A 72,089-nucleotide genomic window follows, 5' to 3' on the forward strand; every position below is an offset into this window, starting at 1 on the left:
CAGACATTGGAAGATATGCTTTAAACTTGCGTGATTGACTAGTTGGGTTGAGCATTTGCCTCTTATAGAGTTTTCATATAATAATAGCTACCACTCTAGCATTGGGATGGCTTCATTTGAGGCCTTGTATGGTAGGAGATGTAGGTCTCCTATTGGGTGGTTTGAGGTTGGTGAGGTGGAGATGTTTGGTCCAGATTTTGTTTACCAAGCCTTAGAGAAGGTGAAGTGATTGGGGGATAGGCTTAAAGCTGCCCAAAGTCACCAGAAGTCCTATGCATAAATGAGGCATAGGAAGTTAGATTTTGAGGTTGGGGATAGGGTATTCTTAAAGGTGTTCCCCATGAAGGGAGTAATGCAATTTAGGAAGCAAGGGAAGCTCAGTCCCTAAAAATCGGTCTGTACTTGGTTTTGAGAACGGTTGGCAATGTTGCGTATGATTTGGAGTTACTTTATAGTTTGAGCTCCATTCACCAGGTGTTCCATATTTCTATGTTAAGGAAGTGTATGGGTGATTCATCGTAAATTATTCCTATCAAGTATATTGGTATTTCAGACTCCCTATCGTATGAGGAGGTCTCAGTTGAAATCCTAGATCGGCAGGTTCATCGATTGCGGACCAAGGACGTAGCTTCGGTAAAGGTTTAATAGAGGATCCACAAGGTAGAAGAGGATACATGGGAAGCTGAAGAGGACATGAAATCCAAGTACCCATTCCTATTTTCCATTCCAAAAAATTGTGCTTAAGGTATGTGTTGGTCTTAACATCTTTGTTTTTTGTTTTTTGTAAAGGTAGATTATGAATTCCTTGGTATTCTATTTTCTATCTTAAAGGTAAGAATAGATATGTTTAGGGGTTTAATCATGCTAATCACTGCCTTGTCCCACCATTTGAGGATGAATAATCCAAGTGGGGAGAATTGAAACACCATGGATTTTGGCCCTTAGAAAAATTCTTGACCTTTGAGCTCACTATCCTAGTAATGACTCATCATACGAGTTGTATAGTGTAAGTACGGGTCAAGTGACCCTAGCTGTTAGGTGTCCAGTGGGCGATGGTTGGGTTTTTGATCTTAGTAATGACTTAGTGGTACGAGTCGTTAGGGGTGGTGACAATTCATTAGTATGGTGATGAGTCGTTAGGGCGATAATCAAATTAATAACTAAGTGGTTGGGCTTGGCTCTGAGTACGAGTGGCTAACTAAGAGCCATAAGGATAGGTTACGAGTGGTAGGGTTGAGTCTTATATTGTCCAGTGTCTTATCCCTTGGGTTCTTTCTTGGATATGACTAGACCATACTAGTCATATGGTTAGGTTATGAGTGGGATCATGGAGTCGTATAGTCGATAGTGTATGGGTGTCCAACTCACTATCTTGGTGATGACTCAAGGGTATGTCATATGTTGTGGTCATGAGTCCAGGGTCGACTCGTAACCATACGCAACATTTTTATAGATTTTAAGTTGGGGACCTCATTAATACAATATTCCAATTAAAATAGTCTCGAATTCTCTCTCAAACTCTCTTTTCAAACAAAAGATAGGGTTTCATCAAGTTAATCTATTAAGGCTCTCAAGGGTGATTTCTCTCCATACTTCTAGGTGTCTAAGGCATGTTACTCCTCCCTCATTGTTATTTTACTCAAGGCATGTGTTTCAATGTAGGTTTTCATGGTATTGTTATGTTTTAAAATAAGGGTTGAGGATTTTGGTTGTTCATGGATGAATATTGTTTCTCATGGTTTAATTATGGTTCTCCTTGTTTTGATTATGGTTTTGAACATGTGGTTACATGGGTATGGTGGTTGAACTTTATAATGGTAAATTAATTTAAATGTGTCTCTTTAAGTGGTTATAACCCCAACCTTATTTTGTAAAAGTGGTTAGTAGTTATGAAAAAAGTGGGAATTTGAACTAGGTGTACACTGGAATCCCCAAAGTGTTTGGTTTGACTATTTCTTGAAACTAATGTATGGAACAAAATGGTTAAGATGGTTTTGAAAACCTTGTGGGGTACAAAGGAACCCTCCAAGTTATTTTAATAAAGGGGTCTTCAGGGTACGAAGGACTCCCCTAAGTGTTGGCTAGTGACATTGCTTTTAAGCTATAGTCAATATAACGGTACCACTTTATAATGCCTAACAATTGAATCTTGGAATTGGTGGTTTGGTTATATGTAAATGGTTTTAATGGGGCAATAATGGTGGGTTGTGATAGCTAGCCGTGAAGGTGTGAGTCTGATGGACGTACATTAGAAACTCATGTTCGCCGACATGAGAGTTGGGCTTGGTGACCTTATGCTTGCGGTGTACACGGGACTCCCCCAAGTTTATACTTGTATATATGTATCATGGACGATGAAGGGCACACAAGAATCCTTGGCCTTCTATGATATCTTTGGTTCGTACGGTTACACAAACTAGGGCCCGTTCAAGGGGTTACACTGGATCCATATAGCCCATTGGTGGATTTATGACGGCAAGGCTACATAATCCAGTTTAAGATTTTAAATGCATACTAAAACTTGTTCCCTATCCCATCACTATATATATATGTATGTATGTATATATATGTGTATGTATGTATATATATATATATATGTATGTATGTATATATATATATGTGTATGTATATATATATATATATGTATGTATATATGTGATTGCATATGATTATTTGATTTTGTTTTTGAATTATGGCATTATTTTATCTTTATCCCTGAGTTACATGCTAGTGTTCACTCCGCTAACCATCTTCGGGTACTGTATCCCCACGTGATGCATCACTAGCCATACTTCTATTCGTTCTACTTAGTGACTTGGATTCGGGGATAGCTTTGAGTTCAAATAATGTGGTGGGCGTCCATACTCCGGAAGACTCCATTTCATGCTATGGACTTCTTTTCATTCTTATTATTACTTTGGTTTTAGTTTTGGATATGGTCAGGGGTATGTCCCAATCAGATATTCTTTTATTCTAGTTAGAGGCTTTATTGGACTACTATGGGCATAGGCAGTGTTGGTATTAGTGTTAGTATTGGTATTGGGATTGGTATTTGTTGGATCTTTGGTTGTGGTTGTTTGGTTATGGTTATAGACTTACTTTATCGTCTTTAGATTAGTATTGTTTTATCTTGTTATATGTTTGTAATTCATCCGACATAGGGTGAGAGTAATTAACGGTGGGGTATTGGGGTGGTCTCCGATCCTGGTTAGACTTGAGATACCCGACACAATTAGGCTCTGGTTTGGGCCATGTCACATACCCTTGCCAAGACTTTTTCCGCTTTGAGTGGCAATAAAATTTGTTACCATACCGTTTGGCATCTCTTCATTTTGTCTTTCCATGAGGTCCATCGATATTTGATTCAGTTTTGCCTCTAGTTATTGGATGGCGGTTGAATGAGACTCAACCATTTGATGTATCTTAGAGAAATCGTCCCTCATTTCCTTTACTATTTTGTTGGTCCCCTCAACCCTAATCAAGATTCGAACCAAAATATCTTTATTAATGTACCTCTCCTTTTCACATTGAGACATGCCTCAATTTTCTTTGATCCGACCTTGATTCCCACATTATCCTTGAGAGGCAACATGGTAAGTGGACAACAAACTCACCTTATCTTCAAGTATCTATTTTTTCTCATCTTTACATGCTTTAGCATCCCTTGGATTTACAACATTGACTCTTTTAATGGAGGCTCCCACCATATGTTTAATAAGAAGTTCAAGGTGAGACATTACCTTGTTCATATTTGCATCTCTTTCCTCCTCTTGAAATACTCGATCTTGAGACACAAAGGATGAGGAGGGATCCCCTCGGCCACCTCAACATCCTAAATGAGCTAACCCATAGCCAAACTATCCACTTGATCTAACACACTTGATATGACTCCATATGATGATTTAACAAAGGATCCACCAGTTGCACTGTCCAATATGAATTTGTTTATTTGGTACAATATCCTATAGAATATTTGGAGTAGCATCTTCTCCAGCATCTCTTGGTGAGTGCATTTCATAATCTTATCCTTAAATCTCCTATATGCTTTATACCAAGGTTCAGCATGAAATTAACAAAAATTTATGATCTCATCTCACAATGGTAACATCTTTGAATGTGGGAAGTATTGATCCAAGAAACCTTCTTAAGTTTGACCCATGAAGTTATAGACCCTATGGGTAGAGATCTTATCCACAACACCGCATAACCCATTAGCAAATATGGCAAGAGACGCAACTATATAAACTCTTGTGATATGTAAACAATGTTGAAAGGAGCACATACTTCCACAAAATTATTCGAGTGCAAGTTTGGGTCTTCATGAGCTTGACCTCCAAACAAACCCTTCATATGTAGTAATTGGAGAATTACACTTAAGACATAAAACACTTCATTTTTCTTGGTAGGGGGAATACAGATGGCACTAGCATGTTTTTCGTCGCCAAGATAATCCATAGTTTCAACATGTTCATTTGATGAGTTGTGGATGATTCCCTCTTGAATCATGGTTATTTGAAAGAAATAATGATCACATAAGGAAAAAACTCAAAAACAACTAACGTAAATAAACACCACTATAGGTATACCTAAAACTACAACAAACACCGCACAAGTGAAAACTAAGTCTCACTCCCCGGCAACGGCGCCATTTTGATCACACTCACCTATACCATTGTTGTTAGTATAGGACGATCGTTGTCAATAAATATCAATTTACGTTGAGGTAAAATACTTAAGTAGTGAGTAGTATTCAAAACCTATAGGTGTTGAAAGTGTCTAAGTATATGCCCATAGTGTAAGCAAAAGAAATACATAACATAAAAATTAGGGGGATGGTTATAGTTTGTGAAATTGTTTAGGCAAAACTACTCAACCTACAAATTAAGAGTGACAATTATAAATTATATTTCAATAGGGAAAAAGGTTTGGGATTATGTCTTCCTAGGGGCAAATAATGCATGGGTTTATGATAATTAAATGCATATTCTAGTTAACAACTACATGGGTAGGCTAGGTTGGAGGTTGTTGAGGTTAGTTTTTCAACCAAATCTCAATATTATCACCCATGGACCCTTTCGGATACATCATGGGGGTGGAAACTAAATCACCCAATACCTCAATTGGGCATCCCTATTTCTAGGAAGATACCCAAGATCTAGCCAATTCTCAATCTACCCTGATTTCTAAGATAATGCAAATGGAGCAAGCCATATCTTCCTATTTTTCACTAATGTCTTGTCATCCATAGCCCTATTTCAAGGATGACATAGGATCTAAAAGTATACTCACATCCCTCTTTCAAGGATGATGTGAGATTTAGGAAATTCAGGGTTTTCACCCACAAATCCCTACAAAATTAAACAAGCATTAGTAAAACCCATTGTCATTAACCAAGAATCTACACTAAATAAATCACAACCCACACATATTTGCACCATATTTCAACATAATCCCAAGATAGAATAATTATCTACTCATGGAAGTTAGGAAAATAGACATACCCAAATTGACATTCATTTCTACACTTGAAGGCAAGGCAAAAGTAATCCCAAAATTCCAAACTCCAATTGCCAATAAAAATATCTTTTTGAAAGATTAAGTATAGTAGTTTTCCATACTCTAATTGGAAGTTTTTCTTTCCCTGAACTTCAAATATAGATTTAAGATGATTTCTAAGTGAAAGGTTTTTTCCAATTGAAAGATTGGCTTTAGTTATGAGAAATTACAAATTTTCCCCTTGGCTGATTTCCACTTCACCGAGATTGCCTGTACTAGATCGCGATCGTGGCAACCACGATCATGGTGATACTTTTAAGGTCTCTAGCTTATACTGACTTAGGTTGGCCGTTATCGCCTATTCTTGATCGTGATCATGATAATAACACTCCTGTTATTGTTGGCTTTGGCTAATTTGAGTTGACCACGATCGTGACCCTCAGACCATAATCATGGTAACTAAGGGTTAGTCCTGCTCCCGATGTTCAGCTTTTGCACCACTTCTTCCCCTTTTGTAATCTCTTTTCAACCCAGTTCCCTTCTTTTCTTATCAGCACCTGTATGCCAACAAAATATGAGAATTAGTGTATTTGAATGACAAAATTTGTCTCATTCATATCAATAAATCATAGTAGTGTGCACAAATTTGGATGTAAATGAGTTGTAAATTTACCACTCATCACACTACATCAACCAACCTATCCCCCACCTCTATTGGCTTGGTGACCACCACTTTCTAAAGCCTAGCCATGGCTTCCACCTTAAGGATGACCTCTACCAAGATAAACTATTGAAACTACAACACTAAAGTTGGTTGTAGAGTTAACTAACCGGTAAATAGAAAACTAGTACAATACTATCATGACCTAATAGCAGAGGTCATAATGGAACCTACCTCGACCCAGGCTTAGTAGGTAAACCGACACCCCATAATAGAAAAGAAATTGAAGAAAAGAGAAAATAGATAAATAAAAGACTTCTAGAATAAAGTCAGACCATAACATTCATAATAACATAAATATCCAAAGAAATATAACAATCCCCAAAACCTGGTTTCATAAGTGTAAAGAGAATTTAATACATAAATTTGTCTCTAAAAATAAACAAAGACAAGATATAATAGGAGGAGTTCCAAAATCTGCCCCAAACTTTGGAGCTCACCATTACCTCAAAGAGTAACCTCTCATAGCACGAGATTAGCCGCTACAGATTGTACTCACACTAATATCTGCCAAAAGGGTAAAGAAGTCAAAGTGAGTAAGGTTTATTTGTACTTAGTAGGTATCATAGACCAACAGAGCAAAGTAGAAAATTAAATAACTAAAAGATACAATGATTATATTCCACCTGCAAATAGAAAAGTTCCCCAATAGTATCTCACACCGTCTCTACTAACAATTCTACAAAATAAAGGCAAAAGGGAGAAACTACACACAAAACATATATAGAAACTAAGTACATAGAAATAAAACACATAGAAGATATAAAAATGATGAAATGCAATGTAATGATGGTGGACCATGATACATGTAAGACATTACATGACTTTTCGTATACACTTTCCAAGCCTTAGCACTTCGAATAGGACCCATAGGGAGTTCGCAACCCACATACTCTCAAAACCTTCATATTACATCTCAATAACCTTGATGTCAAATGACCTCGGCCAAGGGTTTTCAAAATATCACAATCACTTGACAGAAAATGACCTCAGCCCAGAATTTTATAAAACATCTCAATCAACTTTATTGGTAAGTGACCTCGGCCAAGGGTTTTATAAAGTATTTCATTTAAAAATAAGTGTTTCTTAGTGGTACTAATATCTTATGAATATGTATGGATGAAATGAGGATGTAATTCTCACAACCATTCAGTGTGAACATAATGATCAATTCAATATAGGTATAAATAATCTCAAAATCAACACAATATATCAATTATTCATGATATAAGCCCTCGTACGGCACCACTAGAATAAATAGTCATGTAAGGCATCAATAATATTATTTCAAACCCCTTACTTAGGCATCACTATAATAATAGAGTCAAAAAATGTTCAAATGAGGCCTATAATATATGTTTAAACCACCGTATAAGCATCACAATAATAATAATGGGATTTAATGCACAAATAAGTCCAACAATGTCAAATAAAGCCGTCATAAGAGCATCACACTAAGTATAACCTTTCAAATCATCAATAATATGCATAAAATCGCCTAATGGGAAATAGGATAATAATAATAACCTCTAAATACAATTCCCATGTCTATTTACCCAACCCATAGTATGTTTTACAAAAATAGTTAACTAGCCAGTGCAATATGAAGAAAGTAAAGCCATAACCTACCTCAAAAAGTCAAAATCCAAGTCTAAACCCTTCACCATAGAGGCTTCTCTTTATAAGCTATCTCAAAATGAGCTAAATCTATCAAAAAACATAATCTACATGTATAAGTGGAACAAATAATACTCATATTGGCTATATTTAAATCAGGTCAAAAAATAGTTTAAAGCATGGGTTCAAAGTCAAAAGGGGTTAAATCTAAAATTTTATTTTTAAAACATGTTCCTTGCACCAAGAGGGTATAAATTTGAAAATCCATGTAAAAATAAGGTCAAGTCGACCTTCAAATAGAAGACAAACAATATAAAATTATCAAATAAAAACTCCAAAAATCCATCTTGAAATCAAGTTCTTAAAGCTATTTAGAAGCTAGATTCAATAGAAAATTATGGAAATAGGAGTTTATAGATTACCCAAGCATGAATGATGAAGAACCCCTTTGAAATTGCCTTTCCTGGAGATCTCAAGTATAAAATAGTGAAAATGATGAATCTATATAAAAGATGAACAATACCTCGTGATTGCGTTCCCTATACTCATGATTGCGAGGTTCAAATTTTGCCAACATTAAGTTGGTCATCGTGATCGCAAGAGGAGGGCCTCGTGAATTCGATGGTCACACCCGACCCAGTCTATCAAATTAACCATCACGATTGGGTACCCCACAATGCTATTACAATAAATAAAATTATTGAGTCTCATAATTATGACACATGTCCACACAATCAAGATTAAGGGACCTGGTTGCACCAGAAAACTTCACCATCAGTTTTGAAATCTTAGAGAAATTGCCTCGATTGGACCCTTAAAATTCATTGAGGAGCCCATAAAAATAAACCAGATATGCTACTAGGCTATTTTCGACATTATGGACTCAATGGAACCATTTGGATATATGAAAAGAGGTCATTTACAAAAATTTAGCCCCCAGACCCCCTAAGGCTTATTTTGGCTAGTTTTCATTAAAATGGTCAAAATGCAAAATAAAGGCTCTGGACCCAAACTAACTATGATCCTAACCTAAAATCAATGTTCTAGGTCTAATAGAACTATCCATATCATCAATCGATACTCAAAACATGGGTTGTTCACCAAAGTCAAACTAGTAGCTTTAAAAGGCTCTAAAAGCCTCAAAACTCATCTAAATCACTCTCGAATGCATCGGGTATCGTGACAACCAACCCCATAACTCAAAAATAGAATATAGAAACTATTAGGAAAAAATAGATTAAATACATAGAAAAGTTAAATTCATCTCTACGATTGTTACAAATACCTCATTGTGTGGCCCAAACCTCCATATTCATGGAAACTGATACCCAAAGTAGGTCTCTGAACTTAGGAGTATGAACGTGTATAAATTCTTGTCCATGAAGGATGATAATTTACCACAGATGGGACCCAAAAAGAATGACCCTGAGAACCGTGACCTTTTGATTAAGTATAAGTAAACTATCCCAATTTCTGGGCCTTTTTTTCCTCCATCTTTACCTCTACTTTTTCCTTAGTAGCTTCATCCTTCTAAGAAAACTCAAATACCTCTTGGAAATAATTTCCCGAAGCCACCACTAATAAGGAAACAATCTGAATCCCTAAATTCAAACCTTTTACAAAGTACCTATTCTCTCTTCTTTTGAAGTAATCAATTCTAGTGCATAACGGACAGTGCATAAAACTTGGCCTCATAGGCCACCATAGGTATATCACCTTGCTCTAACCTCATAAATTCATTTTAATTCTAATCAAAATCAGTATAAGAAACATATTTCTCTAAAAATACATTCTAAAATCCTACCAAGTAAGTGGAGGTAAGGCAGCCCTATACTCAACACAGTCCCACCACCACTATTTAGCTTTGGCCTGTAAAAACAAATACACTTATACTATAGCTTTAAACAATACTCATCTTATCTAGACGTTCATAAGTGTAAGACCTCGCAAAATTCTAAGCTTAACTCAGCCTATAGAGCTTTATAAGGGGTCCCATACTTAGAAATTTCAGCTAAGTATTTACACTTAGAATTATTTTTATCCTTGTAAGTTGGTGATCCTATTTCCCGACCCTGAAGACCTTAAAGTGTTGATTTTTAGCTTGATTCATGATCAGGTATGTCAGTAGGTGTTCTCAGACAACATACAAATTTTTTTAACATCGTTTGAATCATGTTCAGAAGTCCAAACCAGCGGATCAACGCGATCTCGATGCGCCGCGTCACCTATCGCATTGATAAATATTTTTCTAGCTCCCAGTGTCAATTTTTAGTGAGCTAATACAAACTCAATGCGGCATTTTGACCATCGTGTCGACCTCATCAATGTGGCTCATTGGGTTGTACGTCACTGGACCCATTTTTAATCATTAAAACTTCACGTCCATGAGGGTATTTGGGTCATTTTTACACCCCTATTCAGCCCCAAAAACATGAAATTAATCACTCCTAGGGAAGAAACATTCATTATTTCTCTCAAATTACTCAAGAACAAAACCCTAGGAGATCTAATTTCAATTGAAGCTTCAAGAAATTCACCATCAACCTTTATTAATTCAAGTACCAAGGTATGTGAAGTGTTATCCAAGGGTTTCCTTCCACCCTTGGAGTTCAAGAAACTCTTTTAAATTACAAGTTAAATGATTTCATAAATTTCATGTTGGATTTGAATGTAATCTTGATTATAATGTTAAATAGGTTTTCAATTCCATGATTTATCAAAAATTCCATGAAAACTAGTTAATTGTGGATTGAATTATGTGAACTTCATGTTGAACTCTTGAATTGCAAGTTGAATATAGTATCCATGATAGTATTACATTTTTATTGATATGTGAAATACTCATGCTCCCCAAGTATTTGTCAAAATGCTTATGTGACCTGACTAGTGCAAGCATGACATATTATTATGCGATTTCATTCATGCACAAGCTCATGTATATCAAGTGTTTGACAAAAATATCTAAATGAATACATTATTAGTAAGCAAGTACTATTATTCTACTAAAGTCATGCAGTATGTTACGTTTCATATTATTAAGTCCTGGGGTATTCAATACCCAAAAATATAGCTATTTACCTAGAGCTATAGTAGTTACAGCATAGACTCAGTAGTGTCACAAATAGTAAGACTTGATAGTGTCACAAATAATAATACTCAGTAATCAGTCCCAGTCTCAGTTCAGTAGTTATTTCAGAAATCAGTGAACTCAGTTCAGTTCAGTTATACAGTACGACCAGTAACAGTTCAGTCAAGCCTAGTATAGTTTAGAAATCAATTCAGTGTCTATTCAGTTGAGAGTAGGAATTAGCACCTAGCGAACCCAGGGATAGGGGCATTCCTACCAGCATGGGGTTTGACCCTTAGTAGCAATCCCTGAGTTAAAGAACTATGTATCCAGCATAGGTTAAGATATCTTCCTGCCAGACTAGGGTTGATACATCTCACATGAGTTTTCCTGCCAGTGCACGGTATTGACACCCTTCCAACTGGGGATATAGGTTGGACCCCAATCTATTTAGAGAGGGACATGTCGATTAGACAACTACCTTTCACAATTTCATTTATCAATATTCAGTATTTATTTTCAGTTGTGAACCTTATGGCGACTTTAGCCTAATTTCAGCATTTATTTTAGTATTATTATTATTATCGTGTGATTACTCAGTGCTCAAGCAGATATCAGTCATAGGTTAGCTTATGGTCCTTTGGGGTCATAAGCACCATGTAGCGTCTGGGGTACAGACTCGTGGTATTACAAACTTGGTATCAGAGCCTAAGGTTCAACAGAGTCCTAGGAAGTCTTGAAGTCGCATCTAGTAGAGTCTTGTAAATGGGTGTGTAGCGCGCTACACTTATGGACAAAGGGCTATAAGATGTTTTTGGAAAAGTTTCCTTTCTTTCAGTATTGATGTCGTGCGAGTGAGCATGAGCTCAAATCATACTCTCAGTCTAATCCTTTTCTTCCTTTCGATTATAGAACATGCCTCTCAAGAAGAATAGGAAATTAGCCTGCCCCTCAGCCCATTCAGGCAGATCTTCTGGATGAGCATGTCTCCTATTGCAGAATTCAGGGCTGCATTTACTACTCTAGAAAATTTAGCAACAGCCCAGAATGAATGCCCAGCTACCATTCTGGCTAACCCAGTGGCCAATGCTGGTGCAGCCAGGATTCGAGACTTCACCCGAATAAACCCTTAATTTTTTACCAGGTCTAAGTTAGATGAGGATCTACAAGAGTTCCTTGATCAGGTACTGAAGGTTACAAAAATTATGGGGGTGACTACAAGTGAGAGTGCTGAGTTGGCCGCATATCAGTTACAGGATATGGCTATCTCGTGGTTCAAGCAGTGAAAGGTAGAGAGGGCCGCAGATGCAGTGCCCATATAATAGGAGAAGTTTTCCACTGCTTTCCTTGATAGGTTATTTCAACTGGAGTTAAGGAAAGCTAATATTTTGGAGCTTATTAATTTAAAGTAGGGAAATATGATAGTGCAAGAGTATTCGCTTAAGTTTACTTAGTTAACCAGATATGCCCCTTACATAGTAGCAGATGGCATATCAAAGATGAGTAAGTTTGTGTCGAGTGTGTCTAACAGTATGGTCAAGCAGTGTAGGACAGATGCGCCCAAATTACACCTCTCTTATAAGAGAGTAAGCGGTCGTTGTCAAATATATGACCCAACTAGGTTGGGGTCGAATCCCACAGGGAATAAGGTGTCAATCAAGTCTATTTGAGATTAAAGTGACTAGTACATAATAGTTTCCTTTAATTAGGGGCTTTATTAATCAAACGATGATTAAATTTTCTACTTGCTTCAGAACTCAAAGATAAAATTTCACCGGTTCAAATCAATGATAGAGAGAAACTAGGGTTGTGATTACTATGATTACTAACCCCTCATTGAATAATAGTTGTAGTACTAGATTCTCATGACTTGTGGGAAACACCAAATTATCAGTATTGATAGTCCATCTAAGTGTTTCTCAACCTTCCTAGATGTTGTGCTCCCTAATTCTGTCAAACTTAGGAAAACCTTCTATTCACACTGATTTTATCTCGAGTTGGTTAATCTTGTTACAGCATTAATCATTAGATGGAAAATTAACCTTCCCAAATCTTCGTAGATAATTCACTACCTTTAGTTTATTTCTTAGTTCGAGCAAGCAAACATAAGGCTAGATCTATTGTTTGCAACCAATAGAAAACAATCATTACAAAGGAATTATCAAGATGTTCCCACAATCACTCAAACCCTAACAACCTATTAAATCTATGAAGGAATAATCATAGATCCCACAACCATAGTTATGGGCTTTAGTTCAACATAAGAAAGAAAAAGATAGCAACAATTGTATTCCTCATTTAGAGAAATTAAACTTACAAAAGATGAAGTTTGAAGTTGATTCTCTTCCAAGTTCAAGAAAAAGTTCCCAAAACCAAATCACACAGAGTTGGAAATTGAATTCTAAGTTAAGAGGCCCAAAAAGAGGTGACTTTGCCTTTGGAATAAGTTCCAGGTCCTGAATGAAACACTAAAAGCTGCTATTTATAGCTGTAACTTAAAGGAAATTCAAAACTAAAAATTCAGATTTTTGCTACTTTACCTGACGACATTTGTGATGACAAGTGAGACGACTTATTAGGAGTCTGGTGACTTATCAGAAAATGTCATCAAATCCTCTTAAAATTCCATGTTTGTTGCCTTCGGTTGACGATAAGGCATGATGGCTTATCAGGAAACTGATGACATATCAGATGATGTCATCAACTCTTCACTATAGCTTCTATGCACTGCCTTAGGCTGACGGTATTCTTGACATCTTATCAAGATTTTGATGGCTTATCAGAAAAACGTCTCTTCTCCACTCTAACTCCCATGCACTGCCTTTGGCTGACGATATTACTGACGGCTATTCACAAAATTAATAACCTATCACACAAGTCATCAAATGTACTCTTCATGGTTTCTTACTCAAAATCTATCTCTTTTGACTCAGTTGTCATTGGTTTTTATACATCTTAGCTCACCTGCACTATCACAGAGAAAACAATCAAAAACAACAAAAATTTCTTAAAATTTTACAATTATTCCAAGTTAAAAGCCATAAATATTCTAGCGTCAAGCTCACACATCAACACCCTCAACCTAAAATAATTGCTTGTCCTCAAGCAACTAACACATTATAGTACCACAATATTTAACCGAGATAATCGAAAGCACATATAGCAGTCAATCATTATTTTTAGTTCAAAACACATTACCCTCTCCAATTTCAATCATCTTTAAACCCAACTGTGTATATCAATGAAGATAAACAATATGACATAAAGGAATCAAAATATGGCATCAAATTAGCAACAATAACCATGCATATGTACAAGTTACACTACCCAAACAAGTAAGCATCTAGCAATGCAATCGATGTGCCTTTACAACAAAGAAGTCCCTCTTTACTCATATATGAAATCAAGCATGTAAATGCAGGGACGGTCAAGAGACACTCACTCTCAGAAAGAAGTTCCAGTCAATGTATGCCAAATACCATAAGCTTGCCCTTATTTTCATCACCGAGGATTTCAGACAGTTAAGCTAGGATCACTGTAGGACATTTCTTCAACTTGTAATGTAGGCTTGGGGCTGCTATTATATGCAAGGACATTTAAAGTGACTAAGCCTCCTTGGCACTACACTATTTTTTGGTTCTCACTTATCACCCTTTAACTTATTTCTCACTTTCTTTATTAAAGCAAATTCAGGCTGGATACGGTCTTTTAGTCTTTCATTTTCTCTTTTTCACAAGTTTTCTTTTCTTATTATTTTTCTACCACACCCAGCCTTACATTTTATTTTATTTTTACCCTTCTTCATACTCACTTTACATCACGCACCCCTAAGATAGCAACCCTTAACTTAGGCAATTTTCCTAAGTCAAAGTGCATAATGCCCAAGGAGGACTAGGGCCAAAACAGCTTCATTGTGATCCAAGTGCGAAGTTGATAGGTATAATAATAAAAAAAATATATAGGCATTCAGGCTCAAAATTAGGATCAAGGGATATTATTCAAACATGTAAGGTCATTTAGGCTAAAAGTGGACTAATATCAAAAATGGCCTATGATCCTTTCCAAACCACTCTCCTACAACCATGGCAAGACCAACCGGGCAAGTTCTAGATTTAACACACAATGGAAACTAGGTAGTATCTCACAAACTTATGGCACAAAGGTACATCACAAGTTACTACCTATCTAGTTCATGCAATTTTTAGCAATGATTATCATGTCCCTAATACCAATATCATAAAAAGATTCATAGTAGTCGCATATAGATGCACATCACATAGTTACAAAATAGACAATTGGAGAGGTATTTCTCACTTCCTAAAGTCAACAAAAAAAATATGTTAACTACCCTAGATACTTAATTCTCTCCCAATTAACCATAAAACATCACAAAACAAAACACAATACGCCTAAACATACTGGATCTACTAGGAACAAGACTCTAGGGAAAAGAGGCACGGCAATAAAAACCCTAAGAGGACATCAACACCCACAAGCAGTCTCACCCTCAACTTAAAATCATGCATTGTCCCCAATGCATCAAACTAAAACAAGAGAGTTAGAAATATACCTGTAGTACCATAGGTGCAGAGATCTGATGTCAATCACATAATATAAATACAAACAACAAAATGCCTTGGGTTACATTCCAAGGAGCGCCTGATTTAATGTCGCGGCACGATAGGTTATCTTGACTACTTAGAATTCATCAAGATACCTTAAAAGTGCTTTATCCCTAGCTGGTGCATCTTTTCTATCTTCATAGAATACATTTACGATCGAGAAGACACTCATCTCATTTTGGTGTTTCATGGATTAATGCACTTTAAAACTAACTTCTTTCTTGTTGAGCCTAAACTTTAACTTATTCAGCTCCATATCAACTAACACTCTCCCAGTTACTAAGAACGGTCTGCCTAAAATTATAGGCACTTTAAAGTATACTTCACAATCAAAGATTGCAAAGTTAGTAGGGAATATAAAATCAACCACCTTTACAAGTACATCATATAGCATACCGATCAGCCTTTTCACAGACCTATCCGCCATAACTAGTCTCTTGTTTGTAGTTGTGGGGTCTCCTAAATCCAAATTTTTATAAACAGCTAGTGGCATCAGATTAATGCTCGCTCCCAGGTAACATAAGGCCTTAGAAAATTCCAGAGATCCAATTGTACAAAGAATAGTGAACATTTTTGGGTCTACCTTCTTCTACAATAAGGACGTTATAGAAATAGAACTACAATAATGGAGCTTATCCACCGGTTTGTAGCTCACTTCTCTTTTCTTTGTCATGATATCCTTCATAAATTTAGCATATCCTGGCATTTGCTCAAGTACTTCAACTAAAGGCACGTTCACTATCAATTACTTTAACATAGCCATGAATTTGTGAAACTTACCTTCATCTTCTTTGTTCTTTAATCATTGTGGAAATGGAGGTGGTGGCCTTGGGATTTCAACTGGGAAACTTTTACCTCCTTTCTTATACCTTGCTCCACATCACTAATATGCTTTGTCTTAGGTGGTTATTCCACTTATGCACTCTTCTTTTCCAAAATTCCCAACTCTACAGGCACCACTGAATATTCATCAACCATCTTTCAATCCATTTCAACCGCATCAGTATGAGAGGATGCCCTTAATCTTGGACTAGATAATATCTTATTGCTCCTAGTGGTAATAGCCATACATGATCTATGAGTCCTCGAATTTTGAACTATATCACTTAGTAGAGTCCCATTCTATCTTTGGTTGAATGTTGTGGATAATTGGATCATCTGCTGCTCCTGTTGTTTAATAGTATTTGAGTGCAAATTTACAAGTTGAATCATGAAAGATATGTCACTCTTCATTGTATCCATCCCAAAATTGGTTGCCTCAAATCCCTTTAATAGTTTCTCTATCATGTCCTCCACGGACATTTTGCCTGAACTGGTGATAGCATTATCACGGCTTCCAGGAGGTACATATAGTCCACTCCTGTCAGTTTTATTCTTCTAATCTCCTTGATGGTTCCAACCTTGGTTTCCTTGATCACCGGTCCAGAAACTTCCCTGGTTATGCAAGTAGTTAGACTCTTCCTTGGTGTTTGATTCAGCTCCCTTACATGGGACCCTACAACTTTTACCTTTTCTACATTCCCTGATAGCAAATGTTTCGTGAGTAGATCCATCTGGGTTTTCATGTGAGCCATATCCTGATCATGCTCCTCTTCTTTCCTACGTTGCTCTACTAATATTACACTAGAACCAGTACTATTTGATACCATAGAATCTCTGGTATGCCATGATCTACTTGTCTTAGTCATTCTTTCTAACATATCCGCAGCCTCAGTAAAGGTGAACTCCATAAAAGCTTCTCCTACAGCATTATCCACTATTGGTTATAAGTGAGTTCAAATCTCAGTAGAATGTTTCCTTCAAGTGTTCATTAGTTATCTTATGGTCTTAGCATTGAGTCAACTTCTTTTTAAACCTCACCCAAGTATCATGCAAAGCTTCATTATCCAATTTCCTAAATTTGTTGATCTTATCTTTCAACTATAACATTCTGGAGGGCAGAAAGAACCTTTCTAGAAAAGCTTCTTTTGATTGCCTCCAGTTTGTTATAGAATTAGGAGTCAGCTCATTCAACCACATAGTTACCTCTCCAGACAGAGATAATGGGAAAAATCTCAAATTAATAGCATTTTGTCCCACTCCAGGATATCAAATAACTTACAAATATTGATGAAATTCACCAAATATAGATTTTGATCATCACCAGGTAATCTACCAAAGAGTCAATTTAAATTTTGTAGCTGGATCATAGTACTGGTGATGTTGAATTTCACCTCAGGAGCTAGTGGTATTAGAATGATTGCCCCTGTAGCTCTTGCTCCATCTAAATAATCCTCATCATTTTCAATATCAAACTGCACAGCTTAGTGGTCTAGTCATCTTCTAAATTGAAGATTTTGATTTACAGGTGCAACTACTCCCACCGCACGCCTCCTACTAGCTAGGTCAATTAAATCATCATCTCCCAGGTCCTCTTCATCTAGATTTGCTACCAAACCTAGGTTATCTATATTATGTTGATTTTACTGAGCCCTAGCCAAGGTGGATAGTCTTATTACTTTTTGTGGGTCTATCATTCTACTGATCAACTGAGGTTCCAAATATACTGGTAATAATGGTTCACCTGAACTCCATGTACTTGGCATACATACTAAATACCCTACAGAGAATAAAAACAACAAATAAAAGTAAAACCAAGAAACTTACTATGAGTCAATTATCACAGAAATACTCAATTTGAAACCGTATTCCCCGGCAATGGCGCCAAATTTTGATACACCCAAATTACACCTCTCTTGCGAGAGAGTAAGAGGTCGTTGTCAAATATATAACCCAACTAAGTTAGGGTCAAATCCCACAGCAAATAAGGTGTCAATTAAGTCTATTTGTGATTAAAATGACTAATAGATAATGGTTTTATTTAATAGGGAGTTTTATCAATCAAATGGTGATTAAATTTTCTACTTGCTTCATAACTAAAAGATAAAATTTAAATGGTTCAAATCAATGATAGAGAGAAACTAGGGTTGTGATCACTATGATTATTAACCCCTTATTGAATAATAGTTGTAGTACTGGATTCTCGTGACTTATGGGAAATACCAAATTATCAGTATTGACAGTCCATCTAAGTGTTTCTCAACCTACCTAGATGTTGTGCTCCCTAATTCTCCCGAACTTAGGAAAACCTTTTATTTACACTAATTTTATCTCGAGTTGATTAATCTTGTTACAGTATTAATCATTGGATGGAAAATTAACCTTCCCAAATCCTCGTTGGTAATTCACTACCTTTAGTTTATTTCTTAGTTCGAGCAAGCAAACAAAGGCCAGATCTATTGTTGCAACTAATAGAAAATAATCATTATAAAGGAATTATCAAGATGTTCCCACAATCACTCAAATCCTAACCAACTATTAAATCCATAAAGGAATAATCATAGATCCCACAACTCTAGTTATGGGTTTTAGTTCAACATGATAAAAAAAGAGATAGCAACAGTTGTATTCCTCATTTAGAGAAATTAAACTTACAAAAGATGAAGTCTGAAGTAGATTCTCTTCCAAGTTTAAGAAAAAGTTCCCAAAACCCAATCATAAAGTTGAAAATTGAATTCTAAGTTAAGAGGCCCAAAAAGAGGTGACTTTTCCTTTGGAATAAGTTCCAGCTCCTAAATGAAAGCCTCAAAGCTGCTATTTATATCTGTAACTTAAAGGAATATCGAAACTTAAAATTCAAATTTTTGCTCCTTTAGTTGACGACATTTGTGACGACATGTGTGACGACTTATCAGGAGTCTAACGACTTATCAAAAAATGTCATCAACTCCTCTTCAAATTCCATGTTTTCTACCTTTGGCTAACGATAAGTTATGACGGCTTATCAGGAAATTAACGACATATCAGATGATGTTATTAACTCTTCACTATAGCTTCTACACACTACCTTAGGCTGGCGGTATTCTTGACAGCTTATCAAGATTTTGATGGCTTATCAAAAAATGTCGTCACTTCTCCACTCTAACTCCCATGCACTATCTTTGGCTGACGATATTCCTGACGGCTATTCAAAAAGTTGATGACCTATCAGATAAGTCATCAACTGTACTCTTCATGGTTGCTTACTCAAAATCTATCTATTTTGACTCAATTGTCATTGTTTTTCATACATCTTTTCTCAACTACACTATCACAGAGAAAAAAATCAAGGAAAATAAGAATTTCTTAATAATTTACTATTATTCCGAGTTAAAAGCCTTAAATATGCTAGCATCAAGCTCTCACATCAAGGACAGCAATGCTAATTAAGGAGATGGACATATCCAGGCTCATGGTCCATGCTCAGTAAATATAAGGGGCTAAGAATAAAGAGAATGAGAGGGACAACAAGAGAGCGTGAACAGTAGCTTCAAATTTACTCAGACTAAGTCAGAGGGTGGTAATCGTTCTCAGTTCTGCCTAAAATCTTTAGTTCCAGCTTTGTTCTTAGCCAATGCTCTAGTGCTGAAATTCAGAGACAAATAGATATAGAGCATCAGGACCTAAAAAGTAGGGTAGTGTTAGCAATGCCCAAACAAATCCTCTTTGCCAGAAATCTGGCAGAAACCATCAGGGTGTCTGCAGAGTTCGCAATGATGTGTGTTTCAGATATGGCAAAGGCCATAGAATCAAAGAGTGTGTTTAGGTGGGTTCTTAGAGTCAGCATAATCATCCCCCGGCTTAGTCTGGTCACCCAAACCATCAGGGTGCCAATTCCAGTACCACCAGTGGGCAACATCCAAATAAACTCTATGCACTTCTGTTCCAACAAGATCAGGAAAGTTCTCCTGATGTGGTCACTGGTACATTACAAGTTTATCATTTATATATTTATGCTTTGCTAGATCCAGCATCTTTTTTGTCCTTTGTAACTCCTTATATAGCCGTTGACTTTAGAATCAGTCATGAAATTCTTGCAGAGCCTTTCTTACTTTCTACCTAAGTAGGTAAATCTATCATAGGGGTATACAGGAACTGTCCGATTATGATATCTCAGAAAGTTACTTTAGGAAACTTAGTAGAGCTAGAGATGATAGCTTTTGATGTCATTCTCGGCATGGATTACCTTCATTCATGCTATGCTTCAGTTAACTGCAGAAATAGAATTGTTTCATTTCAGTTTTCGAATAAACCTGTCCTAGAGCGGAGGGTAGTACTTCAGCACTTAGGGGTCAGCTTGTTTCATACCTTAGGGTGAGGAAAATAATATCTAAGGGATATGTATATCATCTTATTTGAGTTCAAGACTCTAGTTCAGAGACCCCTAATCTTGAATCAGTGTTAGTAGTATGTGAATTTCTAGATGTGTTTCCCGAAGATCTTCCCCGAGTTTCTCTCAAGAGGGAAATTGACTTTGGAATAGACCTTCTTTCAGATACTTAGCCCATCTCTATTTCACCATACAGAATGGCTCCAATAGAACTCAAAGAATTAAAAGAATAGTTGAAGGATCTCCTAGATAAGGGATTCATCAGACCCAGTGTATCCCAGTGGGGTGCACCAATCCTATTCGTGTGTAGAAAAGATGGTTCTCTTAGAATAAGTATAGACTACTATCAGCTAAATAAAGTCACAATCAAGAACAAGTATCCACTTTCAAGAATTGATGACTTATTTAACCAACTTCAGGGTGCCAGCTACTTGTCTAAGATAGACCTCAGGTTAGGCAATTATCAACTTAGATTCAGAGAATGTGACATTCGAAGACAGCTTTCAGAACTCAGTATGGTCACTTCAAATTCCTAGTCATGTCATTTTGTATTACCAATAACTCAGCAGATTCATGGACTTGATGAACCGTGTGTTCAAGTAATACTTGGACACATTTTTCATAGTCTTTATTGATGACATTCTTGTCTACTTCCGCAGTGAGCATAACTACGCAGACTATCTTAGAATAGTATTACAGACCCTCAAATCCCATCAGTTGTTCGCCAAATTCAATAAATATGAATTTTTGCTAAGGTCAGTATCTTTTCTTGGTCATATCATTTTTGGTGATGGAATTAGAGTTGATCCTCAAAAGATCAAAGCAGTGAAAAACTAGCCCAGACCTATTTCTTCATCATATATTAGGAGTTTCTTGGGCTTGGACTGTTATTGCCGATGGTTTGTTGAGGGATTTTCATATATTGCATCCTCTATGTCCAGAATGACTCAGAAGAAAGTCAAATTCCAATGGTTAGATTCTTGTGAATAAAGTTTTCAGGAGTTGAAGACTCGACTCACTACAGCTCCAGTTTTGAACTCGACTCACCACAGCTCCAGTTTTGACTTTACCAGATGGTTTAAATGGGTTCGTGGCATATTGTGATGCTTCCAGAGTGGGTTTGGGGTGTGTTTTGATGTAGAGAGGTAAGGTTATAGCCTATGCCTCTAGACAGCTTAAACCTCATAAAAAGAGCTACCCCACTCATGATCTTGAGCTATCAGTTGTAGTGTTTACCTTAAAAATTTGGAGGCACTACTTGTATGGAGTGTATGTGGATGTGTTCACTGACCATAAGAGCCTATAGTATATTTTCTCTCAAAAAGACCTGAATCTACATCAGAGGAGGTGGTTAAAGTTGTTAAAAGACTATGACATGAGTGTTCTATATCATCAGGGTAAGGCCAATATAGTGGTGGATGCCTTTAATAGGATGTCTATGGGTAGTGTTGCTCACTGGAGAATGGTAAGAAGAAGTTAGTTCAGGATGTCCATTAGCATGCCCGACTAGGTGTCCGCTCAGTCGATTCAGCAGAAGGTAGTGCGTGCATTCAGAACAATTTAGAATTATCTCTGGTTTCCAAAGTGAAAGAGAAGCAGGACAGAGATCCCAGTTTAGCTAGGTTAAAAAAGGCAATAAGAGATCAGAAAGTTAAGGTTTTCTCCCAAGGGGGAGATGGCGTGTTGCATTGATAGGGTCAACTATGTGTGCCAAGTATAGATGACTTGAGGAAGAAGATTCTTGCAAAAATGCATGGTGCGCACTACTCGATTCATCCAGGGGCCACCAAGATGTACCACAACTTGTGGGAGTTCTATTGGTGAAGTGGGATGAAGAGAGATATTGCAGAGTTTATAGATAAGTGCTCGACATGTCAGCAGGCTAAGATTGAGTATCAGAAGCCTAGTGGGTCTATGCAGGAATTCAGTATTCCCACTTGGAAGTGGGAGGAGGTGAATATGGATTTTATGATGGGTTTGCCCCGCACTCATCGTCAGCATGATTTGGTTTGGGTCATTATGGATAGGATAACACAATCAGCTCATTTCTTACCAGTCCATACTTCCTATTCGGCTGAGGATTATGCCAAGCTCTATGTTATAGAGTTGGTTAGATTACACGGAGTCCCATTATCCATTATCTCAGATAGAGGTACGCAGTTCACCTTTCATTTTTGGAAAGCCTTCTAAAAGGGTCAAGGTACCCAAGTTCACCTCTGTACAGCCTTTCACCCTCAAATAGTTGGTCAAGCAGAAAGGACCATTCAGACTTTAGAAGATACGTTAAGGTTGTGTGCTACTGACTTTAAGGGTAGTTGGGATGACCACTTTCCTTTAATTGAGTTCGTGTATAATAACAATTACCTTTCCAGTATTTAGATGACTCCATTTGAGGCGCTCTATGGAAAGAGATATAGATCTCCCATTGGTTGATTTGAAGTAGGTGAGGCCGCTGTGGTAAGGCCTGACTTGGTATTTGATACCTTAGGAAAACTTCAGTTGATTAGGGAAAGGCTTCAGACAACTCAGAGCTGGCAGAAATCGTATGCTGATATATGAAGAAAGGATCTTGAGTTTGAGATTGAGGATTTTGTGTATTTGAAAATCTCTCCTATGAAAGGAGTAAAGAGGTTTGGCAAGAAGGGAAAGCTTATTCCCTGGTATATCGGCCCTTATCAAATTATTGGCCGTTTTAGAAAGGTAGCTTACGAGCTTGAGTTGCCTTCGGATTTAGCTTCATCCCACCCAGTGTTTCATGTCTCCTTGCTAAAGAAATGCATAGGTGACCCAACATCCGTAGTCCCTATAGAGGGCATATACATTCAGAACATCCCAGCTGAAATTCTTGATCGTCAGATTCGCTGACTGAGGAACAAAGAAGTCCCTCTAGTCAAAGTTCTTTGGTGGAATCAGTTTGTTGAGGAAGCTACTTGGGAAGCAGAAGCAGATATGCGGACCAAGTATCTTCACCTCTTCTCTGCAAACTCAGATTCAGCTCAAGGTAATTATTTTCCTTGAATTTACTCAGTTCCATATTTAGATTTTCTGTATGAGTTAGATATCAGTTCAATTGAATAGCATTCGATATCATGCATACCCTCACAAAACAGCTCAGACATATGTCATGTCCTCAGAATTCAGTCATGTATATTCAGTATGAAAATTTAGTGTATCAGTAGTTTCAGTTATGAAATCATGCTTCAATTATGCATGCTCAGTAAGCAAGTTCAGACTATCAGTATTCTCAGCGTAGTCAATCTCATTCGAAGACGAATGTTCCCAAGGGAGAGATATTGTAAGACCCCATAAAATTCTAAGCTTAACTCAGCCCTTAGAGCTTGATAAGGGGTCCCATACTTAGAAATTTCAGGTAAGTGTTTACACTCCAAATTATTTTTAGCCTCGTAAGTTGGTGATACTATTTCCTAACCCTAAAGACCTTAAAATATCAATTTTTAGGTTGATTCATGACTAGGTATGTCTGTAGGTGTTCTCGAATAAGTTTTGGATTTTTTGAACATCGTTTGAAGCACGTTCGGAAGTTCAAACCAGTGGATTAATGCGATCTCGATGCGCCTCATCGCCTATCGCGTTGATAAATGTTTTTCCTAGCTCCCAGTATTAATTTCCAATGAGTCAACGTGGAATTAGTGTGGCGTTTTGGCCATCGCATCGACCCCATCAATGCAGCGTGTTGTGCTGCACGTCACTGGACCCATTTTCAGTCATTACAACTCTGCGTCCATGAGGGTATTTAGGTTATTTTCCCACCCCTATTCATCCCCAAAAACACGAAATTAATCACTCCTAGGGCAAAAAAATTCATTACTTCTCTTAAATTACTCAAGAATAAAGCTTCAAGAAATTCATCATCAACCTTCATTAATTCAAGTATCAAGGTATCTGAAGTGTTCATCCAAGGGTTTCCTTCTACCCTTGGAGTTCAAGAAACTCTTTTAAATTACAAGTTAAATGATTTCATTGATTTCATGTTGGATTTGAATGTAATCTTGATTATGATTTTAAATGGGTTTTCAATTCCATGGTTTATAACAAATTCCATGAAAACTAGTTAATTGGGGATTGGATTATGTGAACTTCATATTGAACTCTTGAATTACAAGTTGAATGTAGTAACTATGATAGTTACATGTTTATTGATATGTGAAATACCTATGCTCCCCAAGTGTTTGTGAAAATGCTAATGTGAATTGACTAGTGCAAGCATGACATGTTATTATGTGATTTCATTCATGCACGAGCTCATGTATATCAAGTGTTTGACAAAAATGTCTAAATAAATGCATTATTAGTAAGCAAGTACTATTATGCTACTAAAGTCATAGAGTATTTTAGTTTGCATATTATCGAGTCCTGGGGTATTCGATACCCAAAAATCTAGTTGTTTACCTAGAGCTAAAGTAGTTACAGAACAGTCTCAGTAGTGTCACAGATAGTAATACTCAATAATTAGTCCCAGTGTTGGTTTAGTAGTCAATTCAGAACTCAGTCAACTTAGTTCAGTTCAGTTAAACAGTATGACCAGTAACAGTTCAGTCAAGCCTAGTATAGTTTAGAAATCAGTTCAGTATCTATTCAGTTGGGAGTAGGAATTAGTACTGAGTGAACCTGAGGATGGGGGCATTCCTGCCAACATAGGGTTTGACCCTTAGTAGCAATCCCTGAGTTACAGAACTACATAGACAGTGTAGGTTGAGATATCTTTCTTCCAAACTAGGGTTGATATATCTCACATGAGTTTTCCTGCCAGCGAGGGTTGACGAAAGTACTTTTTGTCAGAGAGGGTTAACTCACAGCTTGTCTTTACCCATGGCACGGTATTGATACCCTTCTAACTGGGGTTACAGTTTGGACCTCAATCCATTTGGAGAGGGGTCTGTCGGTTAGATAACTACCTCTCACAGTTTCAGTTTCAGCCACAGCATAGAACTCAGTTTAGTTCTACAGATTCAAGACTATAAGACACAGTCACCCAGCTCAGTGTAGAACTCAGTTTCATTCTACAGAATCAGGACTGTCAGAAATAGTCACTCAGTTATCAGTACTATAGTATCAGTAAACTTAGATATCAGTTAATCAGTATTCAAAACTCAGTATCCAGTGTTAACATGATCTCAGTTTTAGTTTATGTATTCATGCATGTACTCTCATTCAGTTACATCCATGTTACTCAGCTAGTTGTTGCCAATGCATATGAACTTATGCATATCAGCCTACCTCACTTAGCATACCAGTACATTTAAAGTACTGATGCATACTTTTGTTTTATGCTATATTCTCTTATATCATAGGTTTAGACGCACGGGCTCCTAACCGCACTTAGCAACCCGAATTATCAGCAGCAGATTTAGCGTTGAGTCCTCGTAGTTTAAGGACGATGTTATCTTTCATTATTTCAGTAGTTTAGCATTTAGTAGACGGATTTAGTTAGGTACTTGTCCCATCAACTCCATATTCAGATAGTTAGAGGCTTTCAGACAGATATTCAATTTTTAGTATTCATTTATCAGTATTCAGCATTTGTTTTTAGTTGTGAACCTTATAGAGACTTCAGCCTAATTTTCACATTTATTTCAGTATTATTATTATTACCAAGTGATTACTTAGTGATCACAACAGATATCAGTCATGGGTTAGCTTTTGGTCCTTCTGGGTCGTAAGCACCGTGTAGCGTTCGGGATACTGACTCAGGGAATTACAATAAGAATCTATCAAAAACATAAATGCATACTTAGACTTTGTACCCTGAAACACTGGAGGTTTCATCTTCATAAACTTGGAAAACAAACCATGTTCATCATTGGCCATCACCTATCTTAATACTTGCCGAGGAAATATTTTGGATTCAGGTCCCTCATATATTCAAGCGCCATAGTAGTTTTATATTGTAGGGGTGGATACAAAAATGTAGGAATAACTTGAGTAGCACCAATTCCAGTCAAACTGCTCAGAAACCCCAATGCCTATTGAATCAATTAGGGGGACTTGGTCACTTAGGTTACACTAGTTTGCACGGGTGCTATATTTTTGGGGACCACTGCTTCTTCTTCCTCAACCACCACATCCTTATTCTAAGACAACTTTGGCGCATCCTACTGAAGTGATGGGATGGTGTTCTCTGTATAGAAGGTCCTTCAGCTACTCAAGCTCACCCATAAGTGATGCCCCCTTCTTCTTCTCCTTATCTTGCCTCTCACCTGAGGCCTACCCCATACTACATCCCAAATGGTCATCGCGGGTATGGATGTTGCTGCCCTGGTGAAATGAGTATTCACTATCTATGTAACAAGAGTCAATGGGTTAGATAGAAATTTGGATCACCAGATACCAATTAGAATCAAGTAATGGAACGAAAGGAATTTTATTTCCTAAAGCTCTTTATCCTCTCACAGAAAAGTACATACGTCTGCATAACATTCCGCAAGACTCTACTAGACTTGTTTTTGTACGATGAGATCTATGAACTCAAGGATCTAATGCCATCTTTTTCATGATCCAAAATTTCATGATTGGCATCCACCCTAACACTATGGTGGGAGACCATCTAAACCAACACATACCAAGTCAGTCTGACACTTCACAAGTGATTTTTGTTAAAGTCTTTAAACTCAAGTTACTAAACCCACCAATAGTCAATTAAATTGAAAACCATTACATTACATCTAAAGAATAAAGTGAGGAATTTCTCTATTTATTACAACCTCGGGACCTAAAGCCACCGTATAAGAACAACTATAAATATCCCAAACTATACTAAGAAGTCATCCTGAATTAATAAAGAAATAAAAAATGTCTTAGTTTCGAAACAAGGGAATGAACAAAAGTTAGTGGATCCAATGGTTTTCCAGTCATGGTTCTTATCCTTGAACTAAAGTTTGGAATAGTGGCTAAAATTGAGGACTCATCTCAAACTCCAAATACACTCTACACTCAAAAAAAAAGAGCACAAGTAACATCAGCACAAAAACAAGTACTGGTAGGTATCATAGCCCGACTTAACTCAACATCATACAAATAGGTAAATCAGGCATAGGCAACATCAATCAATACAAATCTTTTAATTAGAGACAACCAACCATAGATATGATGTTCACTTTAATAAGAGTATGAATACAAGAATTCACTTTAATAAGAGTATGAATATAAGAATTCACTTTAATATAGATATATAAATATAGACTCAAATGCAGATGATAAATGCATATATGTAAGGTGTACGTACCACCTCTTTCCTGATCTCAACATCATTAATATTTCACCATTATCATCAATATCAACCTTAACATCATCATCATGATCTCAATATCGTCAATTTAATTATCAATATCATCATCCCCATGGTTTCACTAATATGATCTATATCATCAACTCATCTTCACTACACCATCACAAAATCATCATCAACATATATGAATATGCAAATGCAGTCAATAATTACAAGTCATGCCTAACGGTAGGTACGAATACTCAAATTACATATAAGCACAGAGTGAAGCAAGTCTAATTGTTAATAATATATCTCGATTCCTTGTTCAAAATCACTTTTAGGCCACAAGATTACCTTTTATTTCTCTTTCACTTTGTTCTTAAGCTATAACAAGTTTACATACCTATTTCAATCATTTCATCCTTTCTAATCATTAGAAATTGATAATCAATAATTTCAATCATAATTAGCCCTAATTTACCAACCTAGGGTTTTCTACCCTTTAAGCCTCATGAATTCTACTTTATTTAGCATTAACAGTCATAATACTACTTTAAATAGTGTTTACTATCACCCTAGGATCATTAACAACTGACCTTACACTGATTTACTTCAAGTTGTGTCCATTTATAATTTAGGGTTAACTCATAATTTCCACCACAACATGATTCTAGCAATTCATAATAATTTAGACGTAATTCAGAGTTAGAATGTTAGGGAAACTTATTTATAAACATGAAAGCCCTAAAAAGTTTTAGAAAGTCGCCTTCCCCAAAACCTTGGTTCATTTTTTATAAAAGTGTAAAGATAAGACGTGTTTCTGGTTTTAAACTAGAAACTCTATTTTACCACTATGGCAGTAAAGTACTGCAGCAACGGTAAAATTATCTTATAGCGGTTTACAGTACCATTGAAGTCACTGTTGTGGCGGTACTTTTCACTACTATAGAGGTACCACTATAGCGGTTACTTTATAGTTGTAGTTGTCCCGAGGTAGAATCTCAGAGCCTCCTTTTAAATTAATTCATTTTACAATGCACTCCTCAAAATACGATATCGCGAACCACCCCTTCCATGGTAAACTCTATAATAGGAGTTCTATTGATATGTTTAAGTGCCAAAAGTTGCTATGGCTTGCTAAACTCGTCTTCTATCTACAAATTAAGTTAAATACCCCACCAAAACTCACCTTAATACCAGATTTTTTTAGACTATTACACCCTCAAAATTCACTAATACTAGGTCAACCCCAAATTTTTTGAAAAGTATTAGAGAAAAAATTAACGAAGGTTCAATTCCTTATTTCATCGTAACGGCGATTTGGGTCATTCCAGTAACTCTCATTCTAGGGACAACTCCTCCCGAACTCTTTTGGGAGGTTTTTCTAACCGACATACACCATGTGAGCTTCCATGGAGTCCCATATCTGGCCCCCGTTAGGTAGGGTTGTTCTACCTGTGCCATCAGAATAGAACTTCTATCTTAGTGATCATAATCTGAGTCATCCACGCAAAAGTTGGAATAAATTTGAATCCGACGTTGGCACATAGTTTTGGGGTATGAAACCGTAGTGACCTACCTATCTTGGTGCTAACTACTACTCCCATTCTTATGCTCAAAATCCTAAGAAATCCACTTCAAAAATAGCACATGGGTTTACAAGAAAACCAATTATGCCTTTCTTTCTTTAAATCTCAAGTTATATGAACAAAGTGGATTCTTTATCATAGCTTAGGACCAAAAGGCCAAATCTGTATCAAAATCTAAGGATAATCTTATCTGATGGTGCTCATAGCATAAATAATCTCAAAATAGAAAATCTTAATTAGGGCGTACTGACCCATGCATCAATATCATGTTAAAACATCTTAAAATTCATGCTTGATAATGTAAACATTCATAAATCAACTTAAATTCAGGAAATAAATACACAATGCATAGAAATATGAATAAAATCATATAATTTCAACTTCTAAATCAATGGAAATCTCATAAGTTTGTAAACAACAATAATGGGTATAAACCCTAACTTGAATTTCCTGGAAAATCATATAAACTTCAGTAAAAGTTGAATTTAAAACAAGTTTTGGGAACAAGCATGAAAGGAGTATCCTTGTTCATAACCCCACATACCTTGTTGGATGATCTAGATGATAGAACTTGAATCTTGAATCTTTATTGATATTTTGGAGATGACTTCTTGGAGTTCTTGAATTGGGGATTCTCAATCTTGTATTATCTTGGAGAATTTATGGAGGAAATTTTAGATTTCTTGGAGAGAAAATATGAGCCTTAGTGTTTTGTTTAAGAGAGAATGATGAATAAAGCATAAAGTGCTCTCAAATATGATTAATCTTTTGTTTTGGATGGATTGAGAGTTGGGGATTTACCAAAATACCCCTTTAAGCTTTTATACGAAATTGGAAAACGTATATTTTCCCGATCTGGGTGGCCACCGTGATGCACCACTATCGCGGTGGCTCACTAGAAATTGAAGAATAGAAACTGGGCAGACTCCGCGATGCAGAGACATCGTGGTGCCCCTTTGGAATTCCATTTTGGCATATGGCACGATACGCCATTATCGCACTGGACCTTTGAAAATCGATAAACGGGAAATTGACCCTCTCCGTAATGTGCCAATATAGTAGAGGGCCATTGGAATGGGACAATTGGGAATTTATACCAATCCGCGATGCGCTAAGGATCCAAACGACGGTGTTTTACGATTGGAACTTAAAATAGCCATAACTTCTTACTCAGTTATCGGATTTAGGGGAATCTTATATCTTTGGAAATCTAATTCAATTTCCTACACAATGGAAAGTAGAAATCTAAGGAATTTCATGCAAAATAAATAGTATTCATTTTGGAAGCTATCCCTTAATATTCTAGGGACGAATTTAAGCTAGAAAAACTGTGGGGAATTACAATATCTCCCTCTTAGGAACATTCGTCCTCGAATGTGGCTAGTTAATATGAAATTTTTGAGGAATATGAGAATATATGATAGCATGCATAACTAAAATAAAATGAATAATTGAACTTAAATCGTTCTGAGCTTTTGAGTAATTCTGCGAGTGCATGAACTTACATGAGGACAACTATATAGTTGAATGTAATAAGTATTAAAGAACTGTATCAATGAAGAGTATACCTTCAGCTAAATATGAGTTTGCAGAGGAAAGGTGAGGGTACTAGACTCGCATATCTGCTTCTGCTTCCTAAGTGGAGCCCTCAACAGACTGATTCCTCCAAAGAACTTTGACCAAGGGAACTTTTTTGTTCCTTAGTCTATGGATTTGATGATCAAAAATATCAATTGAAATCTCTTCGTAAGAAAGAATGTTTTGAATATCTGAGCTTTCTAAAGGAACTACAATAGTGGAGTCACCGATACTCTTCTTAACCATAGAGACGTGGAATATAGGATGAACGGCTGACAAGTCTACGGGCAACTCAAGCTCATAAGCTACTTTCCCAACATGACTCAAAATTCTATAAGGGCTAACATAGCGGGGACTAAGCTTTCCGTTTTTGCCAAATATCTTCACCTCTTTCATGGGTGAAATCTTCATATACACTAAATCACCAGCCTCAAACTCGAGGTCCCTTTTTCTCACTTCTGCATAGGATTTCTGGCGACTCTGGGCTATTTTCAATCTTTCTCTAATCAACTTAACTTTCTCCATAGCTTCAAACACTGCGTCAGGACTAAGCAAAGCGACCTCACCCACCTCTAACCAACCTATGGGTGATCTATATCTTCTTCTATAAAGAGCCTCAAACGGGGCCATCTGAATGCTAGAATGATAACTGTTATTCTAAGCAAACTCAATCAGTGGAAAAGGTTCATCCCAACTACCCTTGAAATCAAGAGTGCATGCCCTCAACATATCTTCTAGAGTTTGGATGGTCCTCTCTTCTTGACCATCTGTCTAAGGGTGGAAAGTTGAACTAAGATGGACTTGGGTACCAAAACCTTTCTGAAAAGCTCTCTAAAACTGGGAGATAAACTGAGTACCCCTATTCGAGATGATAGAAAAGGGAACCCCATGCAATTTGACTAACTTTCGAATATACAACTTAGCATAATGCTCAATTGTATAAGATGTGTGAACTGGCAAGAAATGCACTGACTTAGTCAATCTGTCTACAATAACCCAAATCAAATCATGATGATGTCGCGATTGGGGTAAACCAGTTACAGAATCCATATTCACCTCTTCCCACTTCCAAGTGGGGATACCAAACTCTTGCAATGTACCACCAGGTCTTTGGTGCTCTACTTTAACCTGTTAACAAGTTGCATACTTGGCTACAAACTCTGATATATCTCTTTTCATACCCTCTACCAATAGATTTCCCGCAAGTCACGGTACATATTGGTAGCTCCTGGATGAATAGAATAACAAGCACCGTACACTTCCGCCATAATTCTCTATCTCAAATCATCAACACAAGGCATAGACAATCTATTTTAGTATCTTAACACACCATCTCCCCCATGGGAGAAAACTTCTACCTTTTGGTCTTTAATTGAATCCTTCAGTTCAACCAAACTAGAATCCATATCTTACTTCTCCTTCACTTCTGAAACTAGGCAAAATTCGAAACTACTCTGAACCCAAACATTTCTTTCAGCTGAATCAACCAACCTAATACCCAACCTAGCGAAATGGTGAACTTCTCAAGCTAACTCTTTCTTATTATTCTCAACATGACCAACACTGCCCATAGATACCCTACTAAGGGTGTCAGCCACTACATTGACCTTGCTTGGATGATACAACACACTCATGTCATAATCCTTCAATAACTCCAACTACCTTCTCTAAAGGAGATTCAAATCCCTCTGAGTAAACACATACTGCGGGATCTTGTGGTTCATGAATACATCAACATGAACACCATATAGATAGTGGCTCCAAATTTTCAAAGAAAACACCACAGCAACTAATTCTAGATCATGGTTTGGGTAATTCTTTCATGAGGCTTCAAATGTCTAGAGGCATAGGCTATGAACTTACCTATCTGTATCAACACACAACCCAAACCAACTCTAGAGGCATCATAATACACTAGAAAACCATCTGTAACATCAGGTAATGATAGAACTGGGGCTGAAATAAGTCGAGTCTTTAGCTCCTAAAAACTCTTCTCGCAGGAATCTAACCACTAGAACTTAACTTTCTTTTGGGTCAATCTATACATAGGGGATGCAATAGATGAGAAACCTTTAACAAAATAGCGGTAATAGCCAGCTAAGCCTAAGAAACTCCTAATGTCTGATGGAGAGATAGATCTAGGCTAATTTCTTACAGCCTCTGTCTTTTGGGGGTCGACTCTAATGCTATCAGCGTAAATAATATAACCGAGAAAGCCTACTGACCTTAGCCAAAATTCACACTCGCTGAACTTGGTGAACAATTGATGATCTCTAAGAGTTTGCAAGACAATTCTAAGATGATATACATGGTCATCCTCACTACAGAAGTACATAAGGATATCATCGATGAATACTATGACAAATATTTCTAGGTATTGCTTGAACACTCTGTTCATGAGGTCCATGAAAGTTGTTGGGGCATTGGTTATCCTGAAAGACATGACTAGAATCTCAAAATGACCATAATGGGTTCTAAAAGCTATTTTGGGAATATCACATTCCCTTACTTTAAGCTGATGATAGCCAAATCTAAGGTCTATCTTTGAGAAATAGCTTGCACCTTGGAGTTGATTAAACAAGTCATCAATTTTAGGAAGGGGATACTTGTTCTTGACTGTAACTTTATTTAGTTGATGATAGTCAATGCACATTTGCAAAGAACCATCTTTCTTTTGCATGAATAGGATGGGAGCACCCCATGGAAAAACACTAAGACTTATGAAACTTTTGTCTAAAAGATCCTTGAGTTGCTCTTTCAACTCCTTAAGCTCTGCGGGATCCATATGATAAGAAGTTATAAAAATAGGCTGAGTATCTAGAAAAAGGTCAATACCAAATTATATCTCTCTATCAGGAGGTACCCCTGGGAGATCTTCTAGAAAAACAGTAGGAAACTCATTGACCACTCGGATGTACTGAAGTGTTGGAGTCTCAGACTGTGTGTCTTTGACTCAAACTAGATGATAAATGCAACGTTTGGATATCAACTTTCTGGCTTTGAGATAAGATATGAAATGACTTTTGGGAGACACTGAATTTCTTGACCACTCAACGGTTGGCTCATCTGGGAACTGAAACTTCATTACTCGGGTGCGACAATCTATAGAAGCATAACAAGAATAGAGCCAATCCATACCAAGGATAAGATCAAAATCAAATATGTCTAACTCTATCAAGTCTGCTAACATGAATTTATAAAGGACAGTGATAGCGCACTTTTTATAAATCTATTTGGAAACAACTGACTCACCTACTAGAGTAGACACCATGAAAGGCTCAGGGATCTTTTTAAAACTTATCTCAAAATTGACTGCAACTAATGGGGTCACATAAGAGAAACTCGACCCAGGGTCTAACAACACATAAATATCAAAATGAAATACGCGAAGCATACCAGTCACAACATCGGGTGAATCCTCCTACTCCTGATGGGATGGTAAAGCATAAAACTGATTCTGGTGTTGACCGCCACTGGTACTAGATGATGTTCCCTGAGGAGGAGCTGGGAGTCCTAGAGGAGCTGGTACACTATTATCCTGAGTCTGAGGAGGAACATATCTATTCCCCCATCTAGCATGCGGGCACTCTTTGATTTCATGATCCACCTGGCCACAACCATAACAACCTTTCTAATCCCACAAACATTAACCTCCATGATTATTACCACACTTAGAACATTGGAGATGATTAGGCTTCCCACTCATACTATTCTGAGATCTGGACATAGAAGACTTACCCCACTGTTCCTACCTATTTTTGGGTGTAGGAGCACTGGCTGAAGAAGGTACAGGCATAGATGAACAATTCTGAAATTGCAAATGATTTCCTCCTCCAGACCTATTCTGGCCATAATCAAACTGCCCTGTTCTAGCCCTCTTATTTACTCTCTCTTTCCTTCCCCTTTTCTGCCTCAATCTGCTAAGCGTACATCATCAATCTACGAAGATCCATGTCTCTAATGAGCATAGCAGTCCTACACTTATTAACTACCAACCCAGACACACCAATCACAAACTTAATCATGCTTGACCTAGGGTCAGCCATCTGTTCAGGGGCATACTTAGACAACTGGTTAAACTTGAGGTAATACTCCTTCACTGTCATTGATCCTTGCCTTAGGTTTATGAGCTCTTCTATCTTAGCTTCCCTCATCTCACGTGGGAAGAACTTGACTAAGAACACATCCTGAAATATCTGCCAATTAATGGGAGCTACATTTTCCCCTCTACTTTTCTTCCACATCACCACCCAATCATACGCAACATCCTTCAGCCTATAGAATTCTAATTCTATACTTTCTTCTTCAAAAACATGCATAATTCAAGTGATATTCTTTACCTCATCTAGATACAACTGTGGGTCCTCACCTGCCTTTGACCCAAAGAATTCTGACGAATTTATCCTCATAAAATCTCGGATTCTGGTTGCGGCTATGTCCCCATCCTGATGAGGTAGGACTGCAGCCTAACGGTTGCCCTGAATATTAGCTGTAATATCTTAGGCTAGCACCTAAAAGGCATCCCAAAATTCTACATGTAACACATTCTCATTCAAAGGATCTGTAGGATGAGGTGGCTGGTTATCATTTCTACGGCCGTTAGCTCGACGAGGAGGCATTTTTTATCACATAAAAGCATGAGTTAGAAGCAGATAGAGACATTGAATGCACGATAGATCATAAAAGAATAGATGATTTCCTAAAAACTCCATAGACTCTTGCTCATAGATGTGGAGCGCTTCACACAGAAGATTAAGACTCTATGTAACGCAGCTTGTCTGACTCCCTAGGACTCTCTAAACTTTAGGCTCTAAACCAAGTTTGTAACACCCTGAAATATGATTCCCAGGACGCCACACGATGCTTCAAACTACAAGTAGTCCTAAGCTAACCCTGGTTACTTTTTACGAAGTCTGAATCTTAAAATAGGGGAAATATGAATATGAAAACACAATAAATGCCGAAATCTTATCTAAAGCATAGAAACATCACAAATCTTGGTAAGACAATACTAAGAATCTAAATACTAAAGCAAAAGTCTAACACTAAATCTAGTAGTCCGGCAAGCCTCTACTATCTGAATCTAGAGAGTCACTGGGATAGGCCCCAGCTGACTCAAACTGTCTGAAATGAATATAGGAACATTTACTAATAAACTGAAAGTATGAATAACTAAGTTCCCAAACTATGAGGACTCACCAACTGCAGGGATGTAGATGAGATGCTCAAAGATCACTCACGATGCTGAGACTGAGCACCTGAACCTACATTATGAGACAATGTAGCACATAAACGTATATGTGGATCAGTACTTTGATGATGTACTGAGTATATGGGGGTGAATGCAATAAGTAAACAATATCATCAGAATTTATACAGAAAACCATGCATGCTAAATATAAATGACTCACATGGGCTTGAGTAATCTAAAATATAAAAATCATAAATCATAATACATAAAGCATAAAATATAAATCTTATGAGCCATTACATTCAGTTTTAAAATCTGTTCTTTTTGAAAGCTGCAACTTTATCTTATCAATTTGTAAAGAAAATACTTCATCTCAAGACTTTAAGAATCTTAAAACCGTAGCTTTCAAAATATATGTTTTTATCTTAAATCTTTAAATCAATAGACTGTTAAAGAGTAGGGGGCATCTTTTGGGAGGTTCTTCTAATCGATATACACAATATGAGCATCCATGGTGTCCCACGCCTGGCCTCCGTTAGGTAGGGCTGTTCTACCTTATTATCGGAATAGAACTTCTATCTTAGTGATTACAATTCGAGTATCTACATAGAAGTGGGGATAAATCTGAATCCTACATTGGCACGTGATTTTGGGGTCTGAAATCGTAGTAACCTACCCATCTCGGTGCTAAATTCTACTCCCATTCTTCTGCTTAAAATCTTAAGAAATCCACTTCAAAAATAGTACATGGGTTTACAAGAAATCCAATTATGCTTTTCTTTCTTTAAATCTCAAGTTATCTGAACAAAGTGGATTCTTTATCTTAGCTTAGGACCAAAAGGACAAATCTTTATCGAAATCTGAGGATAATCTTATCTGAGGGTGCACATAGCACAAATAATCTCAAAATAGAAAATCTTAATTAGGGTGTAATGACCCATGCATCAATATCATGTTAAAACATCTTAAAATTCATGTTTGATAATGTAAACATTCATAAATCAACTTAAAATCTGGAAATTACTGCACAGTGCATAGAAATATGAATAAAGTCATGTAATTTCAACTTCTAAATCAATGGAAATCTCATAAGTTTGTAAACAACAAAAATGGGTATAAACTCTAACTTGAATTTCCTGGAAAATCATATAAACTTCAGTAAAAGTTGAATTTAAAATAAGTTTTGGGCACAAGGATGAAAGGAGTATCCTTGTTCATAACCCCACATACCTTGTTGGATGATCTAGATGCTAGAACTTGAATCTTGGATCTTTATTGATGTTTTGGAGATGACTTCTTGGAGTTCTTGAATTGGGGATTCTCCATCTTGTATTATCTTGGAGAATTGATGGAGGAAATTTTAGGTTTCTTGGAGAGAAAGTAAGAGCCTTAGGGTTTTGTTTAAGAGAGAATGATGAATAAAGCATAAAGTGCTCTCAAATATTATTAATTTTTTTTTTTGGACGGATTGTGGGTTGGGGATTTACCAAAGTATCCCCTTTAAACTTTTATACGAAATAGGAAAATGTACATTTTTTCGATCTGTGTGGCCACTGCGACGCGCCACTATCGTGTGGCTCACTTGAAATTGACGAATGGAAACTGGGCAAATCCTGTGATGTGGAGACATGGCGGTGCCCCTTTGGAATGTCATTTTGGCATATGGCGCGACACGCCATTATCACGCTAGACCTCTGAAAATTGACAAATGGGAAATCGATCCTCCCCGCAACGTGCCAATATCATGGAGGGCCACTAAAATAGGCCAATTGAGAATTTACACCAATCCGCAATGCACTAAGGGTCCAAACGATGGTGTTTTACGACTTGAACTTAAAATAGCCATAACTTCTTACTCGGTTATCGGATTTAGGCGAATATTATATCATTGGAAAGCTAATTCAATTTTTAACGCAATGAAAATACTAAATCTAATGAATTCCACATGAAATAAATAGTATTCATTTTGGAAGCTATCCCTTAATATTCTAGGGACGAATTTAAGCTAGGAAAAGTGCAGGGTATTACAAGGATCTAATCAAGAAAATACCGTCTAATTCACTAAGTAATATGGTAATTCTTATACTAATGGGTCATTCATATCAATCTATAGTCGGGATCCCACAACCATAATGAGTATTCTAGGCTAAGATTCAAGTCATTTTCTATTATAAATTCTCTAAATATGTCAAGTCATAATATTATTAAGTATAAACCTATCCTGTAATCTCTACCTAGCATGTATCTATGCAATTTACAATTTCATAGAGAAAAGTAGACTGAAGCCTAGCTCACAATCGAATCGCAATCTTGAACCGTCCGTAAATCACTTATCTTTGTCCCACAATCTAAAAAATAACGTCGCACTAGTAAAATTATAATTTACACGTTAATACTAGTAAAACGAGACACATATTGCAATATCAAAGTTCGGACCAAAAATTGAATCAAAAATAGGCATGCGGTGCCCGCAAAGAAAAATCCAAAATTTAATTTGTCATGAAGTCCCTCCAAGAACAAGGAATATGTTCCTAAAATTTGATCTCTACGAAATATAAATCGGGGTCCAAATCAGTCCACAAGTTTGAGGAAATTCAAGATCTAATTTCTAGGGGTTAACAAAAAAAAGCACAAATTTTGAGAAAAAAAATAATAAAAAATGATCAAGAGGTGTTAAATTAACTTATCTTAGCCTCTTAGACGATCTTCCACCATTTTCCTTGCTTAATAGTCCTTTAATGGCGGGTTAGGACTAAGAAAATGGAGAAAAAACGGAGGAGACAACAATATATAGGGTTGTCAAGGGTCCATCATGAATGCGGGACTCCTATCATGAAAGCGGGCTCAGACCGGTTTAAGCCTTCACAAACGTGGCAGGTCTACCATGAATGCAAAGAGCAAAGTTGAGCAGCTAGGCCGGCTACCCTTTGTGAACGCGAAGGCCAAGATTGGCCTGCACCGGATGTTGTGAACCAACAAAACTCCTAAGTCCCGACGGACTTTGACAAGGGGCCAGAATTGGTACGGAATCTCATGCGCGCAAACAAATTATGCTACTATACTAAATTTGACATTTCAAACTTAAAGAAATCATAGAATTGTCCAACCGAGATCGTTTCGACAAAATATTTGCCAAATCTACCCAGTAGCCCAAAATGAGTATGAAAGCCTTGACACTCGAACCAAGGATCCCCTTAGCCTAAAATCAACGTTCTGGAGCTAACGACGACAAATTTATCATCCAAGGTCGTTTACTAGGAGTTTTGGTCCAAGATTGATTTCTTAATAGCGAAAGCTTCAAAGCAAGAAAATGAGCCTAAAACCCAAGCAAACTGTCCGAAAATTGAACCGACGATTTCGACAAGTCATAAATGAATCATGGCCACGCATGAAATGCCAAAAATATACGAAAATCGAGAAAATGACTTAGAGAGTCATTACAATATACAAACATACACACGTATATATATGATACCGAAAAAATTTTACACCTATAATTTTTTGGGATCCGGCGGGAGGGGTGAAGTGAAGCTAAAAGCATAAAAATATAGTCCATATACAACAAATCTTAACAGAACACATAAATATTCATGTATAAATCACTAAAAGAATGTTAAGAGAAATTCAAAATCATCAAATTATATATATATATATATATATATAAGCTATCATTAAGCGAGGAGGGGTTAGGTGAATCGAAAATAATTAATTGCGCCATATAAAAATGTTCATGATTTGATTAAAATTTGATCCAGTCGAAAATCGATTAAATAAATGGATACTTTTTTAATTTAATTTGGTCTAATCTTAATTTTTCGAAATCAATAATATTTTATTTGATTTTGTAACTGTTCTATTAGTTGGAGTGAAGCACATCTGATTTGAGTTTAAATAGATTTGACTTATTTTGCATAGGTGATTATTCTAATTTTCTTGAACCCTTACAACTTTCTTTACAAATTTATTCTGGGTTCTATGTTTAAGTAGCTTTTAAAGTAGAGTAAATTACCTTGAAAATCACAAAATTTAGTTACATTTTTCTTATATCAGGATTAATTAACAAAAGTTTTTTGTGCCATAAGAAAGATAAAATTTCAAAAAATCTTAACTTTGTAGAATTTTAGCTTAATTGAATTCACGAAGTTTAATTACATTTTTAAATTATGTTGTCTTCTTCTTTTTTATTTCTAATTTTTCATTTATCCTGATCTCTTATTTGAGCCATAACTATTACCTTTAGCAAGGTTAATTTCTCAAATGATCACTCAACTTATAATATTTATCTAAGGAAGTCACTCGATTAATGATAGTTATCTCATAAATTTACTCAACTTCACAAAGTCACTCAACTAATAATAATTATCTCATAAATTTACTCAGTTTTATTTTATTATAAAAAAATCACTCAATTATTTTCATTCCACCTACAAAGTTACCAACCGATTCAAGCTATATTTTTGGTAAATATTTGTTGACATAATTTGTGAAGCCAAATTTTTAAAAAATAAAAAACTATTTAATTTAATTAGCCTTTAGATTGACACTCTTTTGGTTTTACCAGAATGAATCTAGATAGGACCGTCCTAATCAAAATATAAAGCTTAAATGGGTTGAGTGACTTTGTTTGTCAAATAACAATAGTTAAGTGAATTTTCTGTTACAAAACAAAATTGAGTGACTTTTTAAGATAATTATAAATGGTCATTTTTGTGTTATAAAATAAAGTAGAATGATTTACTGAGATAATTGCAAAAGTTGGGCGACTTGACTTACTGAGATAATTACAAAAATTGGGCGACTTTTGTGTTACAAAACAAAGTTGAGTGACTTTCAAAGATAAAAAAAAAATTACTATTTAAGTGATAGTATAAGAGATTAACTCCAACACCAATCATAAGTGTGAATATAAGTCTAAATAATTGTTGCTTCAATATCTAGCTTAAGTGCTTAACCTGGAGAAACGATAGGAGCAAATTTAAATAACATTTATTGGATAAATAATTGGTTGCTTTAATTCTCATAAATGTTTTTTAGAGAAAAAAAATTAAATGTTTCAATTTTTCCCCTTTATATTCCAAAGTCTAACTATAACACTATATTTTCTAGATTAATATCAAATAAAGAAAATCCAATCCAAAACATGAGATACCAAAAAACTCAGAGATGATGAAATTTTAAGTAATAAAAGTCAAAATACATACACTTTTTATTATCGATTGTTTCAGTTTATCTATTTCTTTTATATTATAATAAATATCTTCATTTGATAATGAATTCACATACTATCATTTTTTTCTATGAGAAAGGAAATACATAAACAGCATGCATTTAGAATTATTAATACAGCATATATATAATGGGGTTATTTAAAAGTTATATACTATGTAAAGTACAGTTAGTTATATAATAACTTTTCATAGCATGCCTTAAGGATGATTTGAGGAGTACTAAAGAATAGAAATGTAAAACTAAAATTAAATATAAAATTGCATAAATTTCATGCTGAACTACTGATGGTAATAGATTTTTAAAAACAATAAATAAATCATTATTAGTATATTGAAGAGCGATGGCCTTTTATCATATTCTTTTACAAATAGATTTCAACATCACCAGTAGCTATTTTTATCACAAATTAAAGTTCTTAATATATTCAAATAATAATTTGCAAATATAACATCTAACAAATATAGCCTTTGATTAATGTAACAAGAGAAAGAATATAACACATTACTAAGGGGTCATTTGGTGTGAGGTATAAGGGATAAATAGTCTCAGAATAAAATAAAACTATTTTATTCTGTGTTTGGTGTGACGTATTAATTATTACCAGCATTATATATCCCACCATTTACACCACAGTGATAGAATAAAATATCTCATATACATGGTGGAAAAACTAATTCCGAAATTAATTATTATGGAATAATTCTTTCCAACCAAATGACTCCTAAGTGTAATATTGAGCTCCTCCTAAACTATCCATTCAAAAGAAATCTAAACATTGCAACATGTATATTCTAAACAGATTACATTTCAAGCTATTATATACTTTAATTTTATTCCAAAGTAGTGATAGTAACTCAATTCAACATCTTTTGATCCATCAAAATTATTTATAATAAATTCTATTTCAAATTACCCATGTAAAATACAAATTTAACACACATAAGATGAGATTATTCCAATTTAAAATATAAGTATTTGAACACAATTTACTTTTATTCATTTGAACAAAATTTTAAAACTTTAAATCGACAACTTATGTTAAAATTTTCTTTCTCAATTAATCATCTCTATAGAAGAAAGTATAATTTAATAATGATATTATTTTTTAAATTTAAGATCATATCTACTGATGCTTTAAATGCTTTAAGAAATAATAGCAATAAAATAATTAGAATTTTTTTTAACATCCCTAATCATGACATTTATCATTCCCTATACTTGTCAAAAAATAAGAAAAGAAATAAGGAAAAACAATCTTTTACATAAAATAATGAATAATTAAGAAATAAAATCAAAAGAAGCACATGTACGATATACACCTGAAATAAAATTAAGCCGTCTAAATACATAAATTCTACATATAAGAGAGATTACTTATGGTTAATTTCAGCAAGTCATGAAATCATGTATTTTTTGTAGTGACGATATGCGAGAATCAAAGCCAGCTGAGCCTTTAGATGATCCCGATTTGTACTTCATCACATTAATTCTACAGATGTAATCAATAAATATTAAAATGTTAGTTGTACAAACTTTAGCAAGAGGGAGTGTCAAAATAAAATTAGATAGAAACATAAAAAATTAATTGTACAAGTATTCAAACACAAAAAAGTTACTCTACCATTAGCAACTTTGTAATATGCTAATATATTGAGATACAAACTAATCACTCAAAGGCATATTGATTAGATGATATTAATAGTGATATTTTATATTAAAGAACATAAATAAATAAAAGAGTAGTAATTGACACATTTATTTTGGTACAATAAATAAATAAGAAATTAAACAAATAGCAATAAAATGAATGTAAAATGATCTCATTTTTATTAATAATATAATCAAGATATAATGAGGTGTAGTCGATAGGATAAAAATGAAAGTACAGAACAATTAAATAAAAAGAAAAAACGACGGGAGTAGCTAAAGAAGAAAATAATGAAAATATAATATTATTTTTTTATATTATAAATGAATGCTGATTAATAAATGAATGATAATGACTTTTCAAAAATATCATTACACCTACATTGGATCCTTTAATAATACATCATTTTTGAAGAATTTGTGATGGGTATTATATAGAAATTATAATACATATGATATGAGCAAAAATCATATCATGGTGTTACTTATTTTCTTTCTTAAAATTCATAACAAAAACAGAAGGAGCAACGTCAAGTTGTTTCTTTAACGTGCTTTAAGTAGAGAAAAGGAGATATCAAATAATTTTTCTGCGTAAAATCAAATTAATAAAATACTAATTTTAAATCATTTAAATGAAATAAAGAAAAAACATTATCAAAAAAATATTTATATTAATTGGTTGGTAATGATACTACCTTTGTCCTCCTAAAATCTCTTCATAGTCATCTCCTAATGTTCTTTCCATATGTATGTACATCATTTGATCTTTTTTTTCGTTCCTGCAAGAAACAATACATCACAAAAATAATGCACTATGAATAAAAATTATAAGAAACTAATTTAAAATCTCACATATCACGTCCTTACTTATTAGAATCAATGCAAGATACCAAAAATTATTTAAAAATAAGATCATACATGATATTTTTATTACTAAATATTTTCTGTTGCACAGTAAAATGTGAAAGGAACAACACACTGATATTAGCATACTCAAAAAGAAAGAATAAGAAGATATAGAACAACCTTTGCATTGAATGGTCACCAATTGCCATGTGGTTAATGATGTGTCTGCACCAAGAAATTATTATCTAATTGCAATGCAAATAAATTCTAGAAATGAGTTATTTATAGATTGATAGACTATAAAAATAGATAAAAAGAAGTTAATGAGACATGTTATTCAAGAATATGAATAGAATGAGGTTTTTTTGTAACTCATGATATATAATTAGATGTAATAAATATGACATTTTTTATCGATTAATGAAAAGAGGAAAAAAATTTTAAAAAAAAGAAAAAAAAAAGAGAATAGAGGCCATTGAGAGGTGCCACATAGAATGGACTAAAATTCTCTTTTATACATATATATATAGAGAGAGAGAGATTGCTTTGCGCATAACAATGACTTATTAGCTTGAGACATGAAGGAACTTCCATATATGTGGATTTTCTGGGGTATCTGGTCTTACCTTCAATTATAAGCTAAAATACCTAAAAGAAATTGTTAGGTGATGACTCCAATTAGGTCAGAAATTATTAATGTATTGTACTTGTATTCAATTAGAATAAAGTGCAATCACCTCAATATTTGATAGACCATACTTATGTACCATAAACTTTTCTCTTACTATAAGAGTTATCAATCAGGTTTTAACGCAAATAGGTATAGGCACTTACCTTAGAGTTGGAGTGCTTGGTCATGTTTATTATATGATTGTGTACTCTTCGTGTATTTTAATATTAAAATTAAATTACACAATAATTTATGGATATTATAAAGTAGAGAAAGTAATGGTCATTAGTTTGTGATAACTCTTATAACATCGCATTTTATTCATACATAATTCTATCACTTAATATTTTTTTGCTCTCATTATTTTTTTATATTTAATCTCATGAATTAGTGGGGTAAAAATGTGGGTTTTGATTCTTGATTGTTGGATGAACTTAGCCGTCTACATTCTTATGACCTAAATGACCATTAGTTGTATGTTGTAACATCTCATTTATTATTCTACCTCTTTATGCCATGTAACTTATGTAACAACTAATAAGCATTCATCTTCCTCACTTAATATCCACTACTTCCTTATTTACTAAATGAAAGAAATATACACCTATATAAAGGATGTCTTCTTTCTTTGTGATAAAAGAAGAAATGAGATGAGTTGTATATTGTGAGGTACATGAAAAGATGATAACACGAAAAATTATATTAGTGAAAGTGAGAGTTGAGACAAAGAAAATATTGTAAGTCTCCAACTATATTCACTATAAAAAAGAGAGTAACTATATAAGTGAAAGAGAGAGTTAAGACAAAAAAAATATTCTATGTTTACAACTATATTCACTATGATAAAGAAAGTTTTAATATGTTGAAGATTTGGAGGTGGAGATCTAGACTCTTCAACTAATCAACTAATTCGGAGTTGCTAGAGTTGTACATCGTTGATGGGTTGTTGTATCTGAGGGTTGTTGTATCCTGGGGGACAAGTCAAGAGATACACTGCTGGATCGGTGTAAATTATGCCGCGATGGGCTTGAATCTCCTTAAAGAGAGCGAGATATCCGCGTCTCAGCCAAGAAGAAGATTATCTTATTTTCTTCATTTTTTGTTCATTTTATTATTTCAACTATAATCAATATTATTTGTGACATATTTCACCAAGATATACCTCCTTTTAGCCAAAGCATGCAGTGAAGATTTGCTCCACAATGAAGCTATTATTTGTTAGGCTTTAAGTTATAACATGTTCGCAAAACTTGATATTAGTTTAGAAACTTATTTACTTAAAGCTTTTTTTAGTAATATTATTATTATTATTTTAGAAAATGGGAATTATATAATTTGGTACACGTGCAATGCATTATCAGAAAACTAGTATCTATAATATAGTAGAAATGAAAAAATAAAAAGATGAAGCAAAGTAATCTTGTATATATAATATAAGTAGAAATGGAAAAATAAAAAGATGAAGCAAAACGATCTATAAGAAAGAGAAGAACAGGGTGGCAAAGGGCCGGAGGACACTGCTTGTTGGGCAAATCAAAGAAAGAAGAGAGCACTTATAATAATGAGATTTGGTTAAAAATCGATTCAAATCAAAAGTTGATTAAATAAATCGATACTTTTTGGATTTGATTTGGTTTGATTTCAAAATTTTTAAAATTTATAATATATTATTTGATTGTATAATTGTGCTATCAGTTGGAGTGAACCATATATTGTTTGTGTTTAAATGTATTTGACTTATTTTGTATATGTGATTATTTTAACTTTTTGAACATGTACAAATTTCAGTTACAAATTTATTTCGGATTTTAATGTATCTGCAGCTTTTAAAGTGGAATGAATTGCCATGAAATTCACGAAATCTAATTATATTTTTTCATATTTTTTTAATTAAATTATACATGAACGATTAATTAACCAATTTTTCTTGTGGCATAAAGAAGATAAAATATAACAAAATTCTTCATTTTGTAGTATTCTAACTTAAACAAAATTCTTGATCAAAAGTATTATATATTCAATGTCTATACATTGAAAATCTCCAATTCTAATTAAGACAATGTATACTTAAATATCAAAAAGGAGTAAAAGAGAAAAGAGAGTGTATTTTATGTTTAATTAAAAACTGAACAATCGAAGCCGAGGTAGGGTCCAGCGGCTGGAAGAGCACCGCACATCACGTGGTGCTCGGTGCACTCTAGGTGGCCTTTGAAAATCCGGAGGATCGAATGTCGTCCACGCTCGATCGTATTCATAACCACATCAAGAAAAGGCATAGGGGACTGATCCCAAGGTATGACGGTCCGTTCGAAGCCGTTGGAAAGATTAGGGAAGTCGCTTACAAGTTGAACTTGCCAAAAAGATTGAAGATTCACCCTACCTTTCATGTCAGTTTTCTGAAAAGGTATAATGAAGATGTTAAAGACCTAGGCAGGAACATTCGATAACAATCAATTCAATAAATGTCTATTGCATTTGACTTGATTTTGATAATTTAAAGCGTTAACTATATAGCTTAGCAAACATAATCTCTTAATTACTCTATTTAATCTTAGTTTCAATTAATTACAACTTATAGTCTATCTTTTTAATTAAATACAATTCATCGTTTCTCTCCTTTATTTTCTCCCATAATTTTCTTTCTTTCTTTATCTTATATTTCTCTTTCTTTTTTCAATTCTCTTCTTCTTTATTTCTCTTTTTTCGTTTTATCTAACTTTTTCCCTTTTTCCTTTTTCAGTTTTTTCTTTTTCATATTTTTACATTTTTTATATTTTCCTTTTTTCTTTTTTTCCTTTTTCATTTTTTAAAGTTTATTCCTATTTTGTTTTTATTTATTTTTTCTTTGATTTTTTTTGTATTTTCTTCTTTTTTCGTTCTTTTTCATTTTTCTCCTTTTTTATTATTTTTTCCTCTCATCTTTTGTTGTTGTTATTATTTTAGATTTTATATTTATTTGTATCAAATTATATATTTTAAATAAATTTATTATTTGTAGTTGAATAGCTTAGCCATGAATATGTATAATTTATCATTTGTATTTGTATACAAATAAGTATAAGGATTAATTGTATTTGCTTGAGTCTAAAATATATAAATATGAAATATGTCATTCAACGCAAATGTAATTGTTAGTATTTGTATTTCAAATTTATCATATGTATTCGTATATAAACAAGTATCATTTGTATGTGTATGGTTCAAGTTGTATAAACAGATATCATTTAATACAAATGTAACATTTGACTCTGTATGATTTATTATTTGTATTTATATTATTTAATTTACATCAATAAAATACAATGGATATCAATGAATATAAATACAAGCGTTCGGAGAGAGAAAAATAATATTATTTTAAATTATTTAATAATACAAATGATGTTGTCAACTACAAATTCAAATAAATGAAATTACAAATATAAATACAATATGCATTCAACTTACAAATATAAGTACAAAATAGTTCTTTAAGAAAATAAGTGCATTGATGAAAATAAAATTCAAATAAAATAAAACCACAAAATACAAATACTATATGCAATTAATTATAAAATATAAATACAAAATAATTCTTTAAAATTGAGTGTTAATTGTATAAAATATAATTGACGGTGCGAACTATAAAATATAAATACTAGTACAAAATACAAATGTGAACTATAAAATACAAATACAAGAGTGAACTATAAAGTACAAATACAAATATAATTATATTAACAAATATAAGAATATAAATAATAATGTGAATACAAATACGATAAATGATTATAATACTTTCATTATCATCCATGACTTGTGCTCGAATATCCATATTTATTAAAAATACCAAAAATATAAAATAGAAAGAAAAAGAAGAGAAAGAAAAAGAGCACAAAAAAAGAAAATCAAAAGAAAAAATAAACAAAAGAAAAAAAAATAAAGAGAAATAGAATCTAGTGATTGGAGAGAAGGAAAAAAAACGGAAACGAAAAGAAAACAAAAAATAGGAAAAAAAATGAAGAAAAAAAGGAAAAACATGAAAAAAGAAAAAAATACAAAAAAGAAAAAGAAAAAGAAAGCAGAAAAGAAAAAAAAGAAAGAGAAATAGAAGTTAGCGATAGAAGAGGAAAAAATAAAAATAAGAAATCAAAAAAGAAAAAAGAAAATGAAAATAAAAAAAATAAAAAGTAAAAAACGAATAAAAGAGAAAAAGAAAAAAGCCAAAAAAATTATGGTGAATGCAAATACAACACATGATTATGATGTTTCTGTCATCATACCCGACTTATATTCGACGTAATCATATTTTTTGAAAATACAAAAAAAAATATAAAATATAAAATACAACCAAAAAAGGAAAAAAAATGAGAAAGAAAGAGAAAATGAAACTAAAAAGGAAAAAAAAATAAAAAATATTAATTAAGAAAAAAGAGAAAAATGAAGGCTAGAAAAAAAAAAGAAGAAAAAAAAAAAAAAAAAAAAAAAAGAGGCTAGAGGTATAAGATAGAAATAAAAAAGAAAAAAATGATGAAAGAATATGAGTTCTAATTTTGAAAGTTAGGCTAGGGACACTCCCATTTTGTTAAAACATAGGCTATTTTTTGTGAGTGTCCTTAATTTAACAACCAACTAAATTAATATAATGAGATAATAGTCCAAAAAATACCTGAACTTTACCTGAATTTGCAGTTGAGTATACTGAACTTTGTGGGGGCCCTATTATCCCCTAAACTTTTTTTTTCGTATTTTAATGGCATATATCTGTCCATTTGGACAAGTGAGTGTAATCACGTTCCTTGAGCGCGTAAGGGTATTTAAAAAATGTTATAAACCTATTTTTTGGATACATAACTTTATATATTTTTCATTAGATTCTTTTATTTTTTTAATATAATGAATTAAAGAGAGGTAGATCCCCTTCTTCTACTCTACTCCCATTTTCCTCTCCATTCTTAAAGGTAAAATCTTTTCATTGGTTTTCTTTATTTTCTTTGATAAATTTTTTATATCTTCTTACTTTTCTTAGTTTGTTTACGACTTCTTCTCACTATATTCTAACTTTTCTCTCTATTTTCACTAATTTTTAATTTGTGATTTTTGAAATTAGGGTTAGCTGTGGAAGATGTAAAATTGGATTTGAATAGGATTTGTTTAGACAAGGAAGATCCAATGTTGAATTTAGAGATGCGATGCAATCATGATCTCTTACTCTATTTGAAGACTTCTTCGTCCAATAATAATCCGGAAAGAAGATTTTAGTCTTGCCCTTATTATGGATCAAACAAGTGTAATTTATTTCTTTGGAGGAATAATGTGGTTGATGAATGATCTAAGTTCATTATTCCAAAGTTGGTGAAGAAAGTGAAGGACATGAATTAAATATTAAAGTTAATGAAGACGAAGGAAGAATTGGTTGGTGCTTACAGTGATAGGAAAATAATGGAGATGGAAGTTGAATCTGTATTCACTCAACTGGAAGAACAATGTAACTCATTTGTTAAGATAAAAGACGAGGTGAAAAATACACCAGAGAAGACGATTGGAGTGAAGAAGATAGTGAGCTTTAGTAGTATTTTCATGGTGTATATTGATCTTGGGCATATTTTTATGTTCAAAGCACCAATATGCACCCAGATTTAGACTTGGTTCAAAAACTTTTGTATGAATTCTTAAGTATAATTCAACTTTTATTCCGTTGCGTGCCTAATGGATATGATTAGTACTTTCAGGTTCAAAATCATGAAGAATTGTGCATAATTAGATACAATGAGGATATGAAAGTAGTGAAGGAATGCAAAGGAGTGAAGCTAAGTTAAAAATGGAAGCTAGAAAGTAGGAATCCTCCTTTGAAGACACTCCGCGTAGTGGGGATCAACAAAATAGCAATGGTCAAATTCCAGTGAAGGTTCGTGAAACTACCGCGTCGCGGAGTAGTTTCATTTACCAGATTTGGTGACCTGAAGGTTTAGCACATCGCGGAGGATGACTATTTTGTAATTGTCCCAATCCAGTGGCTCACCGTGATAGTGGCGCGTCGCGGTGAGGGTGCATTTTACAATTGTCAGGGGATATTTGAGCTCCGTAATTTCCTAGATTCTAATGGAAAATAGCAATCGAAGTCATGGAGCGAACGCGCCGTGTGGACAAATCGGGAATATTTTAAGTGATTTGTCCCTGCTATAAAAGGAAAAATCCAAGATAATGTAGGGGACTTTTTTTTTAAGCAGAGCATCAGCGGAAAAGCAAAAATTTCTCTCTTTTAGGGTTCTAAAATATTTTTTAAAATTTCTTTACTTCAAGTTTTGTTTTGGGTATGATTTATTACTTATTTTGGATGATGAATTCAAACATGAGTAGCTAAACACCCTATTTCTGGGGTTGAGGCTAAGAACATGATTACTCTTTAATATTCTTATTCATAGTTTCTTTTTGGAGTATAATCTGGGTTGTTCTTAATTTCTTGAGCTTACTATTTTAATGATTGGCCACCATTAGAATAAATTTATATTTCTATATGAATTCAGGAGGAGAATAATAGGATAGAACGAAGAAATTAGGGAGCAAGGTTCTTATTCTTTTATAAAATAAGGGATTTGAATTAGCATCTAGGATAGGGATATACCTAGAAGCCTTGCTTGGTTCACTTGCAAGAAGACAACTTCATGAATCTAGAAGATTTGTTGTAAATCTGCGGGAGTTGTAGTTACAACATTCAATAGATAAAAGATTTGAGGTTGGGAGACCAAGATCGTGGCATAACCCTTGTGAACCAGCAACCCGATAACCAATTAGACTATGATAAGAATAGAGAATTGTATGAATGCTCACAATACCTAAACCCTGGAATCATCCTCATCATTGATTACAACTGTTGCTTGCTTTTCTCTAGTTATAATTAATTATTTCTTGTTTAGTAATTTACATTTTATTTACAGATTCAAATTAATCTTGATACCATCAAATAATTAATACTCAATTGTCTTGAATAAAGATTGAATAAATTTCTAGTTTATTGATCCTCGAGGGAATGATATCTGACTGTCTAAGTCATTATATTACTTGCACGATCACGTATACTTGCGTGTGTATAGAGACACAATAAGTTTTTGGCGCCGTTGCCGGGGATCAAATAGATTTAGTGAATTGCTTTAATTTTTGATTTTTGATAATAAGTTTAAGTGTTAACAACTTGATCTTACCTGCTGAATTTTTGCAGGTTTAGCTGAACATTGGACTGGCTAAGGATAAAAAGTTATTAGAGCCCTTTGTAGAACCAGAAGTGATTTTTCATCAGAGACGAAAAGCCCAATACTACACTCAACAGGGACCGATGGCAGAAACATGCGATCCTATAGTTGCTAATCCCAATATTGGAAATGTTCCAGCTCATGTTGTTCCAGCTGTTTCTGTTCAACCAGTTGCAAGACCAGTTTGAGAATTGGCAATCCCACTTACGCACTTCGTCACTAACAGTATTCTGAAGCCTGAACCAGGAGGTTGGTGGGAATCAAAACAAAATATGGTGCAATTGTTGAGATCTGCGAGATAATTTCAGGGACTCTCAATGAGGATCCGCAGCAACACATACAAACCTTTCTGGAGATAAGCGATACATATATTCCTGAAAATGTGAGTGCTGATTATGTCAAATTGACACTCTTTCCCTTTTCTCTACTAGGGGAAGCAAAGAGATGGCTACTTGATGAACCACACCAATCCATCACTATATGGGAAGATTGTGCTCGAAGGTTTCTCATTCAATCTTTTCCATCTCAGAAAACTGCATGATTAAGGAGTGAGATATTGAGTTTCAGATAGAAAGATGGATAAAATCTCTACCAAGCTTGGGAGAGATTCAAGGGCATGTCAGAAGTTGGCCTCATCACCATCAATCAAATGATGTTTTGGTGAATACATTTATAGAAGGCCGTGAGTCTAATACAAAGATTCTCTTAGATTCAGCAGCAAGGGGTCAAGCTTTGGAGAAAACATATGAAGAACTGTATACCTTGCTGAATAGAATTGCACAAGGGAATCCTGATTGGCATTCAGACTCAAAGAATGCTCCCAAGAAGGTTGCAGGGGTTTTGGAGGTTGATCAGTTCACTACATTACAAGCACAGATTGTAGCAATGCAGAACCATATGACTACTCAGCTTAACAACTTAAAGTTGGGTACAACACAACCAGCAGCTACAACAAATATAGTACAACAGGTATATTCATGGTGTGAAGTTTGTGGAAAAGGTAAGCATAAAGCAGATGTATATTTTGGTAATCCATATTCAGTCAACTACATGGGGAATGCAAATCATCAGGGTCAACAAAATTTTGGCAGTACATACAATCCAAATTGAAGGAACCACCCTAATTTCTCATGGGATGGAAATCAGGTGCAGAATACAAATCAGTATAAGTGACCAGTGCAACTATATCCACAGCCGATTCAAAACAATCAGGCGACTGCTTTGAATAGTAATATGAAGGAGATGCTTAAGCAGTTTATGGCTCAAAAAGCATAGTTTACGATGGACATGAAGGCTTTATAGGCATAGTTTGCAGCTAAGTTGAAGAGTCAACAATTGCTTACAAGAAATCTGGAGTTGCAGTTAGGTCAAATCGCAGGATTGCATAATACAAGGCCACAAGGAGCATTGCCTAGCGACACTGAGGCTAATCTTAAATAGCTGAATGCAGTTACAATAAAGAGTGGGCTGCAAACTAAAAAAATAGTTCAGGAGCAGAATAATCCAGTGGTCACTAATGATAGGTTACAAGAGAATGCAGAAGTGAAAGTAAAAGAAAAAAGGCTAGTGAGGAGATTCGTGTAGAGAAGAAGACTATTCCCTTACTTTTTCCTCAAAGAGCAATAAAGCATCAAGAGGAAGCCAGTTTTAAGAAGTTTCTAGATCTTCTGAAACAAATCCAAGTAAACCTTCATCTTGTTGACATTCTACAGAGTATGCTGAAATATACTAAATACTTAAAGGATATTGTTACCAATAAGAATCGGTTGATTGAATATGCTACAATTGCACTTACTCAAGAGTGCACGTCTAAAATTCAAAATAAACTGCCTGGGAAATTAAAGGATCCGGGGAGTTTTACCTTGTAGATTACCCTTGGTCGAACTATTTGTGCACATGGATTGTGTGACTTGGGGGCTAGCATAAATCTCATGCCCATATTATGGTATCGGAAGATGGGTCTTGGAAGCCCCAAACCCACGACTATTGTCTTGCAGTTGGCAGACAGGTCACTTGCTAGACCAAATGGTATTATTGAAGATGTACTGGTACAAGTGGGATCTTTAATCTTTCTTGTGGATTTTGTGATTTTTGACTTTGAGGCTGATCTAGTTGTTCCATTTATTTTGGGATGACCCTTTTTAGCAACAAGGCAGTCACTCATTGATGTGGCAGGTGGAAAAATAACAATGCAAGACATGATAAAGTAGAGGTTTTTGATGTGTACAGAGCATTAAAATTGCCAGCCATATATGAGGAGTTGTCCTCAATATCGGTTATTGATCTTGCTTTGGAGTGGCAGTTGCTTTTGTCTAATGATCCATTAGAGCGAGCTTTGATAGATTATGATCTGCATGGGGATTTTGAAGCATTAGAATTGGTCCAGGTTATGAATTCGGTTGTAATTGAGAAAAATAAGGTGGTGATCGAGCCTTTGAATAGACCAATTGGTCCACCACCCAGGCCTTCAGTTGAAGAAGCTCCTAACTTGAAGCTTAAGGTTCTTTCTCCTAACTTGCAATATATTTTTCTTGGTGATCAAAATACCTTGCCTGTTATTTTATCTGTAGGATTATCCAATGTACACATAAAGAAAGCTGTAGAAGTACTTAAAAGGAGAAGGAAGGAGATTGGCTGGAAGATGTCTAACATTTTAAAAATTAATCCAGTATTCTGCATGCACAATAATTATATGGAAGAGGGGTACAAACCTAGAGTGCAGCAACAAAGGAGGTTGAATTTTATGATGAAGGAGGCGGTTCGGAAAGAAGTGATCAAGTGGTTAGATAGTGATATTGTCTACCCAATTTCCAATAGAAAATGGGTGAGTCCGATACACTGTGTACCAAAGAAAAGAGGAATGACAGTAGTGAAAAATGATGATAATGAGTTGGTTCCCACACATATAGTGACTGGTTGGAGAATATGTATAGATTATCGGATGTTGAATGATGCAACTCGTAAAGATCACTATCCAATTTTCTTCATTGATCAAATACTGAATAGATTTGTAGGGCAAGAGTATTATTGTTTTTTGGATGGGTACTCTGGCTATAATCAGATAAGCATAGCACCGAAAGACCAAGAAAAGACCATGTTCACTTGTCCATATGGTACATATACTTTCAGACGCATGCCCTTCGGCTTATGCAATGTACCTACTACATTTCAAAGGTGTATGATGGCGATATTCTCAGACATGGTGAAGGAATTTGTGGAGGTATTCATGGATGATTTCTCTGTGTATGGGAATTCATTTGAAAAATATTTATAAAATCTCGATAAAGTTCTAGCTCGATGCGAAGAAACAAACTTGGTGTTGAATTGGGAAAAGTGCTATTTTATGGTTAAGGAAGGATTGTCTTAGGCCATAAAGTGTCATGCAAAGGGCTGGAAGTTGACAAAAAAAAGGTTGAAGTGATTGAAAAGTTGCCTCATCCAGTTACAGTCAAAGGCGTGCGAAACTTTTTGGGACATGCTGGGTTCTATAGATGATTCATTCAAGATTTCTCAAAGATTGCAACTCTTATGTGCAAATTGTTAGAGAAAGATGCCAAGTTCGAGTTTGGAGTTGATTGCCATGAATCTTTTGAAAAGATTTAGAAGAAGTTAACGGAATTACCTATTTTGATTGCACCAGATTGGGAGTTACCTTTTGAGCTACTGTGTGATGCTAGTGATAATGTAGTGGGAGCAGCGTTGGGTCAGAGAAAAGAGAATATATTTAGATCGATCTACTATGATAGTAAGGTACTGAATGATGCTTAATTAATTACACAGTTACAGAGAAAGAGATATTGGCTGTGGTATATGCATTTGATAATTTTTTTATCTTACTTAATTGGTACCAAGGTCATTGTTCATATAGACCATACTTCTATTAAGTATCTTGTGAACAAAAATAATGCAAAGTCACGACTAATTAGGTGGATCTGTTACTTCAAGAATTTGATCTTGAGGTGCGTGATAGAAAGGAAGCTGAAAATCAAGTTGCTGATCACTTGTCAAGGGTAGAAAATTGAGACCATATTATGGATGACTTTCAGAGTATCAAGGAAGACTTTCCTGATGAGAAGTTGTTGTTATTAGAAGCAGTTGAGTTCCTATAATATGCTGATATTGTAAACCTGATAGTTTGTGAGCTGTATCCTCCCGAAACCACCTCGCATCAAAGGAAGAAATTACTCCATGATTCTCATTCTTACATTTGGGATGAACCGTACCTTTTCAATAAGGGTCCAGATAGAGTGATTCGTAGGTGTATCCCAAAGGCTGAATTTTCGAAGGTGTTATAAGATTGCCACTCATCTTCATTGGTGGACATCATAGGGTGAAAGGACTGCGAGGAAAGTATTTCAATCAGGCTTTTTTTGGCAGACTCTGTTTAGAGATGCAGTCATATTTGTAAAGATTTCTGATCAATGTCAAAGGTTGGGTACTATATCTAGGCGTCATGAGATATCCCTGAACAATATTTTAGAAGTAGAAGTCTTTGATGTTTGGGGGATTGATTTCATGGGCCCCTTCCTACCTTCGAAAGGTAATTTGTAGATTTTTATTACAATTGACTATGTCTCTAAATGGGTGGAAGCTATGGTGAGTCTGACTAATGATGCAAGAGTGGTGCTGAATTTTGTGAAGAAGAACATATTTTCCAGATTTGGTACACCAAGAGCAATAATTAGTGATGGAGGTACGCATTTTATTAACAACTAGTTTAAGAATCTTCTTGCTAAATATAGTGTTCGGAACAAGGTTTCCACTGCATACCATCCTCAAACGAGTGGACAAGTAGAGGTACCAAATTGGAAGATTATGCAAATACTTCAAAAGACCATCAATGGGCAGAGAAAAGATTAGGGGGATAAGCTGGATGATGCATTTTGGGCATATTGAACAGTGTACAAAACACCCATTAGGACATCTCCATATCGCTTAGTGTATGGTAAGGTGTGTCATCTTCCTATAGAGTTGGAACACCAAGCATATGGGGCTGTGAAGAAGATGAGTTTTGAGATGACTGTCGACGGAGAAAGAAGGTTAATGCAACTGAATGAGCTTGATGAGTTTAGAATCCACGCCTATGAAAATTCCAAGTTTTACAAGGAGAAGACCAAAAGATGGCATGACAAGAAAATTTAAGTTAGGGAATTTGAACCCGGACAACTTGTGTTGTTTAATTCAAGCCTTAAGTTGTTTCCGGGAAAATTACGATCAAAATTGTCTGGACCTTTTGAGGTGGTGCGCATGACACCCCATGGAGCTGTGGAGTTGTGGAATAAAGAGAAGACGGAAAAGTTCCTTGTGAATGGACAGCGTGTAAAGCATTATTGGGTGGATCATCCGGACAAGCACAAGGAATCTATCACTTTTGCTGATAAGTGATGACGAGCTGAGTCATACCACGATGTAAAATAAGGCGCTATGTGGGAGGCAACCCACACATGTATTGTAATAGGTAGTTTAATTTTTGGCTTGTAAAATCAAAAAGAAAAGAAAAATACAAAAAAATGAGTCATGCCACGACCAAAACTAAGGCGTTGAGTGAGAGGCAACCCACTTTTACTTACAACTTTTATTGTTTTTATTTGAGATTGCAGGGAATTTCAAAGTGAAATGAGAAGATTATCACATTTGAGGAAAGCAGTCAGGTTTGCAAAATGATATGTTTGAGTGGGGATTTTCTCAGGTAAGAAAAGAGTGAGAATGACATAAGGAATCTGATTTTGAAGCATGGCATGACGCGGAACTGTGTATTTTGACAATTGTCAAATTCAAGTAAGGATACGCGATTCCATCGCGATGCAGAGAAGTGTAAATTGAGAATTGTCAAATTCCAGTAGCCTATCGCGATTTTCATCATGATGCATAACTTGAAAAATTGACAATTGTCAATTTATAGTGACTAAACGCGAAAATTACTGCCTCACGGTGGGCAGTTAAATGGAAATTGGCATTATCTAGTAGGTCTACACGATCCTACCGCATCGCGAGTGGGCTAAAATTGGACATAAATATTTCATTAAACCTCACCCAACCCGCCCCTCTATAAATATACCCTCAAAAACCCCAAACCCTTTTATTTCAACATCAGCTCCACCCTCTCACTCCCTCTCCGATAAGCTTTTACAATTTTTCACTTTCTTTTATCCTTCTCTCACTCTTTAAGGTATGTGCTTTAAGAATTGATTTTATTTATTACCTTTCGTTTTGTGTATTGTGATGATTGATAGTATATTGAGGCATAATCTTGTTTTTCCCCTCTCATAGTAGTTGTGAATTTTAGCATTGCCTATGATATATTGTCTTGCCATAGTTGTGACCTCTTAATTTAGTCGTCATTATTCGAAATTGATGTGATGAAACTTGTATGGGTATATGCCATTAGTATTTTGGAAAAGTGTCTTTCATATGATAGTTGTGAGGTCAGGGAATGTAAGGGCATTGTAGTTAGATGCGTGAAGCAAGAAGGTTTAGGAAGTTGGGGAAAATTTCATTCCGGCTGAAATTGTGTTGATTTAGTAGGGGTAATTTCAATTCCATTATGCATTCACTTTTTCTGTCTGATGTTAGTCCATTTAGTTAAATTCAAGAAAAATAATTCTTTACTGCATGGGGTTATAGTAACATGATCTTGTTCATAGCCTGTTAGTGAGTAATTAGGTGGGAATAGATGGGACTGTGTTGTGTGCTGAGGAAATGGCAAAAAATAATGTATCTCGCAGAGTAATATGATATCTATATATGTGATAATAAGGCCTACATAAAGGGAAGTCTGAGTACCTTGGATGTTAACATAGGTGTTTGGCTAACAACTAAGTATGGGGAGCAAAGTCACCCGTAATGCACACTCAGTTTAGCTAGTCTCAAGTTTAAATTACTCAAATGTGTGTTGCATTTTCTAAATTGCAGGCATAATGGAACCACAACCAAGAAAGGGAGAGGCAAATACAGGACCTTCTGCCCCTACTAAGAAGAGAAGCAGACCATCTGAAGGGCAATTAACTGGGGTGCCTAGGGCCCCTCCACTTCAGCAGGGGCAGGTTCAAAAATTTGGCTTCAAGGCTGTACAAAAGGATGGGAAGCAGTGGTATACTAAGCATACTGATGCTAAGCATATTTTGGAGGTTTATATTGATCGTGCTAGCTTAATGAGAGAGTGTCTGTCTATGGTATGGAGAATCGAGGCACTCAATATGAATTTTATTTTCCATTAGCCGACTGTGTGCAATTTGCACCTTGTTAGAGATTTTTATGCCAATTGGGACCCTAGTCATCCTGAACATTTATTGAAGGTTCGAGGGAAGGTGATTCGATTCACAGCTACTAATGTTATCGATTTGTTGGGTATACCATAAACAAACCCAAATTTCTTGAGGTAGTTTATTGTTTCTCCTCCGTATGCGCACATTAGGCATTTGTTGTGTGATCAGCAATCTTCATCCCGTTGGACAATGCATCATGTTACAGGTTTGCATTCTTCCTTCCCCTACATGCAGATGAACAAGAAAGCAAGAATGTGGGGTCATATTATGTATGCATGCTTGATTCAAGGCAAGTATATGACTGAGGTAACTAGGGATAGGGTATGTTTGATTTATGCCCTAATATGTTCTGATATAGAGGTAAATGTGGGGAGTGTAATTTTTTCTACTATAAAGCAGGCGCGTACCCAGGTGGGTCGTAGCTTTGGATTTAGAGGTTTGGTGACTAGATTTTTAAGAAAGCATAGGGTGGATGAAGAGGAGCTAAATTATAAGCCTGAGGTAATCACTCGCTCTGTGGATATAACTACTGCAAGAAGCACATCTGGGGCATCTGGCCCAATTTTGACCATGATGGAGCGATAGAAGAGGACTGATGAGGTGCTGGGTAGGTTATATGTTCTTATGATGATGATGATGACGAGGACAAGAGGCAGACCAGCTACACCAGAGGAGCTCCATGCTGTAGAGATAGACTATCTACTTGGTCACCATGCTAGGACCATGTTGAGGATTGGCCCAGATTTTGTCGAGCCAGTTGATGATGATGTACCCACTGATGAAGAAAACAGGTATAGGGATTCTGACATGGAGTCTGATGAAGAGGACCAATCTAATGATGATGGAGATGATGATGATGGTGATGATGTGGATGAGGCTCCTACAAACATGGTTTCTATAGTCCCATTTGAGTGATAAGGAAGTATACTGCCACCCTACATAAACCTAATTGGAAGCACTGGGATAATGCTTTATTTTAAGTGTGGGGTGGTGGGTTCGTATTCTGCTTTATCTTCATTTTTTTATATGGCTGAACAATTTTTTTTCTGTTTTAATGTATTTGTAAGTACTAGCTATTCGGAACATTGGTCTTTTATAGTTAGTAACTTTGACTTTATGGATTGTAATTTTCCCTCTTTGGCATTTATTACATACTGCTTCAGTTTAAAGTATTATTTTATTATTATTTTCACCCTCATTGGCAAGTTTAGTTTCAACTAGTCATATTTGCCTTTGCCCTCCTTGGTAATTAGGAATAAATAGTCATAGTTAGTTGCCATCCCCAATGATAGATGGATGACAACAGTCTTAAGGGGAGTGGTGGTACAAAGTAAAGAAATTTAGGAGAACCTAATCACTATCTTAGAGGAGTATGTGAAATGGGCCATCTTTGCAGTAACCGAAACTAATTCTAGTAGCAATAAGAAAAAGAGTGTTTTTATTTTAAGTATTGATGATTTAATCTCGATAAATAAAATTCAAAGTGTTGGCTTGATTTTGAATTCAATAAAGAAAATGATTGGGAACCTTTGGCTGATTCCATACATGCACTGTGAGTGTGAGTATTTGCATATATTCTACATGAGTAGAAATGACTAGAACTTACCCGATGTGTCTACAAAGCGAAATAAAGGGTGTTGGATGTAAGAGGTGATGCAGGCATTTCTTTGACAGCCTTGTTTCTAACTTAAATAGACCTCCCTTGGTGCATAGTCTTAGTCAGCCCCGTTGAGCCTTTAGCCTTTTTCTTTGGTAGCCTATCATAAAACCATATCCTTTCTTTGCTAAACCATAATTTGATCCAAATAAGCTCCTGAGCATTTTTAATATAAGACTGAGAGGAGATTATAAGAGAAAATAAGGCGGAGAGAAGGTAATCAGTTGATGCCCCTAAAGTAGTTGTTATTGATGATGTTGGGTAAATTGGGAGTTAGTAAAGATAAGTGTTATAATGAACCTATTTTGGCCCTGGTCCAGTTGAATAATGTGCACCTTAATGAAGGCTTTTCGCTTGAGTTAAGGGTGGCTATAATAGGGGTGCGTAACATATATATATAAAAAAAGAGAAAAAAAGAAGTATGTGGAAGGAATGACTAATACTCCTCACCTAGTTTGAGAAAATAAGCTAATTAGAAAAGGTGCTAATAAATGAAATAATGAGGAGAACTAGAATGATTAATTGGGGGTTGGGAAACAGAGTTAATTGACAATTTTTGTACTAAAAACGCTTAGGAGCAATAGTCACTATTTCTTTAAATAGTACCTACCTGTCCTTAAGCCTTTTTTACAACCCGCAAAAGACCTAGTTGATCCTTCACCCAAACATCCGACTATTAGTGGAGTAGGACACTAAGGGAAAGCTTATGGTTCGTTCACTAGAATGTATGAATTCTTTGTTGAGAACGAGTGATTTGATTTGATACTCCCTTATTGTTACATAGATATCATTGTGAGTTAATATTGGGGAAATTTCTTTGAGTTAGAATGCAGGTGGATGAAAACCAGATTACTTATTGTGTTTCTTTAATTGAGTTTGCCAACATGTTAGAAATTCATTATTGAAGATAGAATAATTTGTATTAAATTGTCTCATGAGCTCGGAACTGTTTTGACAAGATGATATAAGAATACGTTATTGCAAAGTGTAAGTGCCCATTGCAACATAACTTTTAGATTGTGATGTAAATAGAAATTAATTATGTTTTTGAATTTATGTGTTCGAGGATGAACAAGGTTTTAAGTGTGGGGTGGTGATCTTGGGCATATTTATGTGTTCGAAGAACCAATATACACCTAGATTTAGACTTGGTTCAAGAACTTTTGTATGAATTCTTAAGTAGAATTCTGCTTTTATTCCGTTTTGTGCCTAATAGATATGATTAGTACTTTCAGGCTCAAAATCATGAAGAATTGTGCATAACTGGATACAACGAGGATATGGAAGTATTGAAGGAATGCAAAGGAGTGAAATTAAGCTGAAAAATGGAAGCTGGAAAATAGGAATCTTCATTTGAAGACACTCCGCGTCACGGGGATCAATAAAATAACAATGGTCAAATTTCAGTGAAGGTTCGCGAAACTACCGCGCTGCAGAGTAGTTTTATTTACCAAATTTGGCGACCTGAAGGTTTAGCGCATCGCGGAGGATGACTATTTCGCAATTGGCCCAATCCAATGGCTCATCGCGATAGTGGCGCATTGCAGTGAGGGTGCATTTTACAATTGTCAGGGGATATTTGAGCTCCACAATTTTCTAGATTTTAATGGAAAATAGCAATCGAAGTCATGGCGCGACATGCCATGTGGAAAAATCGGAAATATTTCAAGTGTTTTGTCCCCGCTATAAAAGGAAAAATCCAAGATAATGTGGGGGACTTTTTTTGGAAGCAGAGCAGCGGTGAAAAAGCAAAAGTTTCTCTCTTTTAGGGTTCTAAAACATTATTTTAAATTTCTTTACTTCAAGTTTTGTTTTGGGTATGATTTATTACTTATTTTGGATGATGAATTCAAACATGAGTAGTTACACACCGTATTTCTGGGGTTAAGGCTAAGAACATGATTACTCTTTAATATTCTTATTCATACTTTCTTTTTGGAGTATAATCTGGGTTGTTCTTTATTTCTTGAGCTTACTATTTTAATGATTGGCCACCATTAGAATAAATTTATATTTCTATGTGAATCCGGGAGGAGAATCATAGGATAGAACGAAGAAATTAGGGAGCAAGGTTCTTATTCTTTTATAAAATAAGGGATTTGAATTAGCATCTAGGATAGGGATATACCTAGAAGCCTTACTTGATTCACTTGTAAGAGGACAACTTCATGAATCTAGAAGATTTGTTGTAACTCTGCAGGAGTTGTAGTTACAACATTAAATAGATAGAAGATTTAAGGTCGGGAGACCAAGATCGTGGTATAACCCTTGCGAACCAGCAACTCGATAACAAATTAGACTATGATAAGAATAGAGAATTGTATGACTATTCACAATACCTCAACCCTGGAATCATCCTCATTATTGATTACAACCGTTGCTTGCTTTGCTCTAGTTATAATTAGTTATTTCTTGTTTAGTAATTAACATTTTATTTACAGATTCAAATTAATCTTGATACCATCAAACAATTAATACTCAATTGTCTTGAACTAAAAATTAAATAAATTTCTAGTTTATTGATCCTCGAGGGAATGATATCTGACTGTCTAAGTCATTATATTACTTGCACAATCGTGTACACTTGCGTGTGCGTAGAGACGCAATAAGTTTTTGGCGCCGTTGTCGGGGATCATATAGATTTAGTAAATTGCTTTAATTTTTTGTTTTTGATAATAAGTTTAATTGTTAACAACTTGATCTTAGCTGCTAGATTTTTGCAGGTGTAGCTGAACATTGGACTGGCTAGGGATAAAGAGTTAGCAGAACCCTTTGCAGAACCAGAAGTGAATTGCTATATTGATCAAAATAGCATGTTGAAGTATTTTGTGCTGTATTTTAATAGGAATTTATCATTGGTAGTGTTTCTTGTATGGTGGTTTGAACTTGATTTTCTTGAATAAAATATCCTATTTCAAAATGATTGTTGGTTTTGAGTACTTGTTTAAGTACTTATTTGTTTTGCTTATTTTGTTGAGATAAATTCATTATTTCAAAATTGATAGAAACATCAGATAGAACCACAAATAATAGATACTAATTTATAGAAATATTCAATACAAAATTCTATACAAAATCAGTGCATAACTGTTTGAGATACAACTTGAACTTTCAAGTGCAACATATAATACAAAATTACTGCACAAATGTCTGAGATGCAACATTCAAGTTCATCATAAAAACTTCACAAAAAATTACCTTGTCAAAATAACCTACCCAATTTACAATAAGATATCAGTTTTAGTCTCAAAAACTATCAATAGCTTAAAACTACTTTCATTGTGGCTTGGATTGTGAAGAAGCCATTTTCTGTATTTTGTTCATTCTCATCTCTCATCAATATGGTTTTTAGTCACTGCTTTTTTGCTGCTCCACCTTACTCCTATTTTTGAGTTGTAACCAAGGTCCCCAATAATATCAGCAGATCTTATAGGTTGTGCAGAACCAATATATAGTATCATACTACTTGGAAACCCAGGCTGCAAACAAAGAAAGAAAGAAAATTATACACAAGTAAACCTCTAAAGACAAATTAAAATTTTTTATTATTAGCACTTACATTATATGTTGTGAAACCATTTTCAGCAATCAAAACACCCATTTCAATTGTCTTTAGCCTTTTACCAGTTGAAGCAGGTGGATTTGGTAGAGCATGAACAGGTGAAGCTGGTGGATTTGGTGTAGCAGAAACAAGTGAAGCAGGTGGATTTGGTAGAGCATGAGTAGTGTAACTGGTTGGATTTTCAAACCACTCATGCAAAGGTATCCTCCTTACTACTCTTAAACCACTCATGCAAAGGTGTCCTCCTTACCTCTCCTATGTCACCAAGAGATGTTTTTCTTGGCCTTCCCCTACCTCTTGAAGTTCCTATAACTGGTGCTACACCTCTAACCCTTCCTCTACATCTTGCATCTTCTGCAATATATTCAATACCCTTAGCCTTTCCCTTGCCTCTTGCAGCTCCTGCAACATGGTCAACACCCCTTCCCCCACCTCTTGCAGCTCCTGCAATATATTCAACACCCTTTTTACTGCCTCTTACAGCTCCTGCAACATGTTCAACACCCCTTACCCTGCCTCTTGCATTTACAGCTGGTGCAGCTAGTTTCAGGCTTTACCCTAGTGTAGGAGGTGTTGCAACTTGTTCAGCAGGTGTTGTCTTTCTTGGCCTTCCCCTAGGTCTAGGAGGTCCATCAGTAGTAGTAGAAGTATTTCTTGGCGTCCCCCTAGGTTTTGAAGTACTTGGTCCAACAGTAACACAACTTAATGTAATAGAATCCTACAAAAAAGGTGAAGTAGTCACATCTTCAAAAATAATTAAAATGCAAATAAATAATACAATTCATTTAAAGTTACACACCTTGAAAAGACAAAAATTTTTGTTGTGATTTTATCCTTGACAGATGCTACAAGTCATGTTAACCCCTTTTCTTGACATCTTTTCATATTTTTTGGTCTTATTAAACTGTTTATTCCTTCTCTTCTTTGGCCTGCTAGGCATAGGAATAGAAACTAGAGGCTCCACGTGAGGATTTGTTGACTCTGGCCACATGTCCATATTGGTCACTCATTGAATGTAGTGACAGTAAGTCTTGAGATAAGTCTCCTTACTGTAGCAGCTATCAACAAAATCAATTGGTTCCCATTTTTTATAGAGTATGGCTGCAATCCCATGTGGACAGGGTATTCCCTTGAGCATCCAAGATTGACAGTTGTATGTACTATCCCTGACATCCATAATACGTATATATAGTCCATCTGATATTTCAAAACCTCTCTCTCTATTGAAGTCAATATTACATCTCATTGACTTCTCAGTGTTTTTTTTCTAACACTCTTAAAGCCATTGGAGATATTTTAGTCAACCATGTTTCTGGAAACTTAGTGAATTCACCTAGTCTAGTCATTACCTTTAACCTTATCCCTTCTAGCATGGTAATAATTATTTTATGCCTTGGTCCTAAGATCCAAGCATTAAAGCTTTTAGACATATTATTAGTTATGCTATCGCACTTGATGTCAATTCTAAAGTATATTTTACACCAACTTTGTACCTTATAATGAAGTAAATTTGGAACAATATCTTCACCACCTAGCATGGCCATTTGGTTCAAATTTTTCCTCATTTCAGCTTCAAAGGTGCTTCTTGCACATTTCTAGAATTGGTTCCTTCTTTGAAGACCTCTCCATTTTTCCCCAATTAGCAAGGATATGTCTTGTACACATCCTATGCTCCAACTTTGGTAAAAGATCCATCAATGTTGCTTTAAGACCCTAAAATTCAGATCATAAAATTGAACACAGACAAATTACATATTCATAACTACAACATAATATTCATTAAACATAACTAAATGAAGAAGAAAGGATACCTTTTTTCATATTTAAAATGATTGTGTAATCTCTGCCATCTGTTAGTCCCAAATCCTCTATCAACAATTTCACAAACCATGTCCAAGTGTTCTTATTCTCATACTGTACTACAACCCAAGCAATAGGCAATATTTGATTATTGCCATCTTTAGCCACAACAACCAACAAATGTCCTTTGGTTACTCCTTTCAGGAAACATCCATCTAAATCAATACATTTTATAGAATTTCCGAAAAAGCTTTTTTGCATGCAGCAAAACAAATGTAGAAACTTTGAAAAACAAGCCCACCGCTATCATCAAAATCAGCAACTTTTACAATACAAGTGGAACTAGGATTGAACCTCAACATTTCATCCATATAGTCAAATATTCTTTAAAACTCCTTCACATGATTACCCATTAAATCTTGAAGTATTCTACCTCTAGCTCTCTTGGCAGTAGTCTTTCCAACATGTATACCCAATTTTTTTCTTATCAATTTTTGGAACTGAAATATTCTCATGTTTGGTTTCTTAGTGATTCTATCTTTGAGATGCTTGTGCAGGAATTTAGCATTACACATGACATTTATCGTGGTTTTGATACACCTATGCTTAGGATTGTAGGTTTTAATTTGAAAATCATTGCTAGACTTGTTAATACTTGCATATAACAACCAAAGACACCCTTCCCTACATCTAACCCTAACCTTTTTAGACTCATTAATATACTTCTCTAATTGAACACCTCTTTAAAGTGCATATTTTGTAACAACATCTCTAAACTCATTCACATCCTCAACAACCATGCCCAATTGCCACATAACCCATTTTGCAGATTTATCATACACTACCTTTCTACTATCTATCCTCTCTAACCCATCTTCTAAATCAGATACCATATTATATTCATCAAAACTACAATACACAGGCTCATCCCCAATAACTTTACCTTTTAAACTTTTATCAACAATTTCTGTCTCATCAAATCCCAGATCTGGACCAACTTCACTAAGACGAACATCTGTAGGGTCATTAGGTATTCTTTCTCTTTTCTTCTCCTTCTGGTATGTCCTCCTTTCAGACCTCAAGTTTATGTCCTCCTCATGCACATCACTTTTAAATTCAGCATTATCTTCAACAAATAGATCTTCATGGTCTGAATTTGAACTTTTTTTATTTGAGAGGTCAGAAGCATCAATAGTTGTAGCCTCAGTAGTAGTTGCTGCCTCACCACCAGCTAGAGCCTCACCAGTAGATGAGGCCTCGCCAATAGATGCAGAAACTTCATTAGCTACTGGTTAAGTAGGTTCAGCCTCATTTTTAAGCTCAACATATGCAACAGTAGTTGGTGCTTCATTAAAATAACCACCCTCACCCGCTTTTGCAGCAACCCTATCCCCTTCATGGACCCCTTGTCTCCTTCTTTATTAAAAGAAATAAAAGATTCCTTATTGGTACTAGTGTATTCTAGTAAACCAATGGGACCATCAACTTGATCAAGTTGATCAACCATGTGACAAACATACACCTCAATAGTATCCCCACTTTCAAAGGATTGTGAAAGTTTAAAAATATCCTCATCACTTTGAAAAGATAATAGAAAGTTCTTTTTAGGTGGCCTAAGATAAAATGTGCACTTTGTTATAGCAGACCGTAACTTTTTTAAAAAGTTAGTTTAAAATAAGATAAGCTATCCACATCCACATCCAAATCAAAAAATTTGTGACTTCACCACCCTCATATTCTGATTTTTTACTTTTAGTATTCAAAACCCCACCATGATAATATCTCAAGGTTATACATGTAAAATCACCCATTCCTAAAATTTAGTAACATTCACAGTGAGTGACAATTAGGAAAAATTTGATTATTCAAACATGCAGTAATTAGTTACTCTAGAAGAGTCAATTTAGATTATGAAAAAAACCCTAACTTATTGATAAAAATAAAAATGATTTAGACTAGCAAAAAACCATAATTTTTGCAAACTATGAAACTTCAAATGACACAATCTAACTTGTTGAACAATAATCCTAAAGAAATTATCATAAAGTTTCAATTTTAAGTTTAGCCGTCATAGAAGAGAAAGCTAGCCTTCAAGACTTGTTGAACACCAGCACTCTCACAACTCTACAATACGAAGTCACACCTCCAAGAACATTAGAATTCTTGTTATTGTTGACCTTACAAGCAAATTTTTTTAAAGAGTAGTGAAAGTGACAAATGAGGAAGAAAGGTGAAAGAAATAAGTGGAAATGTTTGAAATGTGAGTATAGAGAAGAGGAAAGGTTTCGTATTTGTTTAATAATTATTTATATTTTATTACATTTGTGGATAATTAGGAGTTAAACAAAAATTAAATGGATTAATTATTTATTTAAATGGCGTGTGTGTCCACCGCCCTTTGGTTGATTGACTAAGTGGATAAGTGAAAATATATATGCCATTAAAATATGAAAAAGAAATTCTAGGGGGTAATAGGACCCCCTCAAAGTTCAGTATGCTCAACTGCAAATTCAGGAAAATTTCAGGTATTTTGGGGACTATTATGCTTTATTTTATCCAAAAATAAATTGAAATTAGTTTAACTGTAATTTTAACCAAAAGTAAATCTAGATTGAATTGCGAACTCCCCTAATATTTTGCCAAGAGGAATGAAACAAGTTGAAGTCTTTGTGAAGTTATATAGATTTAACCCACAACCATACGACACACTAATACTATGAGAAGCTGGACGAGACAAAATTGAAGTCTTCATGAATTTATACAAATTTATTCTTTAATCGCACGGTACATAGACAAATACTATAGGAAAAGAGGCTAGATAATCGAAGTCCTGTGATTATGAGAATTTATCTATCAATCGTACAACATGGAACGACACACTAATACTGATTAAAGTGAAACGAGATAAAATAAATTTTTTATGGATTTTATGCAGATTTATCTATCAACAGTACGGCAGGACATGCTAAATCTATAATATGAAAATGAGAAAAATTAAAGTCTCAAGAAATTTATGTGACTTTGTTCTATAACAGCACTGCGCCACGACAAAGAAAGAGAGAGAGTAATAACGAGAATATGAGAGTGCAAGTTCAATAAGGGTACAAATATATATATATATATATATATACATACATACATACATACACGCATACATACACAACAGTATACAAATGAATAAAGCAAAGGATGACAACATGAGAAGCACGCGTTCAGAATTAGTATTTTTAAAGTATGTTTTTAAATGTTTAGACCAGATTAATTGAATTATCATTGCAAAATAATTTAATGAGACATATATAATATACAAATGAATAAAACAAATAACGGTGTGGCGTGTAGAGAATTAATGTAATAACATAAAAATTTTTGCTGAAATATGTGAAATTTGTGATTTTTTGTGATTTGACTATTTTACCCCTCTTCGTAGTTTTATTATGATATTTTTGGGGTGTGGGAGTGATTGGCATGGTGTTCGATGTATTTTGGTACCATTTATGCAATATTGTGGTTTTTGATGTCTTCGAGAGCCTTATTTTAGATTTATGGGGATATCTTTTGATCCATGCAATAGATGGATGAATGGACTATGCAAAGAACTCTGAAATATCAATTTTACGCTAAGTAGACCTTTGGTTTGGGTTCCGGTGCTCCCAACCTCAATTCAACCTATTGGTCAAAAAGTTGAAAAATTAGAAATATGGATGTGGAACCCACATTTGGTCGAAATGACCTCAGATAGAAAATCTGACTTTTCCAGCATATCCAGAACGTCAATTTTAAGGTGGTAGCATGCTTGGTGTGATTTTGCAACTTTTAAATCTCATTTCGATCCTCAAATTAAAAATTGCGATTTTGAGTTTCAGGGGTGAACTTTATGAAAATTCTATTTTTAACAAAATTTAATATCTTCATCGCATCTGGAATGTCAAATTTAGTATGGTTGCATAGTTCGTTTGCATATATCGGACTTCAAACGAATCTCGGACACCCAATCAAAGTCTGTTTGAACTTAAAAAATCTGCAATAGTGCAGTTTTTCTGCTATAAATCGCAGTTTTTCCCTTTTTGACTTATTTTGCTCATTTTTCATCTTACCTTTTGGGAGTTAAACCCTAAAATGGTGTGGGAGCTCAAAAATAAGGTTTGTGAGAGCTTGGAAAGCTATATTAACACCTATTTCTTGATTTTACTATGGATTTAAGTTAATACTTCACCTTTTCTTAGTTTTCTTGATTAATTTCTCAAAAGCCCAAAAATTCTAGGTCTTGATTTTAAACCTCAATTTCACTTTTTTCACTTGAATAATATTTTTATCTTATAATTACTAGTTTTTCATCAATTTAACCTTCAAAACAACTCTGATTCTTGATTTTAACCCAGATTTTAAAGATTTTACTCAATAAAGCTTTAAAATAGTTTGTCTTCAATTTGAAATTCAGTTTTGACTCGATTTGTCTTGAATTTTAAGCTTTAGATTCCTAAAAATATGGAGAACATGCTTTTGAATAAAGTTTTGAATTTTTCCTCTTTTTCTAGAAATCCATTTCGTGTGTCTATTTTGACCCCGAACTAAGAGTAGTCAATATAAGTGGCATTGGTTTTTTTATGCATAGATTTCATATTTGATATTTTTAGTGGAGTTCGAGATTATTCATGAAAAATAATGTCTTGGGTTCGAAGTGTAGCGGACCGATTTTAACTTTTGAGTTAGGTTATGGCTTAACTTTTTCAGACTGGATTGGGTAGTAAATAATGATACAAAATGCATGTTAAGGGTGGGAACTAATCATGAAAAATGACTATCTATGTGTTTTTCCCGTCCGGGGGCCTATATGTGATGTAATTATCGAAATTGAGATATTATATGATGTGTGTGAGATTGTGTGGGGTCCTATGTGGTATTGATAGCCTTGAATACATATGAATAATTACATTGTATTATTGAAATTTCTAATGTGGAACCATTGGTATTGTGATATATTCATACTTTCTGGTATATGAGACATGTGGAAATTCAAGGATAAAATAGAAATAATGAGTGGATATTGACTCACATGTTTGTGAAAATATATCATTGTGGTTGGTTGTGAAAAATGTATCATTGTGGTTGGATGTGGAAATATATCATGTAGTTGATTGTGGAAATACTTATTGTAATTGGTTGTGAGCATTACAACTCATATCATACTTATTCATGAAACATTGGTACCACCGTGGCAACACCTGAGTAACACTGGCAACACCTTTTTAAAACCCTCCCCGAGGGATGTGTCGAGGAGGAGATATTGTAACACCTTATAAAACTCTTTTTGAGGGATATACTGGAAAGGAGATATGAGATATATGGATTATATATGGGTTAACGAACCCTCATGGGTCCTGTGTTGGGATGATTGCCTCCGTAGGTATATACGGGGATTGTGAAACAATCCCGGAGGTTGTGTAATAATCTCGTACATCATCATCATCACATCATATACGTTGGACTTACTTTATGGTTTTTATGTTGTGTTGTATTGCCGTATTGACTTGTCATATATGTAATTGTCTTATCTTTTTTTTACTTGTATTTGGTGATATTGTATATGCATGTTCCCCCTTGTTCTACTTATATGTAATGTACTGCATACTTGTGTTTTGTCTTGGTATGTATGTGATATATTAGAACTGTTAGTGCAAGTGGTGTGGGCAACCATTGTGGGATATTTTCTGATTGCAGGTGACATGCCCTTAGTGTATATTTTGTATGATTTATTTACTACTTTTCTTGGTTGGCCTATGATACCTACTGAGTACAAGTGGATCGTACTCATGCCTATTGTGCCCTTTTGGTGCAGGTCTTCGATAAGTGCACCTCAGCTTGCTTGACTCAGGCAATTCTTGTA

The 72,089-nt window shown here is 35.0% G+C and overlaps 1 long non-coding RNA gene and 1 other non-coding gene across 3 annotated transcripts; both read right to left on the minus strand.

Annotated features, from left to right (window-relative positions):
• Positions 1-42,848: 42,848 nt before the first annotated feature.
• LOC107852336 lies at positions 42,849-44,338 on the minus strand. Of its 2 annotated transcripts, none has more exons than XR_001669403.2 (3): positions 44,200-44,338; positions 43,869-43,952; positions 42,849-43,015 (listed from the first exon to the last, which is right to left on the minus strand). It is a non-coding gene; the product is annotated as an uncharacterized LOC107852336 (long non-coding RNA). The 2 variants fall into 2 exon arrangements; XR_001669402.2 differs by lacking the exon at positions 44,200-44,338 and adding an exon at positions 44,041-44,139.
• Positions 44,339-52,456: 8,118 nt separating this feature from the next.
• LOC124886781 lies at positions 52,457-52,562 on the minus strand. Its single transcript, XR_007044191.1, has one exon. It is a non-coding gene; the product is annotated as a small nucleolar RNA R71 (small nucleolar RNA).
• Between the last annotated feature and the right edge of the window lie 19,527 nt (positions 52,563-72,089).

The sequence above is a fragment of the Capsicum annuum genome, chromosome 8 (assembly GCF_002878395.1).
Source record: "Capsicum annuum cultivar UCD-10X-F1 chromosome 8, UCD10Xv1.1, whole genome shotgun sequence".
NCBI lineage: Eukaryota > Viridiplantae > Streptophyta > Magnoliopsida > Solanales > Solanaceae > Capsicum > Capsicum annuum.